The sequence below is a fragment of the Melopsittacus undulatus genome, chromosome 6 (genome assembly GCF_012275295.1).
Source record: "Melopsittacus undulatus isolate bMelUnd1 chromosome 6, bMelUnd1.mat.Z, whole genome shotgun sequence".
Lineage (NCBI taxonomy): Eukaryota > Metazoa > Chordata > Aves > Psittaciformes > Psittaculidae > Melopsittacus > Melopsittacus undulatus.
The window spans coordinates 18,202,375-18,273,456 of NC_047532.1; the positions used below are offsets into that span (position 1 = coordinate 18,202,375).

General features: G+C 43.9%; 2 protein-coding genes across 5 annotated transcripts in view; both read left to right on the forward strand.

Annotated features, from left to right (window-relative positions):
• Nucleotides 1-7,860: 7,860 nt before the first annotated feature.
• On the forward strand, nucleotides 7,861-35,488 carry MKNK1 (MAPK interacting serine/threonine kinase 1). 4 transcript variants are annotated; one of them, XM_031050894.2, is made up of 14 exons: nucleotides 7,873-7,912; nucleotides 8,800-8,886; nucleotides 12,419-12,515; nucleotides 15,908-16,006; nucleotides 16,685-16,782; nucleotides 21,345-21,424; nucleotides 22,855-22,928; nucleotides 26,125-26,229; nucleotides 29,480-29,535; nucleotides 30,110-30,205; nucleotides 31,126-31,320; nucleotides 31,894-32,058; nucleotides 32,691-32,734; nucleotides 33,662-35,488. In XM_031050894.2, exons 4-14 carry the CDS (start codon nucleotides 15,910-15,912, stop codon nucleotides 33,888-33,890), a joined length of 1,239 nt encoding a protein of 412 aa, XP_030906754.1. In that variant the 5' UTR covers nucleotides 7,873-7,912; nucleotides 8,800-8,886; nucleotides 12,419-12,515; nucleotides 15,908-15,909; the 3' UTR covers nucleotides 33,891-35,488. The 4 variants fall into 4 exon arrangements, with proteins under 4 accessions (XP_030906753.1, XP_030906754.1, XP_012984997.1 ...); XM_031050895.2 differs by having other exon boundaries at nucleotides 7,897-7,912; nucleotides 8,822-8,886; XM_031050893.2 differs by lacking the exon at nucleotides 12,419-12,515 and having other exon boundaries at nucleotides 7,861-7,912; nucleotides 8,822-8,886.
• Nucleotides 35,489-70,733: 35,245 nt separating this feature from the next.
• TMEM275 (transmembrane protein 275) overlaps nucleotides 70,734-71,082 on the forward strand; it is a 7,640-nt gene continuing 7,291 nt past the window's right edge. The window contains exon 1 of the mRNA XM_031050960.2: nucleotides 70,734-71,059. The gene's annotated coding sequence lies outside the window, so the exon portion shown is untranslated. The remainder of the gene's footprint in view (nucleotides 71,060-71,082) is intronic.

Sequence of the window (71,082 nt, forward strand, 5' to 3'; positions counted from 1 at the left end):
CTTCAGGGTGAGGTACAAGGATGACAGAATCAACCTCTTCTCAGCTGTGGAAGACAGTGACTAAGAGTCACAATCTGTGGCTTGGAAGGTTCAGATGAGGCAATAGAAAAAAAAAATCCAGAAGTGTGGTGCAGCCAGGGGACAGATACCCGGAGAGGAAGTGTTAACCATCCTCAGATAAACAAGACTTGGTATATATACCTTTCCATAGCAGCCTGCTTTTATTTTGTCCACCACATTGTCCTGCAGCAATGAGTTCCACCAGGTAATTGCATTACAATAGGGGAGTGTACTTTGGTTATTTTTTAAACCCATGCCTGAGGATTTCAGCCCTCCTACTTCGGGAATGTTTCCTGTTTACCTCCTCCACACCACAAAGCTTCTATACATATGATTCTATGATGATTCTATAGATTCCTGCAGAACAGAAAAGCTGTATTTCTGAAAGATCATCCCACAGGCTCATCTCAAGCAGAAATTAAAAACACAATTTCAAAGGTCTTTTTCCTTTTTTTCCTTTTTAATCTGGTTTACCCATGGAAACAAAGCTCATGATTGTGCTGTGACAACTGTATCTTTTAATAACTCTGGAAGCAGTACTGGAAGGGGAGACATGGAGATCATTCACTGCCAGAAAGGTCTTTCTGTCTTTCTCCAAGACATGGAGCTATTCCCCTGGTCCTCATCCATCTGAGCGCCTCCCAGCCTGGAGAGTTTAATGCTTGAGAACAGCAGAGGAGTTTATGAAGCAAAAAGTGCTGAGATAAGCATCCAAGTCAAACATCTCCTCCCTTCAGGATGCTGAAGTGTGCCTATTAGGCTCCAGCATACCCAGAGCTTCCGCAAACATCCCTGGGCAATTTGAAAGCAGGCAGGAACCTGGGATTCATTAAATATGCAAGTAGTTCTTGTTAGCTCCCTAAATGACTCATCTGCTTGGCTGGCTGTGAGGTGCCTGGGGCTCATTTTTCTCTTTGCAAAATCCCTGTTTTCTCCTGATGTAGGGCAGATGTGCTACTGCAGGATTTTACTTACCTTCTCTGGAGCCACCATGTCCTTTGGGACCAAACAAAAGGTTGTGGCACCCATCACAGGTCAGAGAGAGGCTGGCACAGGAACGATGCTGTGCTATGCACTGTCTGCAGATGTTGGAGAATTTAGGAATAGCCTTGGATGAGTTAAACAAAGGCTTTGTGGAGCATAATGGCTCCTATCCCAGTGCCACAGGGATGGGGGAGGGCTTGGGTTCAGCCAAGAACTTCAGAGACCTCGTAATAGACAAAGAAAACCATGAAGCAAGAGTGTGGCATTCAACCCCCCGCTGAAAAAGACCCTTAGTCAGAGCTGAAATGCCAGCAGTGTGTGTGGGACTACTGCATGTCTGCACTAATGTAGAACACAGCAACAGCAAATGAGGTCTCACATGAGAGTCTCTTTCTGGAGAGGTGGCTGTGGGAGAAACAACAGCATGATCTGCCTGCAAATTTACTTACAGCCTCAGTGAAACACCATCCATTCAGCTCCAATGATGAGGTACCTTACTTTGATGTTTCGGGATACTGGTGATAGCATCTGCTCCTGAAATCCTTTGGGCAGGACTCACTACCTGTTGTAGTCACTCAGTGCTGGACACACTTTGACTGCTCCAGGGTCTCTGGTCTCTTCCAGTGTCTGAGCTCACCCAACCTTCTCTCCTTCCAAGCTGGCTCACTGCTGGGGCCAGGATCCTCAGCAGCAAGGAAGATAACTGGGAAAGCAGGGTTCAGATGACACTCACTGCATCATGAGTTCAAAAGCTCCACGACTGCTGCTTCTTAAAAATATCTGGCATTTGTTCTCCCAGATCATGTGTTTTGGAGGAAATCTTGAAGGAAATCTCAGACTTTGAAGGAACCCTGAACTGTAGGGCTCCTCTTGCAGAACAGTTGGGTCCAAGTGCTGTCTGCTGGGGCACAGTGTTGCTCCATACTCAGCAAGTGGTGGTATGCATTTAACATCCTCTTGCTGGGAACAATAATCATGAGGAGTATAAAGAGGATCCATATTTTCAGGATTCTTGTATGACTTCAGCCTCTGTTAGAAGGATAAACTTCACCACCATTTGAATAAATCCTCCAGCAGCTATTTTATTAACTTTAATGAAGCTGTACTACCTAGGAGTTCCCATACTGGAACAGACATCTCTTTGGTCATTTAGTATTTCATATCCACTGGGTGAGTTTCCAGTTGCTCTGGGCTATGCCCTAATGATGGAATAAGGTAAGCATTTTGCCATCTGTTCATGTGGCTGTCAGGTGAGCATAGGTAAGAGCTGACAGTCTCAGGGCAACTTGCTATAGGCATCCTCGGCTGGAGGCCATGACCAGGCCTGCACTCATGATCTACCTCCTTTGGGTCTTACTCATCTGGCAGTTTTCCAGTAGTGCAAAGATTCTCCACACTTAGGTACACTGTGGGGGAATAAGACCTGAGATGTACACAGGATAGATATGCTGGTTTTGGTGGCTGAATATCGGTGAAGGTACTGCTATGGAAGGCTTTGATTTCTGATGTTATGGCTTTGATTTCTGATGTGGTGGCAAAATGTTCTGCTGTCTTGGTGACTGTGCTCATTTCTGAGGACTTGGATTCTTCAGTTCTTGGATTGCTTCTGTAACCCATAACTGGCCTTGTTAGGAACTTGGCTAATGTCTTCTCTGTGCTGGAAACACTGGACAGTCTAAGTCCTTCCTGCTTGACTTTGCAATCTGCTTGATATTACTGCTCTCTGGTGCAAAAATAAGTACCTAAGCATAACAGGGCTGCAGCGAAATGAAAATGTCACCACTCTGGAGGAAAATCATCTTCCCACTTCTGTTCCTAGCTGTTACAGCAATTTCTTCCGCAAGACACCCTTTTGTGCTATGACTTCTAAATCCATTGAAACTCAAAGACATTCTTATATTACACTGTCTTGTAAGCAGCCCATAGAAATAGGAGGATTAAAAAAAGCCCCTTCTGCACAAGCATGGAAAACTCCAAGAGCCTTCCTTTTTGGTGCTACACCCTTGTACAGCAGCATCTCTCATATCTGAGGAAGTCAATTGGGTGGGATAAGGTATCAACCCTTGCTTTCCAAATGAATTTTCTGAGAGTTCTCCATATCCCTGGCCCCAAGGCTTTTGTTTAATACATATGCAAATACTTTCTAGATCTCTAGATTGTACATACAGATGTAGCATGGACAGTGTCATAGGGTAAAACATCCAGAACTTTGACCAGGGAGGCTTTTACTCATCTGGGTGATATCCCCAGGAACAAAAGGGCGTAAGACAGCTTAATCCTGTTCATTTTAGTAAGAATATATCATCAAAACAGCAAGTGTAACATCACGTAACATCACCAGATCTCCTCCCTCTTGTTCATTTTGTATTGACAGTGCTGGTATAGGCTCCACCTAAACAATCAGTACCAAACTGTAACACTTAAGCTAGACTACTTGGACACAGCTCCAGTGCCTAATTGCAGTGCCCAGGGCCTAGCATTTGGGATAGCACAGAGTCTGCATTTCCACTTGCTCTCCCAAGCAGGACACCATAGGAAATGGACTAAAGGGATTTTTAAATTTGTAAACTGAGGGTGTTGAGGCACTGGCACAGGTTGCCCAGAGAAGCTGTGGCTGCCCCATCCCTGGCAGTGTTTAAGGCCAGGTTGGACAGCGTTTGGAGCAACCTTGTCTAGTGGAAGGTGTCCCTGCCCATGGCAGGGGGATTGGAAGTGTATGAGCTTTAGAGTCCCTTCCAACCCAAATATGACAATTCTGTGACGTAATGGGTTCTGCTGAGTCCAGCCAAAAAGCATTCTGGACTGTCTGAAATCACTGCTGCTGCTGAACGTCTGTTAGAGATAAATGAGATAGATAGTTCAGGGGGATGCAGTAACAGCCTCTAATGATCAGCTTGTACAGTGGGCAGAAGTATTTTTCTGCTTGGTTCCAGCAGGTTTGTTTGTTGATCTCCAGCACACTGCACAACTTCCAGGTACCATGTTATCTGGGCTTTCTATTTTATAGTAATTTCAGGATCTCTGTCCCAGTGGGGTGGAACTCTGTGAAGGTGTGAGTACTCCTCATGGGTCTGGCTACAGAAAAAGCAGGTTTCAGCCTGACATTCACATCCATACAGGCACTTTCAATGTCCATTTTGAGAAGTGTTCCTTGTCCCCTACTGTGAACAGCTTTGCTAGGTGGGAACACTGAAGGGGTAGAGAGAGACACACTATCCACATGAATCATAAGGCTTCCTGTAAGAATCAGTATTTTCTCTTTCCTTTTTTTTTCTTGTTTTTTCTTGGGAAGAGGTGGGGGTAGAGAAGGGACATTCACAACAAAAGAATGACCCAGAAGTGTGGTCTTGGCAAATGTGATCACATAAACCTGCCTCTGGGTTTAATGACCTAAATAAGAAGTATAATTTTCGGAGAAACTGAGCCTGAAACAAATTCCTTGAACAGCAGAGGGAACAGTACACGCTTTATGTCCTGAAAATCAGCCTAGACTAGATTGCAGGTGCTTAAATATAGATTTAGGTGCCTGGCTGTGGGCAGATGAGAAATAATTCTAGTCAAGTCTTACAATCATTTTAGTAGCAAAAGATGGGCAAAAAAACTGTGATCCAATTGTAACATTGCTAAATCAAAACTAGCTTTGATAATTACTTCTTATTTGCCCAACAGCCAGCATAGATGGCTCCTTATCTCCTCTGCTCTGTGCTGCATGGATGAAATGCAGACATGTACCTAAAAAGCCATTAAAAACTGAAAGGAAAAGTCATGTGGAAGAACTGTGCATTTTACTGTGTTTAATAACCCAATTATAGTGTTTGAGGAGGTGCTTTCTACTTCATTTTTCATGGGACTTAGACCTGAAATATTAGCATAACCGTTTTCCAGAAATACCATGCATATTATATGGAAAAACAAAATGAAAATCGAAATGGTATTTTATTTTTCACTCCTGCTTTATAACAGGCTAGACTGAAACTTAAGATTTGCCCAATTTAAGATTGTCCAGCTGGATTATCTTGCAAGAAACAAAGGGACAGAAAACCAAGGATCCAGATATATAGAATTTGCTTTAAGAATGGATGCCTGCTTTCACAGGCAGAGGATGCTGAGTGGCTGGGTGGCTAAGAGCCCTTTAACCCATTGGAGAAAGGTGTAATAAGAAGCAAGGGATGGGAATGAAAAACCACAATGAATTCAATTTGAAAACACACTACAGAAGTTTGAGATAATCTTCCCTGAACTGATCCAGTCCTAGACGTTGAGAGTCCAAATGCGCTTGCATGGATTTGAGCTACTCTTGCAAACTACCCTTTACTTCTGTTCAAGTGGAGGTCTACATGAGAAGATGTTCAGACATAAGTCCTGAAGCCTTCAAGGATAAAAGGTTTTTGTGTACTGTGGAAATAGGCAGGCAGCTAATGGAAAGCAAAGACTACCAATGCTCTCCTTGAGGGGAGAGGGAAACGGGAGCATCCTCAACTTGGATGGGCCACCAGAGATTCATGTGGCAAAGAGCTACTGGGAGTGGAGAAATCTTCAGAGCACTGCACCACCATGCACATGAGTGCATCCCCAGGAAACCAGTTTTCAGTGCTTCTGCTGTTTATAGGACATGCTCTCCCATGCCAGCTTGGTGGAAAGAACAAAATGTGCTTTCATCCTGGGAGAGAATACCACAAAGATATCATTGATGTTCAGTAGCCCCATCCTATCCTGTGACTGCAGACTACAACTATATAAGGCACTGCTCTGCTTTCTGAGCTGTTTCCTTTGATCCCTGGTGAGGAATCGGCAGCTCTCTCAAACCGTGGTTCATCTTCCTGGCCCCTTGGCAGAGAAGGCAGCAAGAGCAGGTGGCATTGTGTCTTAACTTGCTTTAGGTTTGCTAAGCTTGCTGCCTTGAGAGTTGTGGGTACCAAGCTGCATGTCCAGACTGAAACCATACAGTGCTGGGATGCCTATGGGTTAAAGCTGAATTTGGTGTTTCTCTTGAGCTATTTTAACAATAGCCAGTGCTAGCGGAATTGAACACCTCTGGGTGAAAAATAAAACAACTTATTGACATATATGTGGTAGCAGCAGAGTTGAAAGGTTTGGGCCAGTATAACTAAAATAGGTTGCTCTTCCTTCATGGCAACCTGGAAATGGTTTCTGGTGCTTCACAGTGGGAAGGGCTGTATCTCTTTGCCATTCACAGTCCTACAGTCTCTTTGCCATGTGGTAGATACCATCTCCCAACTGAAATGTGGTAACACTGTGTGTCAATTCCCAGATCTTCACAAATGCAAAATAAAATGAGTTAGAACATCTATATGGTGACTGTTAAAAGTCCTGCTAACTTGACAACTTGCAATTTGCTTTGATTTTCCCAGGCATATTCAGGTTCTCCTTCAAAGTTTCCCATTGTCTGCCTGGTATCTGTGGGCACACAGTGCACCAAAGCTTGTGGTCTCTAGACATGAACATCTCTCACTCCCCAACAAAGTATCTCCATTGACATTTGAAATCCTTATGGAGAAGATACTATCTCACAAATGAGGTAGGGAGTGTATCTCACAGGAGTTCTTGATGGACTTAGTTTCAATCTATTGTTTTTAATTTTTCAATATGAATTCTAAATTTACCAAGTTTACATCTTTTCATTTAGTCTATTACAGTGCGTGGAGAACTGAAATGTCATCCAAACTGAGAATAACTTTATAAAATGTCAATCTGAGTTGATACGGATAAACCCCTATTTCTTGCTGGGGATACTTCTCAGCAGATGAATACACCTCCTTGCTCAGCCTTACAGTGAGAAATAGCACCGGTAACTGTCTATCCCTGAGCCTTTTTTAACACCTGAGAAGTAGATCAGAAATTCTCTTTGTAAAACTGAAAGAAGAGATTCACCTGCAAACTCCAAAGCATGATTTCTGCTATTAGTCAGCCTTTTTTTCTCTTGGAGCTCTCATGCATACCAGGTGTCTTGTGTCTCTGCTGAGAAGAAAACCTGATTTTTTTTTTAATCAAATATATTTGCAGGCAATATAACCAATCTAAAAAGCCTAAAAAGGGACAAAGCTGGCAAAATTAAAATCCTCATTCAACAGTAATTAATTAAAAAAAATAATTAAGAAGATTAGACTTAGTCTGTCCTGCTTGAAGGTGCACAGGGCCTTGGGTGACATGGTCTAGTGCAAAGTGTCCCTGCCCATCACAGGGGGCTGGAACTAAATGATCTTAAGGTTCTTTTCAACTCAAACCCATTTATTTATGATTCTATGAAGCCCTGTGCTGTAGCCACACTGCTCAGAAGCCAAAAGGGAAGGCCAGTCTCCCCATGACACTTGAGCAGCTGCTAAGGTCCATCAGCACCGAGCTGATATTGAGGACAAATTGGAAATCACTGTGAAAAGCCATGGGTGCATGCAAAATGCTTGCAGGAAGCACAGGTAGCAGAAATAGCAATTAAGGATATCAGCTTCCAAAGTATCTATTATGCTGGTGGCATTACATAGACAGTACAGTAACTTGTAAAGCGAGACACAACCTCCTGAGTAAAGAGGCTTCTTGAAAGTTATCACCCCTCCTATGCTCTAGGTTTTTAGTTTTAAGGGGTTTTAGGTTTCAGCTGTTAAAGTCTTAGTGGCTTTTTTAACTCATTAAGGTCTTTTCTGTGAAGGTATTACCTGAGCACCATGTACTGAACGTTATTAGTTATCCTGGCTCTTCCTCGGGCGCTTTCCCACAGCCCTAAAGAAGGCTGACGGGCAGCAATACAAGATGGCGGCTCACAGGGCGGGCTCACTCAGGGCGGTGCTGCGCGCATGCGCGCTGCCCTCGACTCGCACCCCGAAGTCGGGGGACGCTGGCGGCCGTCATGGAGGTGAGGGGGGGGGCGAGGGGTTGTGTTGGGGCTGCGTGGCAGCGATGAGGGGAGAGACGGCTCCGTGTTCGCTCGCCTCGGTCAGCTGAGGGGAGGTGTGCGACGGGGAGTCTCGGGGATCCTTGTCCGAGCCACGGGGCATGTGGAGACATAGACGCTGACCCGGAGCGGTGGCAGCCCGGGTTGCTGGTATCGGGGACCAGGGGCATCGGGAAGGGGATAAAGTGGCCTCAGCCCGCCGTCTGGCAGCTCGGGCTGCTCTGTGAGGGATGTGGGAGTTATTGCTTGGAACTAGTTGTTCCCCGAGGGGTTAAACTGCCGTATTACATGTTTTATACTTCTAATAAAGAGTGGTAAGGCTGCGAACTCCTACGGCGGCTGCTTTCTATGAACAGTGTTGCCAGAGTGGGCAAAGGCCAATGAACCTGTTCCTAGATCTGATGACAAGCAGGCATTTAGTTCTTGTGTATTTCATCTGTCATAAAGCAGTGAGACCTGTGAGCCCCTGGGAACACTGAAAATCAATCTAGATTTAGCCTGTTACCTCTGCAGTGTCTGTCAGCCTGACCGGGGTGACCTTCTGAGAGCATTTGGAGGGAAGAGGAGCACAGGGCAGCAGTACAGCCCTGGTGACAGCTCGCCTGCTGGCTTCAGTAGTATGTGCGATAGCCAAAAATCAGCCCATTCCACTGACACCACTTGTTTGTGAAGTGTCAGCTTTGTTTAGAAGTAAACAAATTGTTAGACTTTTTTCCCCTTCTATGAGCTTACTGCTTATAAAAGCCTCCTCATCATACAAATTAATGCCCAACAATTAGCTTGGAAAGGTTGGTATATGTTCTGATAACCTTGAAGAACTACAGTTTGGCTTATTTTTATCAAAACAGAGCTCATCTTCGTGCTTTCCAGGTGCTAGATGGAAGCAAGGCAAAATACACTTGTGGAGCTGAACTTCTTCCACTGCAGTTCTAAAGGTAATTGGTTTTGGTATTGGCAGCTCTGCAGGTAAGGTGGGTTTGGGTACCTTGGACACATGAAGGTTTCTTGATGATGGTATTGATGGTCTTTTCCAGCCTAACCCATTCTGTCCCATTATTTCATGGTATGGTTGCTGTATCAGTACACTAATGCTTTCAAAAAAGATATTTCCTGCCATGAGGAATTTCCTCTCACCTTTCCATACCTACCTGTTATAACACTAATACAAGTTTTAAGTGACATCAAATGTGAAATTGCAGTGGGTTTTAATGACTGTTCCTTAAAACTAGAGTTGAAATTTCAGTTTCAGCTAGAGCTGAAAGTACAGAGGAGGGAAAAGGAAGAAAAAGATCTTTCTTCAGACTTAAAAACACATTTAGGTAGATGAACCTCTCCAAACGAGGCTGCTTGCTAATATGGGAGTATGCTGTGTAGCTTTTTATTTTCCAGTGACAAGTGTCATTATCTGATCATTTGTGGGTGTGGAGTAACAACAGGAAATGCTTATATTGTATCTGTATAAAATTAAAGTTGTCTTCTAAGAAGTGTTTGGTTTAGCCTTGAAAACTAGCAAGGGAGCTGAGTGGGGTTAAGGGAACTAACTGGTGACTCAGAGGCAGTCTTCTCAGAGTTGTTGATGCCATGAAACATAGGAGAGAGTAAGCCACTTACTGTTTAGTAAGTGGCCTTCAGAACTTACTTGCCTTCTATATCTCCTTAATTTCAAAGAGCTGCAAGGGTTAGAGAGGCTTTGAGTGGTTGAGTCAAAATACTACTGTAAGGACTTTTTTCATTTAGAATATGTGTGATCTGGAGTTTGAAGTAATTTTACAGCTGATTTCCTACTGCACTTTGGAAATTCTTAAATATGAATTGTCTGTCAGTGGTCAGGAGCACTAAGCATCTTGTTTGGCTGTATTGTTGTATGTGGAAGGAGGGAAGATGGTCTTCACTATTCTGTCTGGTGTGTATGCCATGCTGTTCCTGACAAGGCTTACCATTGGCATTTATTTGTCAGCTCCATGAAATACACAATATTATGAGCTCTCATCCGTGTAGCTCAGAGGCACGTTGTCCTAGAACAAGAAATTAAACAGATTACACTGTTTTTAAGCCACCTTCAGTCTCATTTGTTATCCTTACTTGTTAACTCATAGCAGGCTCAGCACACTTGCCTTATTTTCCTTTGACTTTCCAGTGGCGATGGTAACAGTTCTTTTGCTGTCATGATAGCTGATGCTTTTTGAGAATTTCATGTGTGTCTATGCAGACACGGGCAGACCTCAGCAGAAGATCTCATGTCTACAGCATGTGTGCTAAAATATGCTATTTTCTCCCAGCAGGAGAGGGAAAGGAATGCTGTGTACTCTCCATTAAGCTTCTCCTTGCTTCCCCAGTAGTAATCATGGTGAAGAAATAAACTGGGGTGGGAGGAATCTGTTTGAAATAACTTTATGTGCTGTCCTGCAAGGTGAGATCCACCCATTGCTGGAGGGTTTGACTCAGAACCTCAGAAGCCCCATGCTTAGTTTGCAAAGGAAGTGGATAAGCTGAGAGCAGGAAAAGTTAGACTGCAAGTTGTGTACACCGAATATAAGGTGACTCTGGTCTTCTAGAAGTGTGACAGGAGAGAGTCAGAAAGACAAGTGTAGAGGTAAAGAAAAAGGTTGCTGTAACCTTTTCTGCAGACTGAAGGATTTGAGAAGGATGGTGTCAGCTGTTAAACTCTGTGGGTGTTACAGTGATAAGGCAGAATTGGTAATTTTTCTCAGACTTGCTCTTTCATGAAATCAGATTGCTTGGGCTTCCTGTGGACTCTCGAGGTGTTCACTTTAAAATATTAATGCTTCTGTATCTTATTGGGAAAATGTTGGAATGCTTTTAAGTTACTCTTCATGGATAATTCAGATTAATCAATTAAATTATACTAGAAGTTTTCATGTAGGTGAGATAAGAAAGTAGCTCTGGCAGCTAACAGTGAATTATGGCAAACTACTGTAAAGATTAATGACCTGTAAGAATACTCACTTCTTACAGTTTGAAATTCAGGTTTTTAGTTAATGCAATACAAAGTAAGTATTAAAATAATCTGCCTCTGGATTTGACATAGGGCTGTTCTAGAGGACTCGGTATCTGTGCTCTTCAAGTTGTGTTTCTCTTCATGTGTAGTGCTACCAGCACAATCAATCATTACATAGTTTCTTCATAAAGATAACTTTGCTTTTTCTGAGCTCCCTGCAACTAGTAGATTTTGGCAGAATCGGCACCTACTGAGTGAGTCCTTTGTCATGAGCCACATGTAAAGGTATCAGAAGTGTTGCTGGAGAAGGGAGCGTCTGAGAACCATGTGAGCAACTGAGCTGGAAGGATCCTCAGGCTGAAATCTGTTTCCATTTTGTTTCTGTGTCTAAAACTCTGGATATCTGAAACTTTAAAGTGGCTTATTTTTATTTGAGCGTTGAGCACACACTTCAATGTTTGAAGTCTGAGAGTCACAGGTATGTCATGCTTGTGGAATCAAGGGGCTTACTCATGCCTAACTATTCTATTGAATCTGTAGCTGAAGAAGTAAACAATGGCTTTGAAAAGAAGCATAAATCAACGGGGAAGTTGGATGCTATTCAGAAGGTGCTGACTGGTGTGCCTGTTGTTCACATAGTCAAAATAGTGGTTTTAAGTCTTAATTACAGAAGCCTCATCAGGGATCTCTGATCTTTTATTCAGAATGAAAAGCCTTTGCTTTTGCAGCATCTGTGGAACAGTAATAGTTTTGTTATTGCAGCTGTTTAGGTACCACCTCAGTGATCTTAAAACATCCTGTGATAGCACATCAACTTTGATTTCCTTAGTCTATTGAATTCTGGGTTGTGGCTATCCTCTGTGAATCCACAAAAGGCTTTATTTGAGGCTCCTGATTTCTCTTTTCTTCACATGGTATTACCTGAGTGTTGCTGCCTCATTCGCTGATTGCTGGGAATGAATTCAGTACTTGTGGTACCTGTTCTCAGGAGAAGCTTTTCAGCTGTGAAAAATGCTTTCTTACGCTCCTGGTGTTGGAGCCTGTTTGGCTGCCTTGAGACCAGTTTCAAGATATGCTTTAACTTGATGCTGTTACAGCTGTAGTTGTGGTGCTCTGTCTTGGCAGAGGGTTGATCTAGGTTAGGAGTCTGATAAGTCTTGTTTGTTAACAGTAATTCTGTATTTTATATCTAAACTAGTTATGGTTCTCCAGTGGCATAACAACAAGAGCTAATGAACACCATAAATCCCTCCACTGTTTTTGCAAGAGTGTAAGGAGGGGGTTTTCTCTTCAGTTGAAATGATGTGAGGACTGGAAATAACACTGGTTTTGATGTTGTACTCTAGAGTTACTAAGTCTTTAATGCAGGGGTGCACTCTTGCTGTGTGCTCACATGAAGCCTGGCATAACTGGCTCTTACAATCTCTTGAGACTCTGAGCACTACACAAATGTCTGTGATAATATTTATGTGGTTTCTGAATATAAATGTGATTGTGTTTCTTTTCAGCTGTGGCTTAAGCAAGACCCAGTTTTGAAGGAGGTGGGAGTACCCACACTTTCTTCTTAAACTGCCTTCTTCCACTGAATTCAAACACACAAACAAGGTATCTTCTTAATAGAAAAAGCATCTGTTTTCTCCAAGTGCTTCCTGTACTTGTGCTTATTTTCTAAATATATGTGTGCTTGTATATATATGTGCTTGTTTTCTAAATATACCCTTCCTTCCTTTGGGGAGCGGATTAGAATGAGAGGTGAGTTTGGATTTTGGCATGTTTGTTTATGAAGTGTTAGGAAGCAAGATGAAAGGTCATTTAAGATCTGGATGAAGTGAAACTTGTGGTAATTGTTCCTTTTCTTCTTTACTTGGCATTGTTTGCAAGTCTTCTTTATGATGTTTTTGTCATCCTTTTGAAGGTAGCTGTAGCGACCACAATAACAAAAGGGAAGGGCTGTAACTATACCTTCCCAGATAGGCTCTGAATAATACCTATGTTAAATACTGCCTTAACACTGAATTAGGATGATAATAAAATACAGGACTTCAACAGAACTGCAGCAAAGACAGAAACTTGCTCTCTTTTTTGTTGCAGTATGGATTTGGCTGGGTTACATTATCCTGTGAGCAATAATCCTAATCTGACTGAAGGAGGAGGACAGATCAGAATTTTAACTGTGCCCTGTTTCTTCAGCTTTTATCAGACTGCTGGTCAGACAGGAGTTCCTGGAGAACAGTCTGAGTGTTATGGGCAAGTGGGATGTAAGAAGTGCTTTTTGTCAAAGTTTTGGCTAGTCTGCTCTGAACACCAGTGCTCTACTCCCACTTCCCTGCACCCAGCCAGAATAAATTATAAAGTGGGTGGAAAAGTTGGTTTGGTTGAAGCAGGGGTTCGTGCTTTGGATCATGTTGTAAAATGACCTTAACAGGACAACAGTTAGACATTCATCTTGGACCTGATGTGTCTGTGGGCCATTTCCCTCCAAAGCAGCTCATCCAGTCTCTGAGCTTTCTGTCTGGCAGGGTGAACTTCCTCAGGGCCCACAGTGTCCTTGTCACCAAAGGTAGTCCTGCAGTATGTGAAAACAGCTCAGCGTTGCTGGGGGGTTGAAGCATACTGTCTTTCAGTGTCTTCAGAAACTTTTTGGTGTATGCTCACAGAAACAAGCATTTATTTGAAACCTTGAAAAACCTCTAAAGCATTTGGCTAGGTTAAAGGCATTTTCTTGTCATACCAGCTGTTACTTAAGTTCAGTAAAACAAAATGAATAACTAGAATGAAGCTGTAATACCTTTAAAGGAAAAGCTATGTTGACAAAAGTGAACTACACCATGATGTGAAACAGCAGACCAAAAGAGTAATAAGAATCTAACATAGCAAATATTTCATGCCTATCTGATAACAAATTTGGTCAAGACTATAGTTTGAAGACATCAGCTTTTCAGCAACTTGGTTTTTGTATACATGACCAGTGAACTTCCTGGTTTCAGGGAAGCAGTTACCTGTAATTTAGGAATTGAGTCAGACTAAAGGGAATTGAAGTAATGCAGTGAGTTACTAAACAGCAGATGGTAAATATCATAGCCAAGTGGCAGAGTGCAGGGGAGGGTTGTGAAGAAACGTGTCAGCTGTACTAAGATACAGGATTCATCTCCTGTCTTTTTGCTCAGTTTTAGTCTGTTACAAGCTCTGAAACCGTGTAATGGTTGAAATGGAATAGAACTTGTCTACATATGACTTGTTGACTTGCAGAAGGTCAGGTCATTAAAATGACTTGTTTGACACCTTCTGAAAATCAAGCACCACTTTCAAGTGGACCAGCTCTACCTCTGAGCAACTTCATATGCGTCATTTCGATCCCAATTCTGCATAACTTCTAATGTAGGCTGAATTGAAATCAGGGAGAGCTGGAACTTTTTGTCAAAGGCAAGCCTTTTCTTCATGTTAAAATTCAAAACTGTATGTATGTCAGTTTGAGTTAAAAGGAATCTGTTCAGAAGTTGGTAAAATGTATGCTTTAGTATTTCTTACTGTATTTAAGAACTTGCATATGTCATCCATCCTGATGATTTCTTAACACATTCTGCTTAAGACTTGGAAATGAGGATTTACTATTGCCTTAAGGCTTAAAATGAACATGTTTAAGTGTTTCAGTTAAAGAAAGAGGGCTTCAAAATAGCACTTGTCTTAAATATGTAGGCAAGGTACAAGTTCTAAGTGACAATCATAATAGCCTTTACTGACAAACATTGGCAAGGAAAATAGAATGAAGCAAAGAAAAAGATATTGTATATTGGTAGGCTGTTGGGTAATATTTTCTGCCTCTAAACTTTTCCTGTGTGTTAAGAGTACTCTGAGCAGAAGGCAGAAAACCCACTGTTTAGAAAGGCTCTCTGTTAGAGGCAAATTGCTAGAATACTTTTTGACATTGTTTTTAGGACTTGCTCTTCTTTCATTACCAGTGTTCATAATGATACTATTTCTAGGGTTTTTTTTTTGTAGTACAGGATCTTTAATTTCAATTTTTCTTAGAAATTCTGGCTGTAAAATGTCTTAGCTGTGCTTTGTTACTGCTTTAAAAGACTGAGCCATGATTTTTAACTGTTAAGGACAATTTGATAGGCTGTGACTGATGGTGTGAAGGGCTCATGTGACTATAGCATGGAATTATTTAGCCTTTTTGGAGATAGGTTAGCTGTATGAAGCAATCTCTAGCAGAGAAAGTGTATGGCAATGTTATTTAGGCTTTCCATAAGAGTATGTGGGTGTTCTTTCTTTTCCTGCCCTATTATCTTGCATCAGTGAATTGTTATCTCTGCATAGCTTTTGTAATATCTGCAGGTAGTGGTGCAGGAAAAAATATCTAAATGCTGTAACCACTGCTTGTTTTGGAGCGTAAGTTATCCACTGATCTGTGGTTTAGAAAGGCACATCATGTTCATGTGAGAAACCTTTTTCTGGCCTTTCGGCAGCATAAACTGACCTAGATTGCTCCTTTGACCTGTTCACTCCTGTGGTTGCTTTGTTTCTTCAGGTTATTTGAAACTTCCCCACACCTTCCTCCTGTCTTGGAAGTTCATTTTCTTAAGCTATCTTGGAAAAAACCCCATCTACTTGTAAACCATTAGAATAACTTGAAGAATAACACCCTTGTGAGGGCTGTAAATCCTGTCTTACAGCAGAGCACGTGTTATGTTGTGGGTAGTTGACGGTGCTTGTTGACAGAGTTATTCCCATGCTTTTCCTTACTGCACTATGAGAGGAGGATTTAGTGTAGTTATTCCTTCTATTTTTACATTTGTTTATCAAACCTTCCCAGAGCTGCTAATTGGAGCCCAAATTGTCTTTTTAGGTTTCCTCTGATATGGCAGCCTGTGATGAAGATAAACAAAGAATCTTTTGGATAGCTTAAAAACATAGGTGCAGAAGAGCATGTTCATTTTCTCCTTAAGTAAATAATTGATTGTGTGTTAAAGGCACCTTTATGTTCTGCCACACAGAAATGGTCAGCAGTCAGCCTCTCCCCATAGCAGACAATGGGAAAAGAAAAAAGAAAAAAAGAACCAGAGCCACAGATCACGTCCCTGGGAAGTTTGAAGGTTGGTGGCAACTTCTAAGCTTTTAATTTTAATGGTCTGTTTTCTCTCTGTTGTTCTCAGTTTTCTTAACTAAACATTGCTTTTTGGCAAATATTATAAGTTGATGTTTGTGTTTTTCTTATCCCCTATATTTTGATCTTCTTTCTGTGAATCATTGTAGATAAAAGAGTTCAGTGTGATAAAGCTGATGAGCATAAAACTTCTTAGTGGGCAAGAAACATTATAAGGTAAATTGCAAATCAAGGTGGTAGCAGTCTTTTAGATTTAAGCCCTCAAATTTAAATACTTAGTAGGCATTTTCTGATCAAGGAGTGATATGTTTTCAACCTGAAAAAATTGGTTCTGAGTTTTACATGAAGGCAGGGAAAGTGGATGAGGTCCTAGCAATTGCTGAGATATAAAATGTTTCTCGTATGAACAGATTTGTAATTTTGATGCTGGTGTGAAGTCTCCTTTAAATCTTTCAGGAATCTAAAGGGGGGGAACTGAAAAATGAGGCATAATTAAGGCTGGCACATCTACTTTAATAGTTCATAAATCTATTTTCTGTCTTCATTACCAAGGCAATTTTTTCAGTTGCTGTCATATGAGGGATGCTCATCAGATAAATAGCTTGTCTTGTGTTACTCACTGAAATGCTTTGGCTAATGCGTCTTTTCTGTTGGATTTCTTTGCCAGACTTATACAAGCTGACTGCAGAGCTGCTTGGTGAGGGAGCATATGCCAAAGTTCAGGGTGCTGTCAGCCTCCAAACTGGGAAAGAATATGCAGTAAAAGTAAGTCTAGAATAAAAGCAGCATCACTTCTGTGGGCAATATATCTTCTTCCTCCTTCTATCTCAGTGAAAATGTGTAATAGAGTGGGTAATAGCAAAACATTTTAGAACATTTTGATGATTTAAATGAGCCTGCTTTATAATGATTAAGATTTTGTCATCTTAAGTATGGTGCTTCCAGAGTGTACTGGTAATATCAAAGATGGATTGAATTCACAAACAGCAGATGACTATGTGATGGTTGGATCTCAGGGCAAGTTTTCCTCTCATGTCTTGATTTGACTGTAGTCCACTAGTTTTTATCTCTCCTTATGAAAGAAGGGGGAGAGCCATTGTCTGGCATGGCCTACCAAATAATGCAAGCTTTTGAGAATGCTTCTCTGAATTCAGAGAGCATCAGTTACTGCTCTTAGTTAATGTAAAGCTGTCTTTTTTTTTGATAAAGGTGAATCTTCATTAATGCCACTATATTAAGTGTTAGGGCCTATCAGCAGATTGGTAGTTATTTTGTGTCCCCCATTTAATTATAAACACAAATAGGAAAGCTTTATGCTTGATTCTTTTCCAGAACCATGCTGCACATTTTAAACCCCATTAAGAATCTAGTCCTTAAGATGCTGTAATTTTGTGTGCACTTTGTAGGATTTTTGAAGTTGGAATAAATAAACAAACCACTATATTATGAATTAGGCAGGATCAGATACCAAGTCACGTGTAGTATTGGTGAATGGTTGCCTCTTCTGTACTCTGGCTGTAAAGATGAGAAACCAATACCTGGGTACAGATGGTGGTAGCATTTGTGGTAATATCATGAGCTTTCATGTCACATAGCAATTGTTCAGTCTCAGCCTCTGTGGAAAGCCCTTATATTTCAGCCTGAGGAGTATGTGAATGAAGGTGACTTCTGATGTCAGTACAGAGATTGAATGTATGTTTTCTTTAACATGTTAAATCCTACTACTGGGTCTCCATGAAGTTTGCACTATGAAACAAACTCATTTTGTGGTGATTTTGGTACTTCTTACTTAAACGCCTATAATGACAAATCTCTTATTTTTGGCTATTCAATGTCTGATGTGACTTAAATCTGCTTTTGTTAGGACTCAAAAGGATATTCTTTTCTGCACACTGCAGATTTAAAGTGATGCAAGAGAAAACTTGTGGTAACTGCTCAGTGACTGTGTAACATGTGGATTTAGTTCCTTACTTCTCTTCCTGTCCTCATTTCTCTTGTCCTTCAAATGCCCTCCAGAGCTATGCTGACACTGTAAATCATAGAATCATAGAATCATATAGTTAGGATTGGAAAGGACCTCAAGATCATCCAGTTCCAACCCCCATGCCATGGGCAGGGACACCTCACACTAAACCATATCACCACAGGCTTCATCCAACCTGGTCTTGAACACTGCCAGGGATGGAGCATTCACAACCTCCCTGGGCAACCCATTCCAGTACCTCACCACCCTTACAGTAAAGAATTTCTTCCTTATATCCAGTCTAAACCTCTGCTGTTTATGTTTCAACCCGTTACCCCTTGTCCTTTCACTACAGTCCCTAATGAATAGTCCCTCCCCAGCATCCCTGTAGGCCCCCTTCAGATACTGGAAGGCTGCTATGAGGTCTCCATGCAGCCTTCTCTTCTCCAGGCTGAACAGCCCCAGCTTTCTCAGCCTGTCTTCATACGGGAGGTGCTCCAGTCCCCTGATCATCCTCGTGGCCCTCCTCTGGACTTGTTCTAACATTTCCATGTCCTTTTTATGTTGAGAACACCAGAACTGCACACAGTGCTCCAAGTGAGGTCTCACGAGAGCAGAGTAGAGGGGCAGGATCACCTCCTTTGACCTGTTGGTCACGCTCCTTTTGATACAGCCCAGGATACGGTTGGCTTTCTGGGCTGTGAGTGCACACTAAAGCTGGCTCATGTCCATTTTCTCATTGACCAACACCCCCAAGTCCTTCTCTGCAGGATTACCATGAATTTCCTTTTTACCCAACCTGTAGCTGTGCCTGGGATTGCTCCAACCCAGGTGTAGGACCTTGCACTTGTCATGGTGAATATGAAGACAGGCTGAGAAAGTTGGGGCTGTTCAGCCTGGAGAAGAGAAGGCTGCATGGAGACCTCATAGCAGCCTTCCAGTATCTGAAGGGGGCCTACAGGGGTGCTGGGGAGGGACTATTCTTTAGGGACTGTAGTGATAGGACAAGGGGTAACGAGTTAAAACTTAAACAGCAGAGGTTTAGATTGGATATAAGGAAGAAATTCTTTACTGTTAGGGCAGTGAGGCACTGGAATGGGTTGCCCAGGGAGGCTGTGAATGCTCCATCCCTGGCAGTGTTCAAGATCAGGTTGGATGAAATCTTTGGTGATATGGTTTAGTGTGAGGTGTCCCTGCCCATGGCATGGGGGTTGGAACTAGATGATCTTGAGGTCCTTTCCAATCCTAACTATTCTATGATTCTATGGTTCATGAGGTTGGCATCAGCCTCACAGGTGAGTCAAGGTCCCTCTGAATGGCATTCCTTCCCTCCAGCGTATCAACAGAACCACACAGCTTGGTGTCATCGGCAAACTTGCTGAGGGCACACTCAATTCCATTGCCCATGTCAGTGACAAAAATATTAAACAAGACCGGTCCCAACACCGATCCCTGAGGGACACCACTCGTTACTGGTCTCCAGCTGGACATTGAACTGTTGACCACAACTCTTTGAGTGCTACCATCCAGCCAGTTCTTTATCCACTGAGTGGTCCACCTATCAAATTGATGACACTCCAATTTAGAGACAAGGATGTCATGTGGGACAGTGTCGAACGCTTTGCACAAGTCCAGGTAGATGACGTCAACTGCTCCATCCCTGTCCATCACTTTTGTAGCCCCATCATAGAAGGCCACCAGATTGGTCAGGCAGGATTTTCCCCTAGTAAAGCCGTGCTGGCTGTCACCAAGCACCTTGTTGTTTTTCATGTGCTCTAGCATGCCTTCCAAGAGAATCTGCTCCCAGATTTTGCCAGGCACAGAGGTGAGACTGACTGGTCTGTAATTCCCTGGGTCATCCATTTTCCCCTTCTTGAAAATGGGGGTTATATTTCCCTTTTTCCAGTCATCAGGAACTTCACCTGTCTGCCATGATTTTTCAAATATGATGGCCAGTGACTTTGCAACTTCATTCGCCAGCTCCTTCAGGACCTGCAGATGGATTTCATCAGGTCCCATGGACTTGTGTACATTCAGGTTCTTAAGATGGTCTCGAACCAGATCCTCTCCTACAGTGGGCCCAAGGTCTAGGTTTTCACAGTCCCTGCGTCCGCCTTCCAAGACTCGGGTGCTGCGGTCAGAGCCTTTGCCAGTGAAGACCATGGCAAAGAAGCCATTCAGAACCTCAGCCTTCTCCAAGTCCTGTGTAGCCAGTTCTCCCGAAAGCTTCCGGAGGGGGCCTACATTGTCCTTAGTCTGTTTTTTAGCTGCTACATACCTATAAAATCCCTTCCTATTATCTTTAACATCCCTTGCCAAGTTTAGCTCCAATTGGGCCTTAGCTTTCCTAACTTGGTCCCTAATTACCCTGACAACATCCCTGTATTCATCCCAGGCCACCTGTCCTTGCTTCCACCTTTTATAAGCCTCTTTTTTCCTGTGAATTTTTCTCAGCAGCTCCTTATCAATCCAAGGAGGTCTCCTGGCCCTCCTGCTGCACTTCCTTCTAGTTGGGATGCAACACTCCTGAGCTTGTAGCAGGTGATCCTTGAATGTTAACCAAGAGTCTTGGGCCCCCTTGCCCTCTAGGGCTATATCCCATGGAACCTTGCTAAGCAGGTTCCTGAAGAGGCCAAAGTCTGCTCTCTTGAAGTCCAGGGCAGTGAGCTTACTGCACGCTCTTCTCACTGTCTTGAAGACCTCAAATTTGACCATCTCGTGATCACTGCATCCAAGACTTCCCTGGAGAGTCACATTTCCTGTTGGTGAGCATGAGGTCAAGCAGGGCACCTCTCCTCGTTGGCTCCTTTATTGCTTGCAGAAGGAAGTTGCCTTCCACACAATCGAGAAACCTCCTGGATTGCTTGTGCTGGGCCGTACCGTCACCCCAACAGATGTCAGGGTGGTTGAAGTCTCCCATGAGAACAAGGGCCTGCGAGTGTGAGGCTTTTCCTATTTGTCTGTAGATTCTTCATCCACAGGTTCCTCTTGATCAGGCGGTCTGTAACATATCCCCACAGTAATGTGTCCCGTCACCAATTTCCCCTTAACCCTGACCCACAAACTTTCTGTTAACTGATCACCTGTCCCCAGACAGAGTTCCATACTCTCCAGTCTATCCCTAACATAAAGGGCAACTCCCCCTCCCCTCCTACCGGGCCTGTTTTTTCTAAAAAGCCTATAACCTTCCATTCCCACACTCCAGTCAAAGGAGTAAATGACAGATAAGAAATTAAACAAAGGTGGCGTGTTTTTCTGTGGTGGGCATACCTGAGATTCAGGCCTTATATCAGTTACCATATTCCACAGCCATGCACAGTGTCTGCAGTGAATTTTCAAACCTGACTTGTAACTCTTTCCACAGATCATTGAAAAAGATGCGGGGCATAGTCGGAGTCGGGTTTTCCGTGAAATAGAAACGCTGTACCAGTGTCAGGGGAACAAGTAAGTATAGAGTCTTGTGTAGGTTTTTATGTTTGAAGTTTCTTGAATATTTTTGCAAGCTTTCTTATATGTGACTAGGTTAGTTGCTTTGCAGGAGTCTCCTCAAAACCAATTGAAATGTAGGCTTGACCTATTCAAAATAAGAATTTCCCCTTCTCATACCTGTGAAATTTAGGGAGATATTTATAAGTTAAGAATCATATAACTCAGGTAGCAACCAGGTCACTGTAGCCTGAATGTACTTCAGAAATGCATGGCTCTTGGCCAAATGAGGAATTAACATTTTGACACCCTCCCCAGTGATTTCACCATCAGTAAAAGCTGACCTGATACTAGCTGCTGTTGAAAGGAACAATCTTGCCATTCATTTCCCTAATGTGTGGTTTGTCCTCTTTGTGTCAGCCTTCCTGCTTTTGCACTGGAACTCTTAGATCAGCCAAAAGCTAATTTAGCTTTCATTTGGATGTGTGCAGGCTTCACATAGCTACAGGATGAAGCAACTTTAAGTCTGCTACTTGTGCCTGAAGAGGAGGGAAAGGCTGCACAGCCAGTGGCAGTGATGCCTCTGTGATGAGTTTCAGCCAATTCTGAAACTACTCCTTTAGATGTCTCTGTTAATCTGGAATGTATACAGCAGCTGTTATCTGTGCTCAGTTGTGCAGTTTATATTGAGCCTTCCTTAAACAAATTTTAGTACAATACCTAAAGATAATTTAAAGCCAAACTTGTTTACCATACTCATGTGCTTAAGTTGTGCTATAGGGAAGCTTATTATATCTTTGTTCTGTTTGTGGTTAAGAGCATATGGTCATCCAGTTCCGTAACTGATGGAAAAGCTCAAGCTCTTGTGACTGCACACAGAATTTACGTTTTGTGTGTGCCATAAGTATAGAAGAATCTGTTGTACACTTTTGTCATTCTCAAAGCAACATGGGGTGTTTGTGTTGTGGTGCAAAGGCTGTACACTAGCTAAACAGGAGTTAGCCTGCAAATCGTAACTACAGTGCTGGATTTAATATCATGCTGACAGATGCCTGTCTCCTTTTGAGCCCTGTGTGTTTTGCCTTGTGATTTCCAGAGAGAAAAAGAGTGCCAGTTTAATTATTTTTATGTTCTTGCCTTCAGCACAAATGCAATGTTCTAAATTATTAAATACAACCTATTACCAGTTATTTTCCTGTCAATTGAGAAATAGCAGAAGTCTCTCACAACCCTGATTTTGGTGTTTGGCCTGCTTCCCGTGCTTCAGTTTCAATGTGAGTTGGAAATGTGGTTTTAATGCCATAGGCAACCAAAGCAACTTGTTTAATTTGAACTTTCAGTTTGGTTACTTCTGGCACTTCCTAATTACCCATGCTGAAACTACTGCTCTGTTTACAGTCTGTGCCTGTTTCTTCCATTTCCCCTTTGGTTTCTTTTGTCTTTTATAGGAACATTTTGGAGTTAATAGAGTTTTTTGAAGATGATACAAGATACTACCTTGTCTTCGAGAAGCTGCGAGGAGGTACTGTGCAGTAGCTGTGCTTTCATTCATGGAATCATGTTGTCATCATCTTGATCAGTCATCTTGGTCCTGTTTGTCTCAGTGTTTTAAAGCAGAAAATGAAGAACTTGTTATAAATACCTGACAAGACAAAAAGGAAGTAGAGGAATTAATATACAAAGCTTGAAGTGGCGTTATTCTTAAGTATTGATGAGTCTGGTAATGCATTTGCAATCCATTTCTGCAGCTAAGCAATGGAAATGTCAGCTCTACTAAAGCTGAAGCTTTGGAATATAGTTAATAGGTTACTGTATCTTCAGACAAGGGGAGACATGCAGTATGTCAGTTATTATGCGTGATCTTAGTCCAGCATCTATATACTTTGTAGTATTTTCCCTTAATGTAGGATTGGCTTTGTTTCCTGAAATTCAAGAAGAGCTGTTTTGAGCAACATCTTGCTTCTGCCTTGTGTTGTTGTAATTGTAAAGCAGTCTGCTTGTTGCTGTTTGAGGGCTAGTCAAGTTAGCATGTGTGGTCACTAGTCTTCAGCATTTAACAGTCACCTGAGCAATAAGAAGGCTACTTCTCATTCCAGAAGCACTTTGGACTTTCTTACATTTGTCTGCATTGAGTATGATTACAGTATCAGTTGCATGGCTATGCAAAACTGTGAGTTAGAAGTGTGGACACCTTTCAAAAAAACCCTGAGTTTCTGAAGGAATATATTCTGTCCATGGAACATTATCTATTGTCACTGCTCAAGAAGGTTTTCAGTGGCAGACAGTATGAACAGGAAATGTAAATTCTTTCGGTACAGATGCAGAACTCTTTAAAAAGAGAAGGATATGGTTTTCTTGAGTAAAAGCTTTTGTTTATCTTCCCTTAAATTTACTGCATCATTTTGTTGTGGTTTCCTCTAACACTGTTCCTCTTAATGTGCAGACTTCTCTGACAAATTAGGTAGCAGGGCTTGATTGGGATGAATCTGCATTTGTCTGTTTTCCCATCTCCACATTCTTCTATTAGTTAACTTTCCTCTTTGACTGTGAGACTGGAGTTGTCAGGGTACCTGTGCTGCTGCTGAAAGGGTAATAATGCTACAGCTTCTTCTCTCTCATAGCTACTGTTTCTACAGTGGTCAACTAGGTCTGAGGCTAGTTTCCTCTGTGAAACATTTCAGTATTTGAAGTGTGAGGTATGTGGGTGAAGAAAATGATAATGGGAATTAGCGGTCAGAACAGCTTCTTATGCACTACAGATTCAGATGTAAGCAGCCTGGCAGGCAAGAATGAGAACATTAACCTTCAGTGGAAGCCTTACTTTACTAACTCCAGTCTCAGAGACCAATGTTACCTACAATTTTGGGACATAACTTGGGCTTTCCATTTTCAGCTTTGCTTTCCTGTAGCTGGGTAACTAAAGGAGCAGTGCTCCTGTTTCAGCTGTGTTCAGTTCACCATGATATGCAGAAGCCCTTTAATATTCTTGCCTGACAGCATTTTATAATTGAAAGCATTAAAATCCAGTTTATTGTACTGAACTTGCATGATAAAAGAATCCTTTTCTCCCTTTCTTCCCTCTGAAATGCATTTTGGGAGGTGCTACATGGTGCTTTCTGTTCGATGAATACTGAAGTGATGGTAACAACTGTGGCAGGAGTGCCCTGCTCTTTCTCTCTGTGGGATTCCTCTGTGGGTTGAATATAAAGTCTGTAGAGTATGTTTTCATTGTTACTGATACAGTTTTTATCTGAGTTTGGAACTTTAGCTCTATTCAGAATGGCGATCTGAAATAAACCTGCTGAGTGAAATAAGCACTTCAGGTGGCTCAGTATTGTTTCCTGCAAAGCTTGGGGCCTTTTCCAAAGCAATATAGAAACATTCAAGAACTGTTATTATTTTCTAAAGGTGTAAAGAACACCTATACCAGGAAAACCCTTTGAACTCTGTGCCCTTAAGAAATTTATAGCAAACCAGACAGTGTTATTTGTCAAGGGAAACCTGTATTTGAATCTGATAACCTGCTCCAAAGTGGCCATCGTCCATCTGCCTGACACAGCATATCTCTGTGTATCCAAGGAAGCTTTTGTCGTATCAAAGCATATCTGAAGAGTCTTTTGTCCATCTCTCTTCTTTTTGACTCTTAACTTTCCTTTCTGAATCCCTGCTGTGGAGGAGTGGCAGCAGCATTGATGGTTTAAGAAAAGGAATTACCGCAATAGAGAATGAGAGGTTTCCTTCCACATGGAGAGCTGAGGAATAAAAATTAAATCACCTAAGATATAAATGTGTTGGGGGCTAATAACAGATGGCAGCTACTTTTATAAATATACCTGTCTGAGTAAGAAAATGGAAGGCTGTAGTAAAGCTGTTTAGTTGGCCTGGATCTCTGTGGACTACATTAAAAATGTCTTTAAAAACCCAATTAAAGATTTTAAGAAGACCCATCAGTCTTCTGACTGATTCAACTGATATTAAGGAACTGAACCTCCCTTTATCCTTTGTTAAAGGGGATGCCAGTGGAGCTCTGCCTGCAACCTACTAGTCTTCATATTTGAGAGGTCTTTTGTCAGATTTTGTGTCCCAGGCAAATTTTGCATTGTCAGTGCCCAAACCTGACCTTGATGCCAGTGGGAATTTTAATGTGTATTTAAAAGTAGAATGTCTTTTAATTTTGATGGTGTTGAGAGAAGATCCATGTACACAAGGCTTAAATTGCCACATTATGCAAAAAGAGGAGAGCAGGTTTGAGCATGGTCACCTGTGGCATGGGGTTTGGCTGAAGTGCTATGTACATCCTTAGCTGATGTTCGTTACTAGTACTATTAGCAAGTCTCTAGTGCCTACAGTGTGTGAAAAGCAGACCAGTCTTGCTGGGGCAGTTAAAAAGTGATTGCCTCTCATGCTGTGCTTAAACTAGAGGGCTGTAGTGTTTGAAAATTATGGCCTAGCATGCTGAAGTACTGAAGCTGTACCTTTCTCTTAGTCATTTTCCTGTTTGGTTTCAGTTTCTGCCACATAAACATACTAGGACAGAGTGATTGTTAACAAATAACTTCTCTAAATTACTTGTGGCCCAGCTCATGCTGAGATCCCTTCTCCCTTTATGTCAGACTCGTAGTGGTTGTTGTGTTTTTATCCCTGTGCTTGACAAAGCCTTTTCTCAGCCCAGTCAGTATTCATGCTATGGTTTTCTCTTTCACCTCTTACTCTGGCAGGTTCAATTCTGGCCCATATTCAAAAGCGGAAGCACTTCAATGAACGAGAAGCTAGCAAAGTGGTGAGAGATATTGCCTCTGCTCTGGATTTTCTTCATACAAAAGGTAAGAGAAAGCTGTATCCATCTTTACTAGTTGATGCTGTACATCATTTAGGTGATGGAGCACATTTTGTTTGTAAGTAGTCAGCCTTGGCTAGCGTTTCTATTTACAGCAATACCAGATGATTTATGCTGTTTTCCTCTATAGTACTGTTTTCATGATGTGTTAGTTTAAGTCATCAGCTGTGTTAAGATGGTATAACCTTTTGAAGAAGAAAAGTTAAACTGGCAACCAGGGAAAATTGGTATTAAGGTTGAATCTTTTTGCTTGTTCTTGTTACCTAAGCTACCATATAAAGGTTATTCGAAAGGGAGTAACTCTTTTTAATGTCCCCCTCTTTCACATCTACAGAGATGTTTTTCTGTATTTACCCAGAATTTCTGCTGGTTACAAGATGTCTTTGTCTATAGTAGCTTTTGGTTTCCACATTTAGACCACCCACTGTTGGGTTGGGAGACCTACAAGGGAACCATAGTCCTTGTTTGAAGGTGCCCTCATTTCATTTGGACTTGCTCAGATTTAAAAGCAGTTCTGTTTGGAGAGTTCATTTATGTTAAAATGTTTTCCTGCTGCTTTATCTACTTAGGAGTACTTTTGTTTCATTTAAAAATTCTTTGAGGACTGATCAAATACATTGCATTTATTATAGACAACATCTTACCTAAGCAGGGGTGTATGGGAAAGGCTCAGTTCATTTCATTGCAATCCTGGATGAAATCTTTATTGTCTCTGATAATGAATTGAGGAAATTTATTTCAGATGGATTATTCTGTGCTGTTAACATACATAGGTATTATCCAACTAGCCTTTTAGAACCGAGTTCCTGTTTGTGTTATGGTCACCCTAGAGTATATATTCATGTTGAATGTGATAGATGCCTTCAGAATCTTTCCTGGGTCATAATTATCTGGTCTTGCATAGATTAAGCAGCTCCAGTCAATGTTGCAGTGACTACCTCTGAATAGAAGGGCATTTAATTGGGGGCTATTTTTATTGATTATTTATTATGATTAATGTTTTGCTCCATTTATTTTGGCATTCTGGTTAGCCAGATAGATCGCAGCAGATCTGCATTTGATGTCTGAGTTGCTTAATACTGGGCCCAGTTCAATAAATGTTTAATTGTAGGCTTTACTTGTATGTCACAGGATAACTTATATGCTTGAGTTAGAATCACGGCATGTGTACCTCAATAGGTTGAATCCATTAAGAAGTATAGCTGTGCATAGGGAATAAAGTGGTAAACCTGTGGTGTATGGATCTTGTCACATGTTGTGACCATGTTAGGAGAAGTTGATTTGAATGTGAAAACAAACTTAATTTGGATTAAGTTTTTGTTGTCGTCTTCGTAGCCTGTCTATGTGATAACTCAAAGCTGCAGAGAATGTACTCTGTGAATACCTGAGTTTAGAAGATTTTGAGATAGAAGGCAAATAAGGAGCAGAAAGCTTAGGCTGAACATGTAGAGGAATTCTTTTTATGTGTTAATGCTATAGTAGGTTTCTTAACAGCCAGAAGTCTAGGAACACTGTTCAAGGGAGTTTAACATCGACTCAGTTAATATCTTCCTGTAGTTCTCTCTCAGCTTTTAGGTTTAATTCCCCTTTTCCCAAACAAGAGCAGAGTGAGTCATTAAAATGGCTTTAGAGCAGCAATCCACTTTCTTGTTGTTTGCTGTGAATTGATATGGTGGGGCCGTGGCTTGCAGAATCGGCTACAACATCCCCTTCCATTTTATTGTTCTCTTTATGGTTCTTCTGTGTGACATTAAAATAATTAGTAAGTAGCATACAGAACACTAAAGTAAATAGGAAATTAAAGCATTTTTATTGCACAGCTTAATAGTGAAGTGCTATAGCTAGATGCTTAAAAGAAAAAATTGAATAAGGACAACTAATTCTTTTGCCAGGAGTAATTTAAAACTCAGCTGGATGATAATACTGTCTTACACCCACTTGGGATATCTGTGCTTTATTGCTGATAATCCACTGGAGGAGTGTTTAAAGGCAGTTGTCTTCTTAATGCTGTGTTCAACTGCCAAATAAAACTGTTACACAATCAGACATTCGAATTTAAACAATAATACAAAAAAAGTGCTGTTGGGCTTCACACTGAAAGCCAAGCCAACTGTTGGGAGTTTTGTCAGCCTTCCTGTAAATGTCAGTGCAGGCCGTTTTGATGCATTCATTGTGCCATCTTCCACGCATAAGCAGTGTGAACTGCATCTTTATGAAAGCTCTGATTCCTTCAGATTGGTGCTATGCTGTGCTGTTAATGATGTATTTTAAAGCATGTCTTGTGGAGAATGCTGAAGAAAAGGCATTGGGAACTTCCATTACTAGGATTTGGTGGGGTATTTTCTTTCTCGTACTCTGAAGTAGTATCAAGTGTGCTTGGAGTGTAATTTTGTAAAGCAGGGCTAGAGTGCAGTTAAATTACAGCCAAGATGCTCATTTGATTTGATTTCTTTGCTTCCAATTTTCTGCCTTCCCATTAAGTTTGATGAGAAGTGGAGAACTTCTGGAAATTGTGTGTTTAGGCATTTGAAGAACTGCTTTGACAATGCAGAACCACCTTTGCATGTGAATTGCACAGATTTGTGCTTCCCCGATGGATTTGCCTGTTTTGATAGCAGCTGAATGAATGAAAAAGTCCTTGGGTTGTTCTCCTTTAGCTTTTTTTTTCTGCATCTCTGACTAAACTGTTTCAATTTTCCTTTGCTTCAGCAGTGGGTATGTACCTCCCTGTTAAAGAGAGATATTTTCACTTGGGAATTCAGGGGCTTTACTGGGGAGAGTGTCTCAAATATTGTCTGTGCTGGTAGGACTTCAGCAAACCACCAGTTGATCCATCTGGAAAGAAGGATCTTATTGTAGAAGGCACAAAAGTCTAGTACACAAGTAAACTTTCCTACAGGTCAATCATTTTAATAAGCTGCTTTTAATTAACGTAATTGAGTTAGGCTAAACCAAAATGTTCCAGTGTTAGCAATTTCAGTTACTTGCTTGGCTGTCATGTACATTTAGGGATGATAAAAGTACATCAGGATGCATGGTGACTTTTAACAAATACACTTTGCAATTAAATATTTGCAGTATCATTAATGGGGTGTGTGTGTGTATGTAGCAAACTCAGGCCTAGAATGTTTCTCTGTTAGAGAGTTCTCTCTTAACATATTCTTCTAATAAAGAGAAATTATGAGAAATAAAACGGGAGAGTATCTTCTTTAATGAACATTTGTATTCCTGTCTAGGTATTGCTCACAGGGACCTGAAGCCTGAAAACATCCTGTGTGAATCTCCAGAAAAGGTGCTGCTCTGCTCTCTTAACCTTCTGAAGTGTATCTTTTAGCTTGGTTTCCAGAAACAGTCTCTGTTTCTTCTTGTCTTCTTGAAACCTTTGAACCTATTAGTGAACTTCAAGTAAATGTAACAGAACCGAAGCCTGAAATAGACTATATTTGATCTGCAAAAATGTGAGCATCTGGCTAGGAGATAAGAAGCCAACTGTTCTTAGAGGGGGCATGGGATTTACAACTTAGCACCTCATTTGTTCTAGGGCAGTAATACCCAGATGGACAAGCAACTTTTACAAGTCAGCTGGTCATGTTATGCGCCCAAACTATCCTGATGGGTACTGGCACTTGCATGGCCAAGTAAAAGAATCATGGAATAGGGTCAGATGCTGGTGGTATGTGAGCAGCTGGGGCAGAGGGGGCAAATGCAAGGGGTGGAACACAGCTGTAAGAGACTGGGTTTCACTAATCCTGCTGCCAGAACAACTTGTGCTCTGTCCTGGGGTTTTCCACATGGTGCTGTGTTCATATATATATTGCATTAATCTCAGGCTTCTGGACCTCTTACTGTTTTGTCCTTATTTTTAGGTATCACCAGTAAAAATATGTGACTTTGATCTTGGTAGTGGGGTGAAGCTGAACAGTGCATGTACTCCAATAACTACTCCTGAATTGACAACGCCGGTAAGAGTCCTAGTGTGGCTTCATGCTTTTACTCTTCTACCACAGAACAAATTTTCTTGTCTCCAGAGAAGAGCTTCCAAAGGGCTTACTGCCACCTACATCCAGTGGTGGATAGTTCATTTAAAGTGAAAAATACTGTTGGTTTCCCAGTCATAGAACAAATATACAAAAGCACAGGAGCATACCATGTTAAGTTTCCTTTTGATCCTGTTCATCTTAGTCCATCAAAGCTTTAATGGGGGGTTTTTGTGTGCTTATGAACTGAGTTTGAACCTTAGTTTTGTGTTCGTTTCTCCATTTTTGGGTTCTTTAGCTAACACCTATAAGCTAAGGGGAATGCAAGCTCTGTAATCAGGCTTTATAATACACATTAGTTTGAAAAACTACAGTGCTGTGCTTTTCTTATTACTGTGAAAGAAAAATCTGTCAGTTTTGCAAGAATATGTTACAGAAATCACCTTCCTTGTTTGCTTTCTGAAAAGCCTGGTAACTAATGGGTAAGAATTAAAAACCTGAAATGCATAAATTAGTATTTGGACACTGTATAAATGACCATAGATTCATATTAAATGATCAGCTTATGATTCTGCTAAAGAACAGTAGGAACTATTACGTCTCTATAAGGTCTCTGTAGTCCTTACTCCTGAAATGTGTTAATTTTTTTCTGTGCTGTATGCTCACAAAATGTTTCAAAGCTCTTGACAATTCCATTTAACCTTTGAGGGATGCGGGGAGCAGTTGTAATTTGGTTTAACAAAATGGGACTTGCAGTGAAAGCCAGCAGTAAACTTCAGTAGTCCCTGATGCCTTATTCTGCTTTTAGACCAAGCTGCCTGCTATAAAGAGAGGAGAATGACAAACACGAGTTTTGTTTTGATTTGACCCACCCTTTGAAAACATGCTTGAATTTGGTTTCCTAGTGTGGGTCTGCAGAATACATGGCACCTGAAGTGGTTGAAGTCTTCATGGAGGAGGCCACGTTCTACGATAAGCGATGTGATCTTTGGAGCCTGGGAGTGATTCTGTACATCATGCTCAGTGGTTACCCCCCTTTTGTGGGCAACTGTGGCACAGACTGTGGCTGGGACAGAGGAGAAGTCTGCAGAGTTTGCCAGGTGAATGCACATGCCCTAGGTATATGTGAGAGAGTGCCCCATAAGCTTAGGGTGTAAGACTTGCCATAATGCCAGCAAGGAAGAATTGTGACTGTAACCCAGCCTGTTATTTGGGAGGATAAACTACAACTAAGAAGTGAGGGTGGTAATACAGAAGTTGAGTGATGATATTCCTTTCTAAAGTAAGGTTTGGCAACTGCCTCTTTCTTCTGATGCAAGATATCAGAACTTCATGTCCTCTCCCCCACCCCACTATCCTTCTGTGTTCTGTAATTCTCAAACTGGTTTATGGCAGTCACCATAATTCCTCATATAAAGATTGAGCCCCAGGAGAGTCTCCGTGCAGGACCTAAATTGATTATTTCTAAAACCTGTTACAAGGGGGTTGGGAGGTGTTTTCAGCAGACTGTGTATCATGTCCATCAAAGGAGGCACTGCCACTCTCTGGAGCTGCCTTTCAATTGACTCCATAAGAGACTGGCTGGTTGAGTTCACCCCATTAGGTGGATAAAACTTAATGAGAAAATTCCCACCTGAGAAGTCTTCTGGTTGCACTCTATTTTCTTTTACTAGAACAAACTTTTTGAGAGCATTCAGGAGGGCAAGTATGAATTTCCTGACAAGGACTGGTCACACATATCCTCTGAGGCCAAAGATCTCATCTCAAAGTTGCTAGTTCGTGATGCCAAAGAACGACTTAGTGCTGCTCAAGTTCTGCAACATTCCTGGGTTCAAGGAGTATGTATCCCACTTACATATAGTAATTTTGTATTTTAAGGCTTATTTGTCTTCCAGAATGACAAACAAGTTGTGCACCATCTCTGAACTTTTAATAGAGTCATTATGTGTTTTAGTGCTCTTGATTAATTAAACAATACACAGTGGCTTTGTTCTTGCTGGAGCTCTGTGTGATAAATATTTAGATGAATCTGTCACCCTTTAAATGTGTTTCTGTTTTGTTTTGTTTTTAATTATTGCCTTATGCATTTTAAATGGCTTTTCTGTGAATACCAAGCACTGCAGTACACGAATTATGATGCTACTCTTCAATACAGTAAAGCAGGCTGCTGGTAGACATGGTTTTAAAAAGAACAGCAGTGTTCTCTTTTGCTTTAGTTCCCAGTTCAGGAAAGAAGGGATAGAACCTCTAGAGAGCTTCAAAAGCTTGTGTCTGATACCTGCAAACTGTGGTATCTTCTTGTGAGGGGAGATTCTGAAATGTGAATTGTAAACCCACAGTGAATTAGTTTATATGCAGTATCCATTAGTTGTAAAGATTTGGGGGAGTCCCCTGGTTTTTATCACTCTCTTGGAAAAGCTGTTTTCCAGCTGCTCACACATAACTAATTCTTCTTAACTGCTTCTTCTAGCAGGCTCCTGAAAGGGGATTACCTACCCCTCAAGTTCTTCAAAGGTAATATTTTTTTATATGTCTGTAAACTTGGCCAAGAATCATTACTGAAAGAATAGGGAGAGATAGGAGGTGACAAATCAGGGGGTAAGATCCCTGTTGGAGAAAGGAACTTCATAAATGTGCAGCACTCATTTTAAGAATATCAGAAATATTAAAGCTCTGATTTGTCTTTATGATCTAATCTTGCTTGTTTGTGGGAGAGGCAATGCAGAGGATTCCTGTGGTGCTGTGCTAATCTTAGACAGGAAATAATGATGGTTTTGGCAGTTTTCTGCCCAGGAGGGGGGGGGGGGGAAAGGCATGAAGGCACACATTATCCAAAGAGACTACTTTCTGATGGGTGAACACAGACTTGGATCTGACTTTTGTGTAGTTGCTGGTAATCACTGTATCAGTGTAACTGTGAGCAGGGCAAGCCTCGTTTAAAGTGATTTGATGTTTTCATCAAATCACAAATTCTGTGTGCCAGAGAGCCTGAGTCACACATCTCTGTTTCTGTTTCCATATCTGCCACTGGTGATTACAGGTGGTTCTTCCCATCAGAAATGCATTTCCTTAAGCCAGATGTGCAATTACAGTGGGATTGCAAGCTCTCTGAAGATGGGCAACAGTATTGCCCTGTATGCCCAGCCTTTTATAGCATGCAGAAATTGAGCGTGGTATCTCAGCTGGCTTCTTGGGTTGACATGGGAGGCCCTTGGCAGAATGAGGACTAGAACTGTGTCTGTTTCCAAATTCCCAGAGTGTTTTTGTTACGTATTGCTGGTTCTCACAGTGCAGAGATGCAAATATTTACTGGTCATTTTGGCTGCTGTGTTGATGTTTTCATAGCAGAGATAAAACTGGAAGTAAATGCTCTGCTCTGAGGATAACCAGCTGAAGTGACCCTGTGTGTGCTTTAACCACTTTCTCCTTTTCCCTTGAAAGGAACAGCAGCACAAAAGACCTGACACTTTTTGCTGCTGAGGCCATAGCCCTCAACCGGCAGTTGTCTCAGCATGAGAATGAACTCAGCGCAGAGCAGGAGAGCGTTGCCCATGCTGTGTGCTCCATGAAGCTTTCACCTCCGTCCAAGTCCCGCCTGGCCAAGCGCAGAGCAATGACGCATGCCACCAAAAACACTGACTTCCAGCCAGTTCCCCATAAAGCCTTTTAAACATCTTCCTTGCTATGGATCGACAAGATCAGCCTCTGTTCTTATTTGGATTTTCAGTGCTGATAAAAGCTTCTCTGCCTCTGACACTTTGATTAGAAGCTTGCTCTTGTGATGTTACTTGTAACTTTAAGGGGACAGCTTTTTATGGGAATGTTTTTTGCCTGTCAGATTTTGGTGCATTAAGCTAATTTAACTGATGTTTTTAAACTGGGGAAGATGGGTGTGCTGCTGAATTATCTGAGGTGATAAATCACTAAGCTTTCCTTATTTTCCTCTTAGAAGAGCATGCTTTAAAATGTGAGCTTGAAAACAAGGCAACCTACTTTCTTGCTTTGCCTGGCAGAGCATCAAGGCTCTTCCTGCCTATGGCTGCTCTCCTTGGTGGCACGTATTGCAAGGTGCTGCTGCTTGTGTCAGCAGCAGGGACTGTTCTTAACCAACAGTGCCCTTCTCCCTTTCTGTAGACTCAGGAAGTGAAGATGATGACTGGGTGGATCTCTGTCCCCATTACCTTAATTGTGCTTAAACTGTATGAGGTAAAGGCACAGGGATCGCTCAGGCTTGTAGAGTTGAGAAAGACTGGATTGCTTTTTTATCCCATTGATAGTTTGTGTGTCAGCATGTGGGATGAAAGCTGGAAATGTTATTTTTTTATCTGACATCTTTTTGTTCTTAACTAAAATGCATCATCTATTTTTGTCTTTGGATTTGGTTTTGGTGTCTAGTATGTCCCCTTCTCTGGCAGTTACACTGTTAAGTCAGATAACCACAGCATAACAGATTGTTTATATAACAGGTTATATTTAGTATCTGTTTTTTTTTTCTATATCAGTGCTACCCTCAGCTACATCTTCTTTTCTGTAAACTCATGATTCTCCAGCTCCTTTTGTGTTACCTGGAGTTCTTAATGTGAATGGACAGGTTTCAGTGAGTTTTGATGTGTGAATGATTTAGGGTTATCAAATGCAGAGGTACATCTGTACAAAAATGGTGCTGCAGCTGTTACATTCTGCTCCTGCAGTGATCTTGGGCTGGGTATATAGAGTCTTCCTTCCAGTTTTACTGCTGTGGTGCACAAGGGATCAGGAGTGATTTGGAAGGGTACTGGCTGAAAAGCTGAGAGTTTGAGTGACCAAGGTGAGGTGTCCATGGGGAAGGACACGGATGTTGAGCACTTTCTGAAACGTAAGCTGTGAAAATTGGGCCACTAAGATGCCCAACATGATGCACCTTAACTTGCCAGCCATTTCTGAAACCCTTTGCCAAGGGCATTGTGTACAGGGGTGAGCGGGAGAGGAGGCCCCTGAATGCGAGCACAAAACCCTCCCAAGCAGAAGGAGAAGGAATAAAGTAGCAGATCCAATGAGTGCTTGGAAATTGAAAGGTCAAGGCTGAATGTCTTTGCATGGCCTATTCAGAGCAGTTTTACATTATCTTTTAGCAGTGTGCATACAGCTATTTTTATACAACATGCTGTTTTTTGTCACTAATATTAAAGTTGTTATTTCAGAGATTTTATACATTGTGCCAGTGGATGGATTATGAAATGCATTTTGCTTTGTTTTTATTAAAATGCTTTAAATTATGGATTTAACACACTCAGCAGTTCTGTGTGGTTTTTTGGTCTTAGTTTTTGGTGACATAGTAAAATAGAGAATTACTTCCTTCTCTGTGTGACATTGGATTTAGTACAATTGAAGTCTCTGAAGGCTAAGCATACCTCCCTCTTCTATTGCTTTTATCTCTGGAAGTTCCTGTGATCTCGGCTTTCTTGATGTAAAATAAAGATATGGCTGCATGGAGAGGGCTGGGAGGAATCCTGTGATCCTTTTGACAGTCATAAGAGATAACTGAGCACTGGAGAGTTCAGGAACTTACCTGCACTGTTACATTTCATCTTCTCCCCTTTCATTTGTGCATGAAACAAAACTCCTGAAGCTTGGCCAGGGGTGGTGGTGCAGTGCAAAACAGACCTCTTGGATGGAGCCTGGGAGCCTTTCAGACTCCACAAGTCTAAGCAGCAGCATTAGCATGGAAGTGTGAGAAGGGGATGTTAATGGTGCTGCTTGCCCAGGAATGGCTGGATCTGGTGTGTTTATTCCAGCACTGGTAAGGAGTCCTTTGCTTTTTGTTTTGCCCCTGCTGCCTTTCACTGGTGGTAGATATAGCCCCAGAGAGTGAGTTGGTGGAGCAAAGACCAAAGCTGCTGCTGTTCCTGGGTGAACTGTTGGTCTGCACAATTAGTCCTTCCATTTCTCCAAAACACAGCATGGAAGGTGAATCCAGTGCATGTGTCTTGCACAATGAGGAAGAAGCTGGCTTGCTAGCCAGATTTGCTTTCCATTTATAAAAGGGAGCTTGGAGGGAGAGTGAAATATCCAAAGAAAACCTTAGTTTGGGGGTACTCATGCTGTTACATTTGGCTAGGTGAACTGCAGGCTAGCTATGCAAGTACCCCTTGATTTGCAGCCTCCTTCTGCATGATGAGAAAGCTTCAGCTGATGGATGTGCAGCGCAAAGGATGTTAAGCACTGGTGTGTGAAACACTGAAAGTGCCCCGCTGGGTTTGGCTATGATGAACTTTTCCCCTGTGGCTCAGGGCCCAGTCTGGCTCTGGCAATGGCCGCGGCTGCCTGGTGGGTGCTGCCAGCAGCTTCCTGCACATCTGACCTGTGTTAGAATATCCTTGCTCCCCACTGATGCATACTTGCAAACTCATCTCTTCAGGACTTGAAGCCATGAGCTCGGGCTTTTCAATGAAGAGCTAAAATGTGGGCATGTTTTTCCTTCTGCAAGGCAGTAAACTCTGGCAGAGAGGAAGGCAAGCATCAGGTAGTGGTAGATGCTGGAGCTGTGTAATGGTGGGAACAGGAAAAACCTCCCCAAACAGGGACAAGGTGTTGATTTAAGCCAGTTGTCCTGCTCTCAGGTCTAATGTAATTGTGTCTGCTTCTTGATAGTTATAATTTAGTTTCTTTGGAGGTTTGTGGCTAAGAGTTTATAGTGGGGTTTGGATGTGGAAGGTTGTTTTGCTCACAGGTTGGGTTTTTTTGTGGCAGGATGCAGCAATTCTCCACTGCCCTGTGAGACTTATACCTGACATAATCTGTTCAGCCCACCCATGGCAAATAAGGTGGGGTTTTACTTCCGCTAAAGCCTGAATGGAGCAGGGAGGATGGCAGACCCTTTATTTGTACTCACCATTCAGAGGAAATCTGCCATATTCACATCAAATGCTTTTGTTCAAACTGCTTTAAAGCCATCTGCTTTTCTCTTTCTCCTGGACAAGAGAGGTAGCAGAGAGCACAGGAGATCTTGGAATGGTAGCACAAGAGCTATGTGTAGGTGATACACATCTTAGATCTTTTTCTGCCTTAAAAAGTGAAGTCAGATACAGCTGACAGTCTAGCAGTCTCATCACAGATGCCTCTTTCCCTCTGATCTTTATCTTTGAATGAGAGTACAGCTTTCTTCAGGTGTTTTATCCCCAGAAGGGGATATCTAATTTGGGGGATACCTAATTCAGCAGCCTTCCTGATGCTTTTTCATGTCGGTGCGGAAGAGGCACTTGTTTCTAGGTGAAAAGTCACTGAATCCAGAGACTCTGAACTGTCCTTTTAAAGTAGTGCTATGTTTGCTCTTGTTGCTTCAACGCCTGTAGTTCAGGCAGTTTGCAGAACATCATTGAATCCCACCATCTCCCCCATGGAAATGTCTGAGTATATGCCACGCTTTGCCAGTTACTGGTGATAAAATACACCAGACAGCTTATGTGGGCTCCCTGGCTTCTGAAAAATGAAAGGGGATGCAGAAAAACTCTTTCTGGTGGGGAAATGAGGTGGATAAGGCAAAAAGTGGCTTCCAAGAACTCAAAAATATGCTCTGAGCATCAAAACAGCTAAAGCTGATCTTTAATATTGATAAGAATTCTGTTTCCCCTCCCCAAGCTTTCCTTGGGAGATGGGTAAGGAAACCAAAGAAGAGGCATCAGTACGATTAAAGGGGGGTAGTTTAAAACAAATGGCAACCAAACAGCACTAGTCTCAAAGTATTCCCCTTCTGTCCCCTTGGGAGGCAATGGCACAGGATGCTCTGAGGATTTTGCTGACCTTTATGTACAGTATTTCACAAAGTGCCTTCAGCCTTGTGCTTACCAGTGCAGTTTCTGCATTGTTGCTTGCATAAAAGGAAGCTCCTCGTTTTCACTGTGTGGTATTTTCTGTCTCTGCCTTCCCCACGTGTTTATTGAATCCTTTGTCAGGGATGGAAAGATGCTGCTGGGTAGTGTGTTTCTGAGGGCTGTGGGTGGGCTGGCTTTCAAGGCAGAGAGCAGCTTGGTTCATTTTCAAAACTAATCATTTTCTTTGGGCCACTCCAGTGGCAGCAACAGGCTTCAAATTTGGCTTCCATGGAAACATACTGCCATGGTAACTGAACGGCCTGACAATCCTGAGGAAATATTTGCTTGTACCCTTCCTTCTCTCCTTCGTTCTGTTTCCCATGCGATGCGCGTGTTTGGTTACCCCTGCCAGATTCAATCAGTGCGTTTGCAATGCTCCGAGCACAGAGATGCTCTTCTCCGGGAACAAACCAAACAAACAGAAGTTGTAAAAGGGATGGTGGCATTTCACTGGCATTGTTTGCAAAAAATCCCGGTTTGAGTCTGGAGGGAGACAGCAGAGCCACAAATCCCCTTCCAAAGGGAAAAAACCCTTCAAGTGCTTCATCCTGAAATGATTTTGTGAGGACTGGCTGCCATGGGCTGGTTCAGGGAATCAGACCCTGCACCCAGTCCAACACCTGTAACGCTGAGGGTGGTGAGAATTGACTCATCAGTGGTTATGAGGCAGAGTGCCAGTGTTCTGCTGGGTCCCTTCCAGGTGATTAATTTGATGCTAGATTGTCTGTTGCTGCCTGTCACAGCTGCTTTCACACTGAGATTGGTTAGCAAAGTTTGGCAAGGTGACAAGCAGCCCCTATTCAGCAACTTTGCTCTGATTCAGTTTGGAGTGGGAGTGAAGTGAATGGGACCTCCTGGAGTGTTTTACTAAGTGAGAAGCAGGGCAAGAGCCAGAACTCTGCGTGGCAAAGGGGTCAGAGGAGCTTGGAGTCTGATGCTTTCTGTCTGATCTAGAGCAAAGCTCATGACCTAAGCTGGCACCACATCCGATCAAAATCCTATGACCGGTTATTAGGCAATACTATGTATGTGTATGGGTGTGAATTGTACCTCTTCCACTCTTCCATCACCTTAAATCACCACTCTGCAGACTTTTCTGGTCAATTGCCCTGAGCAGTGTAATGCCTGCACCCAGTTCCAGGCTACCTATAGGTAAAGCAGAGTTGCCTCATGTATTTCCTGCTCCTCTTTTAATTTCCCAGTTTCACCCTACTCTTCATCCAGATGTTTCCCTTGCAGCACCTCTAGATCCACTTGCTTAGCTTAGTCTGCTCCTGCAGACTGCTATGGCCTCTACATGGAGGAACAGCTCATGGAGCTATATGTGGGAGGAAAACAGACACAGACTGAACCACAGGTTGGTGAGTTGGAAATGGGGTAAGGATGAAGTTCTGTCCTGTTCAGTTAGAGAGCTGAGTTATAGGAGTAATCCCAATATAAACTGTTCCAGCTTTAGAAGTTATTGGGGGCAATGAAAATTATACCTGTCTCTGTACTTAAGTTTCATTGGGCTTAATTGCACCTGGTGTGACCAGAACATTATGTTGCTTTGTGGTTGCTGTTTTGTATTAGAAATTAGAATCGCTTTTGGGGTGATACCTGATAGCTTTGGGGATGCGAGAGTTGTAACGTCCTTTTGTTATGAAAAGGAATAGCTGTTTGCTGGAGATCTGTGCGTGTGGTCCTGCTTGTCACTGAGCTTTGCTAGGGATTTTGTTGGTGACACCAACAGCCTGGTTGCTTTGGGGATGGAGGATGAAGCAGGTTGGCCTTCTCTAGCAGAGATGGAGCTGATCAAAGTGAAAAGTTGCATTGGGCTGAGACAACAAGTGATGCTGGAGAGGGATGTGCAGAAATGGCTGCACTCGGTGCTGTTGGGATGATCTAGGAGTGATTCTTTTTGCTAAGCTGCAAATGAGTATTCTTCTGTGTCTGTGTGATCCATGGGGACCTGCTGTTTTCAGGGAGAAATATAGATCCCTGCCATGAAAAAACTGTGTACAGTAAATGCCTTCCGTGCTCTTGTATGAAGCTTCCAGCTGACTTCAGCAAGTACTGGTCCCACACTGACTGGTTTCCTCTCATATGAAGCTGTGTTGTATCCTTGCTGCTCTGCAGAGTAATCTTAACCTGATTTGGGTACTTCCAGTCTGTGTCAACAGCAGACTGCCAATGGTCTCCAAGCTAAGAGGGGGATGCCGTCCAGAACATGCTGTTTGCTATGTTTTGTGAAAGGATCATGTCACTCCTGGCTAGGGGAAATCCCCTTTATCCCCCATGTGTCCTTCCAGCAGCAGCTGGATGCAGCTTCCCTTGTGTCCTGCCTCAAACTGTCTCATAGTGCTATGATGCTCCGCAAAGCCATTTTCTTGGCATTTCATCAAAGCAGAGCACTTTCTCATCCCTACACTTGCTCTCAGCTTCATTACCATGCAGGAAGGGACATCTCTAAAACTGCCCCATGTTCTCAGCAATTCAAGTTTTACTTGAAACTGGAGCAGGCTGCACCTCTTGCAGGAAACACCATGGGGGCCCTCTGAGATTTGGCCATCCCACTTCTTTTCCTTGTAGGTCTGAATCACTTGGGCAGCTCTGCAAACCTTCATCCTGCTATTGACATCAAATGTGCTACCAGAGCATCTGATTTCCCCTTGGAGTTATATTGCAGAAAGCCAGCAGTGGTATCTGTACTAAAGGCTTGAATGCAGCCCTAGGTCTTAGGGCTGAAACATGGAAGAGCCTATCTGATCCTAACTGGAAACCTCTCAGGCATATAAAGAAGGTCTGCTGCAGTCAGAGGCTGTGATTATGAATTTATAGGGGAACTGGTCCAATTAATTAAGCAGGAGCAGGAATGTTCAATTACACTGGCTTCTGATCAATTACCCTTTGTCAGATCATGTCAGCACACTTCTAATGCCAAAATGTTGCCTGCGGAGCAGCAAGGCCTTTGCTTTAATGGATGGCAAAGCCAAACGTGCCTCAAAACTTGGATTTTCTCCTCTGCCTTCTTGATTTCATGGAGAAATTTGGCAGAGTTTTGTATTTTGGCTGATTTTCTTTTGATTCTAAAAATCTGGAGTAATGGGGGGGAGATTTTTAGGGAATCAGATGTCCACTTGGATGTGCCCTCTCGATATGGGTATGCCAGCTATCACCAGTGTAGCACTGCAAACATACACCAAATGCTGTCATCTGAAAGTGATCCTGTTAGTGTTTTGATTCTGTGCTTTCCCTCCACACGTTATCCAAAAGAATGATGAATCTAAGGGGTCTCTGGGGAAGACACTAAGCTGGCACTGGAGCTACTCCAAATAGTGTTGCTCCATCTGTTCAGCCTGTGTCTCATGGCTTCCCTGGAGCTCTCTGCAGGGCTGGAATTGATGTAAACCCTCTAGCTCAGTTGCTGTGCTGGAAGTCAGGGCAACTTGCCTTTCCCACTTCCAAAGCCACATAGAGATGTCATGAAAGGTTTGGGTCATTGTGGAGGCTGAAGAAGGACCTGAAGGAAACATCTGAACACATCTGTAGCTACAAGCATCTCTCTACCAATGACCTCATCTTCCAATGTAAATATCTCTACTTTTCTAAACATTATTCCTTCTAATCCCATTCCTTCTCAGCCTTTGTGTGGCTGGGTAAATACACTGAGCCCTTTGGGTGGGAAAAGCCACCCATTCTTGTTCCAGCTGTGTGCACTAAGGCATTGTTTTACGCATTAGCACTGATGCTTCCCTGCTCCTCAGAAATCCCTCACCAGCTATGTTAAGATTTCTTTGGTGTCTTGGTATTTTCAGCCACTAACTTGCTTCTGTACACCCAGTCCTTTCCTCTCCTCTGAGAACAATAGACCAGGGGTTGAGTCTTCGCTTTTACAGCAAAAATTCTAATTGCTCCGTAATGGAATTGCTGCCAGCTATTGAATTTCAGCCCAGTTACATTACTGAGGTCCTCAGCATCATAAATTCAGAGCAGCCCTGCAGGGAAGGATTTGGGGGTGTTGGTCGATGAGAAAATGAACATGAGCCGGTTCCGGGGTGTGCTTGCATCCCAGAAAGCCAACCGTATCCTGGGCTGTATCAAAAGGCGTGTGACCAGCAGGTTGAAGGAGGTGATCCTGCCCCTCTACTCTGCTCTCATGAGACCTCACTTGCAGTATTGTGTGCAGTTCTGGTGTTCTCAACATAAAAAGGACATAGAACTGTTGGAACAAGTCCAGAGGAGGCCACGAGGATGATCAGGGGACTGGAGCACCTCCCAGATGAAGACAGGCTGAGAAAGTTGGGGCTGTTCAGCCTGGAGAAGAGAAGGCTGCATGGAGACCTCATAGCAGTCTTCCAGTATCTGAAGGGGGCCTACAGGGATGCTGGTGAGGGACTATTCATTAGGGACTGTAGTGACAGAACAAGGGGTAATGGGTTAAAACTTAAACAACAGAGGTTTAGATTGGATCTAAGGAAGAAATTCTTTACTGTGAGGGTGGTGAGGCACTGGAATGGGTTGCCCAGGGAGGTAGTGAATGCTCCATCCCTGGCAGTGTTCAAGGCCAGGTTGGACGAAGCCTGTGGTGATATGGTTTAGTGTGAGGTGTCCCTGCCCATGGCAGGGGGGTTGGAACTGGATGATCTTGAGGTCCTTTCCAACCCTAACTATTCTATGATTCTATGAATCTGATGTTCTGGTCCTCCTACAAGTGATGGCTCAGTGTCATCATCAGATCTCACTGCCTGACATCTCTTTCTGTCTGGGTCATCAACTAAAATGGTTTAATTGCTTGATGAATTTGTAAAATCATAGAATGGTTTGGGTTCGAAGTGGCCTTAAAGATAATTTAGTAGAATTCTATTGTTGCTGCTTTCTCCTCACTCGTTAGATATTGTCCTGTCAGCATAACCATGATGTAAAAATTGTCTTCTGTGCAGATTCCTGTCAAGAGCTAACATCACTGAAATTACTTTTACATGAGGTGTATGTCTAACCAGTCTCTTCACAAAAATCTATGTGTCCAGTGTTTCTTGGTGAAAGAAAGAACAAGTAGTTGCCAGCTGCATATGCAGCACTGATCTTGCAGGCCCCGCGGTAGCTAAAGGACATGCTTCCCAGATCTCCAGATTTTATCTTCTTAACATCACATGCCAATTAAAATAAGCAGATCCTTATAGCTTATGAAGTTTCATAAAACTCATTGTCCTTTGCTTTAGCACAGGAAGTATACAGCTGTAAGGAAAATTGGAGGTTCTTCTGTTTTCTTCCCTATTTCTGAGTATTTTTGGCACAGCTAAAATGCTTTCTTCTGCTTTTGATTTGCAGTTGATACCTAAATCACACAGTCCCTGTTTCTGAGCCCTTCAAAGAACACCCTTCTCCTCCCCTGTCCACGATGCTTCTGGAGTATGGACAGTTGTCCATGCTCTCCTCTGCAGTCCAGCCTACATACTGATATCTCCAGTGGAGGACTTTGTTCCATAACCTTGCATTGTCTCCAAGATACCAAGTCTGTTTTATCTCTTAGGTAAATAAAATCTCTTGTAAGAGTCTGTGTCCTCACTCACCTTCCTCAGGACTTAAGACTGAGGTCCTGGTTTTGTCCCCTTGCATGCACTTCTCCAGCAATATGAGCATCCTCAAGGTCTTGACCACCCTGCTTAATCTTATGCCTGAACCAAGCACTTTCTCTTTCCAGGTTACATGAAGATAGAAGGGAAACAATGCTGGCTTTCTCATCAGGGTTTTTGGGCCAGTTCTCAGCTTTGTTAAGGACACAAGCTGCCGCGTGTCAACTCCTCTTGCCATTGGCACATGTGAGGCAACACACTCCTCTCTTGTGGGTGGTTAGGCTCTTCTGAATTACATGGTATTTATTACACAATAAGAACACACACAAACTATTACTTCGATCCTCATGGTGAGCTGTTTCAGTGCTTAAAGCCTGAGGCTGGATATGGAAGATTTCCAACACCACCAGTTACTCACAAACTGCACATAAGCATATCCCTTGCATTATGGTTTTGGAAATATTCCTCCCTTGGGCTTCTTCATTACCAGTTCAAGACAGCAACAATACAGTCCAGTATTTGAATTATGAATGCCAGCTTCTGTCTGCTTCTCTGCAGCCATTCAGCTTTGCCTGAGTTCCATAGACGGGTTTAATCCCAAACTGAGTTTCGAGGAATGCTGCAAACTTTTCCAGTGGCACCAAAATCAATAAGCTTCCCTTCCCTCCCCACAGTTGCTGTAGCTGCTTTTTATTGTATTTGTCATGGGTTTTTTTTCCTTCTGTTGAATAATTCAGCTAATAGGCTTGCACTTGAACGCTCGAGAGCTGTGTTCCCTAATGAGAGAAGCAGCTTGCCAACTTTTTATGTTTCCAGCCGTTTGACTGCAAACCCAGCACCATTAACAAATCACCATGGAATAGCCATGGAAATACAGAACAAAATGTTGTTGTCTTAACTTAAGTGGGTAACGAAGGAAAAATAAAGAGAATGAAAGAAACCCAAGCCCTGCATGAGAAAACAAAGTATGAAAGTGAAGTGTGCATGGAAGGAAATTGTGTTAGAGATCTCTTTGCAACCTCATTTTGTCTCAGTAGCTGCAAGTAGGAACACTGTATGGGAGAAAGGACATTAATTTGCAGAAGAGACAGAGTTGCACTAGTTCAGAGGATGGGTGTAGGTGTATCTGTTGGCAGCTCTGCTTCTTCCCATGTTTATGTGAATAAAGGTTTATATAGACAGCATTTTTTTCTTTGCCAATTTGTTGTGTTTTTTTTTCCCCAAAACTGAATATTTTATGGTCCATGGGACACAGATGGGGTTAAAAAACATAAATATATGCAATATCTTCTTGTGTATTGCTTAATCCCTTTTAAAATAGCATTAAGATCCTATTGGCTTGAGTTTGTTCTGAGCAAGATTCACACTGGCATGTTTCAGACAAACTTTAGCCCTCCCTGCATGTTCTTTCCTCTGCTTACCAGAGCAGGGTTCAGCAGCGCTGGGTGCCTGATGAGTTCCGCTTGGGAGGAAATTGCAAGGTCCTTCATCTCCTTTGCAGGATAATAACTACCCTAGCTTGGGCATCAGGCAGAAACATAAGCTGATGTGGCTCAGATGATGCCTCCCACAAGCCAGCAGCTTGCCCGACACCAGAACTCTCCTCTTGAATCCTTGCCCAGTGAAATTATGCAGCTGAACTAAAATTACACCAAGTGCTGCACCCGAGTTCAATGTTGTTATCTTATCTGTGTGGTGCTTTCTGCAACACAGGGAAGATCCCATCTTGGGTCTTGGGGCCAAATTCTCAGCAGTGCATATAGGATGGAGTGCTTAATGTGGCAGAGACTCTTACCTCAAATATTGACTTTAAAAAGGTGTATCTAAAAACATGGCAATGGTCCCTATTGTGCGGGGTACTGTATGAACCAGAGATTGCCCTGGTCTCAGGGTATGTTTTTTCTCATTTCTTTCCTGTTGTGTTGCCAGCACATACACAAAATGCAGAGCACTGAGCTGAATGGCAAAATGTGGTGCTTCTGAATTGAGGTAAGCTACCTTAATTGGAAATCAAAATCCCATTCATCTGGCCTGTAATTGCTATGAAAGGGTCCTTTGAAGACACAAGGCTGGATTAAATCAATCTTGCTGTATGAACATCCAGGGAACTGCTTCAAATGAGAGCAGTTAAAGATGTGAAGTGTTAATGTTTGTTTGCACTCAAAGCTTGAAGAAGTGAAATTGAGATGAACAAAAGTGACAGTGGAAAAACAATGGAAAACAGACAAAATGAATGACTGATCACACCTGGGGCACTGCTCAAGATGGTCCTCGGGGAATGCAAAATGGCAATTGTTGCATCTGGAAGATGGTTCCCCTTTTGTTTGCATGGATGTATCACTGAGCACCCTTCTCTCTGCTTCTTGCTTGTTTATAATCTATCTTCTGTTTCGCATCAGCCTTGCTCGTTTCTTAGCCCATCCTTCAGCTATTGGTGGCAGGAGATAAAATACCCTTTTGCTTTGCAGAGCAGGGTTATGTGTGGTATGAAGCCAGATGGCTGCCAGGATGAGCAATTGAGAGTGTCTGTGTGTTATTAATTGCAGCTGCTGTTTTTGCAGTTAGAGGTGATGGGGGTCCCAGCAGCAGCCAGGAGCAGATGGAGGAAAAGGGATATGTCGTGGGATAAAAGGATTAAAATCCATTGGGATGGGGTGTGCTCAGCCCCAGTCTGGGTTTGGGTCAGACAGGGGGATTGTAGAAATGGATTTTTTCTTGCCTGCCCATAAAGGTGATGGCAAGGATCTCACTTAGATGCATCAGTGTGATCCCATTGTGTTTCACTGAAGCTGAACTGATTTTCATTGTTGCTTGCTCTTCCTTGTTTTCCTCTTAGTGCTGCATTACATTACTAAAAATACCTAAACCCATATCATTTACTGAGCTGCTTCCCCTGCTTGTTCTTGTTCCAGGCACAAACATCCATCTCGCACTAAACAGCCACCTCATCTGCCCAAATTTAGTCACTGCTTCAAAACAGAACTTCACCTTTAGGGACCTTGTTATTCTGTAACCCTGGTTTGGCTCCTGCTGCACTAATGAGAGATCCAGCACTCAGGGTAGGTGTTAGTTTGATAACATCTGAAGGGAAGGGTTGATAACCCCAGCATCCTCTAAATTTGAGACTGGAGTATCTTGCCTTCTTGCTGAGAATTAGAAGGGTCGCTATGGGTCAGGCTAAATCCTGTCTTAACTCTACATCCTGTTTCTATCAGTGCCCAGGAGGAGGTGCTGAAGGAAGACATGGGATTAGTGTGTTTTCCCTGCCTGTAATCCCCAGCCTTTGGCAATCAGCAGTTTAAGGACTTCATGAACTAGAGGTGTGCTGTGCAGCCTGCAAAAGGCAGAGGCATTTATCGTCTTTATAAGGCTTAAAGAAGTGCTATTCCATGTTTCCTTTCTGTCTGATTCACCCATGACACCACATTCCTACAGCCTCATGGCTCAGAAGACAGGCTGAACCTTAGCTGGAATTGTTCTTGGTTCAGTATGCTTCAGGATGGGTCCTGTTGGTGATGAGTTTTGCTGTGTGTTGTCTCCTTAAGCCTTAAGTCTGCAAACTCTTCTCTGGATTTCATTGATAGCAGCAGTGTCAGAGTTTGGTGTTCTGGCTGTGACCCCTTCATGGAAAATCTTGCTCTCCAGGTAAAAGGAAACAACAACAAAACAACCCAAAAAGAGTCCTTGTGAAAGGACCCTTTGACCAAGCAAAGCTGACATGGAACAGTTTAGCTCTGTAGATCGTGTCATGAGAACTATCCCATCTCAGAGCAGGGGAGGATCTCAAACTTAAACAGCAGAGGTTTAGATTGGATCTAAGGAAGAAATTCTTTACTGTGAGCATGGTGAGGTACTGGAATGGGTTGCCCAGGGAGGTTGTGAATGCTCCATCCCTGGCAGTGTTCAAGGCCAGGTTGGATGAAGCCTGTGGTGATATGGTTTAGTGTGAGGTGTCCCTGCCCATGGCAGGGGGTTGAAACTGGATGATCTTAAGGTCCTTTCCAACCCTAACTGTTCTGTGATTCTATGATTCTATTTGGAAGCCTGTGGTGATGGCAGTCTCCTGAGGTGGTATCTGCCTGGTGACCACTGTCATGGTTTAACCCCAGCCAGCAACCTAACCCCAGGCAGCTGCACGCTCACTCCCTACAATGGGATGGGGAGAGAATCAGAAGAGTAAGAATGATAAACTCATGGACTGAGATAAAGACAGTCTGCTTGTTGGTGGGGTGAAGAGCAGAGAAGTACTTGACTTAGTGTAAGCACTGCTTAGCAACAACTAAAACACCAGTATGTTACCAACATTGTTCTCTTAGTAAATGCAAAACCCAGTACGGTACCAACTACTAGGAAGGGAATTAACTCTCTCCCTGCCAAAATCAGGACATCACTCAGGTACCTGAATGCCTGGGAATGTGTTTAATGTTTTAATTCTGTCCATGTCTGCTATCTGGCTTTAAGGAATATCTGGCACACTAGCTCTCTGTGTGAGGGATTTTGTACTCCAGGCCCTACACACTTCCCTGCTCAGAGCTTCATGCTCATTTTGATACCTAGAATTTGAAGGGTTTCAGACTTGAGGTTCCTGATTTTGGCCTGTTTATACTTTCTGTTTGGCAACTATTCAGTGCTTGCCAGCCATGTGGTGAGTCAAGACAGGAAAGTTTCAAGCATCTTTCTTCCTGATATGTATGACTTTGGAATGGTGATGTTATGGAGTTGAGGGTATATTGTTGCCTGGGCTATGTTTTTTTGGATGATATCAGGGCTTTTGTGTTAGGACATGTCTGAGAAGTCCCTGTGTTTCTTCTCCCAAAGAAGTCTTCATGGCAGAGAATGAGCTGACAGGAGTTTAGGATGGGATAAGGTACTTTTCCAAAGTATTTGATCAGACATTAGAACAGACTGCCCAGGGCAGTGGTGGAATCATCCCTGGAAGTGTTCAAAAGCTATGTAGATGAGGCCCTCAGTGATATGGTTTAGTGGTGGCCTTGGCAGTCCTGGGGTAAAGGCTGGAACTGATGATCTTAAAGATCTTTTCCAACCTAGTTGATTCTATGGTTCAAAGGTGAGGTACAGAAGTTGTGCACTGTCCTTTCCTCTAGGATGGCAATAGGCTCAGTTACACTCAACAAGGTGGCTGTGCATAGAAGCATGTCATAGAATACCAGGTTAGAAGAGACCTCAAGGATCGTCTGGTCCAACCTTTCTAGGCAAGCATAGAATCACAGACTCATAGAATAGTTGCGGTTGAAAAGGACTTTTAGATCATCCAGTTCCAACCCCCCTGCCATGGGTAGGGACACCTCACACTAAACCATATCACCCAAGGCTTCGTCCAACCTGGTCTTGAACACTGCCAGGGATGGAGCATTCACTACCTCCCTGGGCAACCCATTCCAGTGCCTCACCACCCTTAAAGTAAAGAATTTCCTCCTTAGATCCAATCTAAACCTCTGCTGTTTAAGTTTTAGCCCATTACCCCTTGTTCTGTCACTACAATCCCTAATGAATAGTCCCTCACCAGCATCCCTGTAGGCCCCCTTCAGATACTGCAAGGCTGCTATGAAGTCTCCACACAGCCTTCTCTTCTCCAGGCTGAACAGCCCCAACTTTCTCAGCCTGTCTTCATACAGGAGGTGCTCCAGGCCCCTGATCATCCTCGTGGCCTACTCTGGACTTGTTGCAAGATTTCCATGTCCTTTTTATGTTGAGGGCACCAGAACTGCACACAATACTCCAAGTGAGGTCTCACAGGAGCAGAGTAGAGGGGCAGGATCACCTCCCTTTGGCCTGCTGGTCACGCTCCTTTTGATGCAGCCCAGGATACGGTTGGCTTTCTGGGCTGTGAGCGCACACTGCAGCCAGCTCATGTTCAGTTTCTCATCAACCAACACCTTCTCTGCAGGTCTGCTCCGAATCTCTTCTCTGCCCAACCTGTAGCTGTGCCTGGGATGACCTACACTAGGTGTCACAACCTGCTGTCCAAGAATCCACCACTTCCCTGGGGAGATTATTCCAATGTGCGATTGTTCTCATTGTGAAACATTTCTCTCCTGTATCTGGTCAGATCCTCTGCTCTGCATGGCTCTGAGATCAAGTCCAGTTTGGTTCTATTTCCTTAAAGAGTATATTCCCCACAGGAAAACATTACCTGTGTTTTTACATTGAGTTACAGCCACGTATGCAATTACATACGTTTCCTGCGCATGTGTTCGCACATACAATTGCTCTAATTCTGAGCATCGCTATTTCCTATCAGCTGTGATCTGACTACAGCAAGAATTAAAATAAAGATTAGATTAGTTGCCGTGGTAACAGCTACCCCTGCCTCATATGACGCACAGGTTCTGCGGAGAGAAGGAGCACACATCAATTTGCACTCTTAATTTTTGGGACACTCAGGGTTTCAGCTCTTCCCAGGAGGTCCTCTGATGACAGCAAGTGATACCTCCCTGCTTCCACTCAGCAGGCTTATCCTCTTTGACTTTCTGTAATTCATAACATCTTCAGAGCTGCTGTCACCATCTCTTGGTAGAAACAATTTCGTCTTCCTTTCAGTTTTAATTAAGAGAGTGGGAGGATGATGGAAAAAAGTCTTGCCTTGGAGATAGTGAGGTTGAGAGGGGTTTATTTGTCCCCTTGGAAAAGGGAACAGCCAGGGCCTCACAGTGCATCAGAACAGAGGCTTGGGCTGGAGTTATATAGAATAATAGAACAGTTAGGGTTGGAAAGGACCTTAAGATCATCTAGTTCCAACCTCCTGCCATGGGCAGGGACGCCTCACACTAAACCATATCACCCAAGGCTCTGTCCACCGTGGCCTTGAACAATGCCAGGGATGGAACATTCACAGCTTCTTTGGACAACCTGAGCCAGTGCCTCAGCATCCTCACAGGGAAGAACTTCTTCCTTATATCTAACCTGAACTTCCCCTGTTTAGGTTTCAACCCATTACCCCTTGTCCTATCACTGCAGTCCCTAATGAAGAGTACCTATACAGCATCCTTGTAGGCCCCCTTCAGATACTGGAAGGCTGCTATGAGGTCTCCATGCAGCCTTCTCTTCTCCAGGCTGAACAGCCCCAATTTTTCCAGCCTGTGGCTAATAAGGAATTGCTAATGAGGGGGGAGAATTACCATGTAACATAAGCCATCATGAATTAACGAAGAAACATGCAAAAGAGGTGAGCTGTCAGATTCCCCGGGCTCTGGACTCATTTGTTCCCATGATTGTACATCAAGGTTTTAAATGTTTCCACTTCTACTGGAGAAAAATAAACAGCCTTCAGTAGATGCGGTCAGGTTAATGATGTCTTGTGGTGTGAGAGCTCACTTGTTGCATTTCCCAGCTATTGAATCTTTTAAGGTGTAGGATGAGACGAATTACAGGGGCTGCAGGAGAAGAGCGCATGAAGAGATAACACACTTGGCTGCAGTTAATGATTGCTGCTGCATGTCTGTGAGCTTTACGGGGATAATAGGTCTTAGTGATTCTTGCCCATCAGGTACATGCCCATGCTGTCTTTCAGTCTGCATCCTTGGACCCTTCTCAGAGTTTATTCCAGAGGTTTCACCAACACCAAAATGAAACCTTACAGCACAAAGAGCACAGTTGTGAGCCCACTGATAATGAAGGGGTGAGAAGGGAAGGTCCAGGGGATGCCTTTCCTTCCACTCTTCTCACTGAATTTCTTATGCATTGCTCCCTGCCATTTTTTGTCTCCATCTCTCAAACAAAATGTACCTAAAGCCTTCACCTCCAGAAGAGAAATGCTTACCTTAGGTGCTTTAGGTATCAAGTTCAGCCACAGACTGAACAAACCACAGATCTTGGCAAGGGGAAGTGGAAAGTAGGTTTAGTACCACCTTGTCCCTTTGTATCTAGCTTGCTCATAGAAGTTAATCTCTCTCCTGCACGTGTAATAGATATCCTAGCAATTTGTGAATGTGCCTGAGAGCACACCTCAGTCTTCCCAGATGGAAGCCCAGCTTAGGGTTTCCTGTTGCCTTCTCCAGGGACACAGACTATGGTACCTGCTTTGGCTTGTTTCTTCTCAGCAGCACAATCAGGACTGGATCTAACTAAACTGTTTCTGAAGTTGGGATGAGGAACCATAGGCTCTTGTGTAACATCAAATAATTCTGAATTTCCCATGAAAAACCCATTAGGAAGAACTTTCTTTGTGGCAGTGGCTGAACATATGGGAAGAGGACAAAATGTTCCAGCTCACACTGGAGACACAGCAGTTTAGTTCGAGGTATCTGTATTGCCACAGCTGTAAGAACAGAAATACATTAGGAGCACTAATTACATTAATTAAAGTTGTGCTGCTGTTTGTGTGAATGTTTCCAGAGAGGAATACAGATTTCCCCCATTGTTTCATTTTTGGACAGAAGCTGGAGGCCTTGCAGGGGCCAACTCTCTGCAATAGAAGAACATACGTGCTGTGAGTCCTGAAATGTAATAGAACACTGATGTATTTTAAACGTGCTGCCACTGAAACCAATATTTCTCTTCTTCAGATTGATTCCCTAGAGACTTTGATGGATGAAACACAATTCTTCTTTCTCTAGCATCCCTGATTTGAACCATACACACAGACACCTATTCTGGAAGCTGCTCTGTGCCCCAGGTCACCTCAAGTTTCAAGAAAGGAAACGGAATAATTTGTTTTCCTGTCTCTTTGTTTTATGTGGGACATCCAGACTTCAGGACCTTAGCCTGTATCTTCACATAGCCTAACACTGTAGACTGTTTTTTTTTCTCTGTACCAAAGCAATGTCACACTGAAGACGTGTGCCTCTATGTGGTCCAGGAGATATCTTGGACTGTGGAGAAAACCCCCGTGTCTCCAGGGAGGAGCTGGACTGTTTACTGAGCTTGCTGCTTCACCATGCTCCAGCCCCTGCTGCTCTGCTCAAGCCACAGGTGTGTTTCCTGGGGTGCATTACCATAGGTTTGCTGGTGCTTTTTTCCCCTGGTGCCTTCATAAAACTCTCACTGCTGTTTTGTTCTCTTTTCCTCCTTTCCTGTCACCAGGACCTTGCTGCTAAGAGTTAAACAAGGCATCAGCTCCAAAGGGGCAAGTTCCTTTATTCTGCATGGCTCTTGCCATGGGTAGGAGAGGGCAGCTCTTGACTGTGTAAGCAGGAGGAATGGGCTGTCTCTTTATACAAGTGCTCTATTTATGGACTGTTAAGGACTCCTGCAATAATGCAAAGCTCTGGATGTCTCCTTATGGGGCTGCAGAAAGCATTGTCTCTTCCACTTATAGCTTATTACCAAATCAAGCTTCTGTGGAGGGGAGACTGCAGGATATGCCGGGGTACCTGTGCCAGCTTGTGTCGTGTATTAATAGAATTACCTTGGCTGTCTTAGCACTGAGTGTTTACACAGCGATTAAATCTGCCCTGGCCTAGACCCTTCCATTTTCTATCTAGATTCACTTGACAGTAACCAACTCTTTTCCTTCTTCAGCAAGAGCATTTCTCCCTCTCTGCTCATCAGCTTACTTAAAAACTTATATGAACACACCCTCCCTTCCATACTGGCTGGGAGGCTTATAAGATATTACAGAATCACATCCTCTTCTGCTCTGAGCATCGTGGTACTTACTGCAAAAGGTGGAACAAGTGGAAGGGGCTAGTTCTAGTAAAACCTGAAATAAAATCTCCCTTTAGGAAAATGTAATTTGTAAGATTAGCAAAAGCTGATGTGGGAAGATGTGTGTGCTGTGTGCAGGTCAGCAATGCTCCTGTTTGCCTGCTCTATTTAGTGCCTCGTGTTGGTATTGGTGTTGCATCTTTGTCTCACTAGGTTAAGAAAACCTGTCCAGCTGCATCCCAGTTTGTGCCTTAAAGAGTGGCTGTCATAGATTTTGGGACTGGAGAAGACTTGGAGAAGACTTTCCTGCTGCCCCAAGGTGAGCTTGGTATGTTAATAGGATCCATATGTGTATTTTTATACATTATTAGATGCAATAACTGTTACTGTGTCTTTACCAGCTGCAGATTCAGATAGAGCCAAGCTCTGTTGGTATAGGGTTTACTACAGGGAGAGAAAATGAGGACAGAGACTTTATGAGCATGATACAGGTGAGAGAGAACAGCTGGAAAAAGAGCAGTTTTAGTCCTCAGCCCTGCTACAGCCTTCTGGTGTGGTCCAGTCCAAGCCACTTAATCTTAACATGTAAAACGGCCAGAAGGATTTCCCTTGTGGCTCATCTGTGTTACCTGTCAGTGTCTTTTGTGCAGGATCAGTCCTGTCCCAGAGAGCAGATGCAATTGCAGATGCAGTGCTCGTGCCCGTCCCAGTGGGCTTGCAAGCCCTGAATGCAAGACACAGATGCAGCCTAGCTCATCAGAGCTGTGAGGGTGCTGAGGCACTGGCACAGGTTGCCCAGAGGAGCTGTGGCTGCCCCATCCCTGGCAGTGTTCAAGGCCAGGTTGGATGGGGCTTTGAGCAACCTGCTGTAGTGAAAGGTGTCCCTGCTCATGGCAGGGGTTGGAACTGGATGAGCTTTAAGATCCCTTCCAACCTAAACCATTCTATGATTCTATAAGATATTTTTGTTACCCTTTGTGTTATCCCCTGCTGCTGCAGCCCTTTGCTTCCCCTCCTACAGCAGCACTGTTTTAGCAGTGTCTAAAAGACTATCTTACTGCAGCCACACTCTCTCTCTGCCTAATCTTCCCTGTTTCGAGTGACCTTCAGCTTTCTCTTTGTTTTGCTGCTGTTCAGTGGCCCAGAGATTTGAGCCTTTCCATCTTTCAGCCTGACACTTTTCAGAGCGAATGTAATCTAATGCTTACAGTGGGCTTTCTCAGGCACAATGTGTTGTGCTTCCCAGTACAAGCTGTCTCTGTTGGCTCTAAACTGCAATAACAACCATCTTTAATCATCTTTCTTGTTCAGCTTGTAATAGGCAGCTTAACCACAGAAGATGAACTTTTTTCCTAGCCCATGTCTGCTATGATCCCAGGCTGGTTTCTATTTCCTGTCCTCCCTTTGTAATAATTAGTTGGGTGAAACCTGAGTGGAAATTGCCTGGCATCAGAGAGCTGATGTTTGCTTCCTCTGATGGATGAAAACAAGAGGAGAGGGGGTGAAAAACACTGGGTCACACTGCTCTCACAAGACTTACAGAGAGAAACAGCAGCTCATTTTCATCCTGAAATAATTGCTTGCAAAGTCAAGAGTCTTTCCTGGTGGGATGTGTCAGCTGGAATCTTGGGAAGAGCCCTGCCTCCTGAACCAGTCACCAAACAGTGCAGCCCAGCAGGTGATGAATATCCATTTCCACCTTCTTTGGCTTTTAATGTCAGGTCTTCACCAGAAACTTAGCATAGAACCATAGAATAGTTAGGGTTGGAAAGGACCTTAAGATCATCCAGTTACAACCTCCCTGCCATGAGCAGGGACACCTCACACTAAACCATGTCACCCAGGGCTCTGGCCTGAAGAGTTCTTCACCCTAATGGCACATTTACCCAGGGAGTCTTGCTCTGCTCTTGCAGCCCCAGAGGGCTAGGATCATAGTGACTATACCTGAAACAGGAGACCTGTTAGGGGAGGTTGTAGGTGGGGAAGAAAGGAGGAAATCATGTTAGGACAAAAAGGTGATGAATCTTTGAGAGAGCCTGGGATGGTCAGAATGTCGTGGGATGCTGTTCCAGGCTGAAGGGTCTTGTTTATTGCCAGAACTATCTTCCCATATCCCTGCACCTACCACCAAAGGGATTGCTTTGGCTGGAGCTGTTAGAAACTGCTGGCCATAGAATTGTCTTGTGTTGCTGAAAACCAGGGAGAAGGTGTAGAGAACCAGCATTTCTCACACAGGGTGCCAGGCTCTAGGGAATTGCATGTGGCAGCACCCAAAATAAGGGAACATTGCAAGAGCCTGGTTTGGGTAAAGGGCTTGCAGGCAGACCAGGAGTAAAAGCAATAGTAAATGTTGCCTTTATTCCTTTGTTTTCTGTGAGCTCACCTGTGGGTCAGCTGAAGTGTGTTGCTTGACACAAATTGCTTCTGACATACTGGAATCAGTGTTTATCCTGGACTTAAAAGACCTGTATGAGTGCCTTATGCAGGGGGACAGGAGGTATTAACCCAGTAGGAGGTAAGAGCCTGCAGTACTGAGCTGTGGGGCTCTGCTCCAGAAAGCATCAAAAATAGCTAGAAAGCACGTTTTGAGAAGAGTCTAAAGTACAGCTGGTCTGGCAGAGGTGCTGCCTTCCCAAGGGAGCTTTATGGAAAGCAAAAGATGGGAAATTGGAAGCTTGATGTCATTTTGCAAACCGGCCTGAAGTCAGTCTGTATCCTTTGCACACAAGTGAATTGCCCTCAGGCACTGGGTGCCTAACCTGGGATGTTTGCTGGGTGTCCACTGGCATTGGCAGGGCCCATGAGGCTTTAGCAGGTATCAGAAGCCAATGCCTTATTGTGGATTCCTTTCCTAAATGGACTGAAGGTTGTTCTGATCTAAGTTGTGCCACTCTCCTCCCATTACAAAACACTGAAGCCGGCAAATAGCTTTTGCTATTTATGGCTGGGGATTGTAGCTGTCCTCCGGTGTCTAAAGCAGGTTTAAAAGCCCAATTTTTCTGTGAGACGGAAGACTTCAGAGTAACGTTTCTGTGAGAGCTAGATACTCTCAGGCATGGTAGCTGCTGGGGACCTCAGTGGGTTTTGCACTGATTCTGGTTACTTTTAGTAGCTGCAGGAGGTTTTGAGGACCAGGGGGTCTGACCCAGCACACTGCCATGGACCTCAGGCTCTGGTGCCCTCAACATAAAAAGGACATGGTACTGTTAGAACAAGTCCAGGGGAGGCCACGAGGATGATCAGGGGACTGGAGCACCTCCCATATGAAGACAGGCTGAGAAAGTTGGGGCTGTTCAGCCTGGAGAAGAGAAGGCTGCGTGGAGATCTCAAAGCAGCCTTCCAGTATCTGAACGGGGGCCCATAAGGATGCTGGGGAGGGACTATTCATTAGGGACTGTAGTGATAGAACAAGGGGTAATGGGTTAAACAGATTAGTTTGGATCTAAGGAGGAAATTCTTTACTGTGAGGGTGGTGAGGTACTGGAATGGGTTGCCCAGGGAGGTAGTGAATGCTCCATCCCTGGCAGTGTTCAAGGCCAGGTTGGATGAAGCCTTGGGTGATATGGTTTAGTGTGAGGTGTCCCTGCCCATGGCAGGGGGGTTGAAACTGGATGATCTTAAGGTCCTTTCCAACCCTAACTATTATTCTATGATCTCTGTAGACATCTCAAAGTCCCAAGATCTCTGCTGAAAACCTGCGAGCTCAGCCCTGCTTAATCCATATGTCAAGATGCTGTGGGACCTGGCACTGGTCCTGGGTCAGTCTAGGAGGAAAGCAGGTGTCCAATCTTATCAGGAAAATCAGCTTAGATTCATGAAACCTGAGATGTTTTGGGTGAAACCTTGTATGGTTTTCTTGGTGAAACAAGGGTTTGAAAGGCTTCTGCATAGGTCTGCTGCTCACATCTGCACTTGAGAATCTATGCTATCTGGTGCTGCACTACAAATACAAATCAGAGAGACAGTTCCCTGCCTAGAAAAACTGGGACTCTGGTATGAGTTGGTCCTTTTGGGCCTGCCTGGTTGCTAGGTGGGTCCATTGTCTGACCTATGTCCCTGCATTGTTCCTGTAGATGATCTTAAGGTCCTTTCCAACCCTAACTATTCTATGATTCTATGATCTTTGGTCTGTGTAGTGTCCTGACTGCACTGTGATTTTTAGTGCTGCTGTTGCAAGGAGCAAGAAGTGTTTCAGGACGGAAGCAGGACACGATTTATGTTGGGTGTTTTCCGAGGGAAAGCAGCAGCTTTCCTGGCTGTACCCCAGTCTGGATGCTGGTATGTTTCTCTACTCCAGGCTAAAAGGAGAACCTGCATAATAGCTCTGAGATGATACCCACTGGGCAGCCTGTTTAACAAATTATAGGTTGAACAAATTAAAAGTAAACAAAAAGGAATGTTAACAAGTAGATGAGGTTTGTTGCTGGCACATTCTCTGGGAGATCAGGGTATTTCATTCTTGGCTGACTCTATAAGAGGCTGCTGGTTTGCTCCATCCTTTCCATTGACTCCTTCTCTTCCCTTCACCCTACTGCAGAGCCATCTCAGCTGGATGCTGCATGGGACTGGATGCAGCCACACTCTGGGCAGGCACCACTGTGACCACTGCTCACTGCACAGCGAGGGGGAGGCTTGGAGCATCCCCTCTCCCATGTCCCATCCCCAGCACAGTAAATCTGACCCTGGCTGTTCATTGCCACAGTTCTGCAGCTGCGGTGCTGCAGAAGCAGAGCTCTGAAATGCCTGGGCAGATGCACATGCCCATTGCTGGGTGTAACTGGGTAGGATCTGTATAGTTCTATTATTCTTTGGCCAGTTTTCCTTCAGAAGTGAGGCTTACGTGATGCAGATCTTGTATGTGTGTCTTTGTGTGTCTCCCTGCTTTGCTCTTGTTTCTCTCTACCCATTCATCTCCACTCTATGCTGTCCCCTGCTCTTGCCCTTTCTCTGTCCCACCTCCTGTTCTCTCAGAGACTGGGGTACAGTTGGGAGGGCTAAAATCGAATGTCCATGTGGCTTCTGCTCTGGCAAAAGAAAAGCCCAAGTTGAAACCTGAATCAATGGCCATGGAGTCTCCGCAGCAATGTGTGGGGAAACTCCTGCCTTGGAGGCACCAGCAGCCAGCTTGGATGCTGTGGTATCCTACTGGCATAATCCTAAGTCACACAGAGGGGGACACACATTTAGGTGCTACCCCAAAGATGCTTCTCTTACCCCCTAGTTTTCTCCTCCTGCCTGTTTTGGAGAGCAGGGATAGCTTCCAGCCCACTCCAGAGTCTGTCTTCTGGAACTAAGCCTCAGTACTGAAAGCATAAAACTTTGTAGCAAACCCATAAATTCCTGTGTAATGTTTCCTATGAATCCTTCGGGATTATACTGCAGGTTTTATGAATGCTTTCTAACAAACATGCCACTTGTGATATAACTGGCCAGTCAAGTGTTACCTGGGGAAGTTTTATTGCACTCATTTTTAATGTTTTTCATGCAGTCAAGTCTTGTGCTGCTCCATCCCCACACAGACACTGCTCAGGAGTATTAGAGCCAACTTTATACTGTCTATAAAACTGGGTCATGGTCAGCTCAGTCCCTCTGCTGCTGTTTCTATTTCTCTGGTTGTTCATATGGCTGGAGACTTGGAGCAAGGTGCAGAGCAGGGGAGTTTATGGCAGGACAGATGAACCTGGGTGACTGAGGTGCTAAGAGTGTAATTGGGCATGTTTTGCAGAAGGGGTGAGCAAGGTGCAGGGAGGCTGTGCCATACTGAAGGTGCCACATGGGATCTGGGGCAGAGGCAGGGAGAAAAGGGCACATCTCTTCATTTCCTAAGTCACAGCCTTTCCTCAGTGTCTGTGTAGTGCTGGCATCCCTGTGCTGTGCATGCATGGTGCGGAAACCACCAGGAGCTGAGCAAAACCTCCTGGTCAGGAATAAACAACCAAACCCCTGCTGTGTGATAAACAGAAGGAGGGTTTGGGTTTGAAAGCTGCTTTTGTTTTCTGGGCTGCTTCAGGAGCCTCTCTTTTTGTCTGTGGGATGCTGTGGATCTCGGGAGCGCTGGTCCTTGGCTCCCTGTTGAGGATGGGCTAAGGCTGTTGTACATGAGCAGCTATGGAGGAACCACAGGGGTGTGTTAGGTGGGAAAAGCATCTGTATGCTGCACCTGTGCATTCCCAGGCCTGCTGGATGATCCACAGAAGGACCAAATGAGTAAACTGGACCCAAAATGAGAGAAACCAGCACTCTGGCTGAGCCAAGGGGTGAACTGTTTCCTTAGTGGTGAGGAAGTTCCTGTGCTATGGGTCACAGTTACACCTGAAATGATACTCATATATTTCCAGACACTGATCCACCTTTCAGGTCTCAGGCCTGGGAAATATGCTTGAATGGCTGAAAGGTGTAAATTACTTTGAATTAATCATTGGTTTAATCCATCTCTCGAGAAGCTGGGATCCCCATGTTATTGAATCAGGAATAAACTGCAGTTATTCAGTAATTCCAGCTTCTTGCTCTTTCTGTGAGGCATATACCATTTCCCACTGCGATGAGTGGGTGTTGTACAGCCTCAGCAACAAGCAGAAAATCTCACAGGGAAGCACAAGTGCACTTTCAATCCACCCAGCACCAAATCACACCCATTCAGACACACGGAGGAGCCAACACAAGATTTCTCCCAAGTTGTATAGGGATGGGGTTTACCTCCAACTTTATGAAGTGGGGTTAAACATGACCAGATACCCTGTGCGTGAGCTGGTGGTAAAAGATGTGGTGCCCTTGGTAAGGTGGATGTTGTAAGGAAGACAGCTGGTCCTGGAGAAGATGCTTTTCTACCAAAGCAGTGCTGGCTTCTCTTGTAGGCAGCCTGACAACAGGGGTAGCAGAGAGGAGAAAGCTGGGGGCACTTACAAGTACTCCCAATAAGCTCCTCAGAGGAGAGATGATTGCAAGGTGATGCTAGAAAACTGCTAAGAGAGCAGCAAGGAGCGATAAGGACAGGCTTAATTACTTAGAGATCGTCAGATATAGCAAGTCATTGAGTTACTGCACTTAATGAGTTGTGAGTGGGCTCCTTTCAGCAGTTGGTGTGAATGCTCCAGGCCCGTCTTGAGTGCAAAGGAAAACACATTAGCTGAAAGCTCTCCCCGAGGTACTTAATGAGGTGTTCCTTGTTAGCTGAATCTCTAGAGCTGTCTCTGTGTATGCTCCCAGCCTGCTCTGATCCCGCAGCAAAATGACTGTGTGGTGCTGCTAACACAGTTCAGTTCCTAATTGGAAGGGGATGGGAGTGCGTACAGTCAGCAGCCGCAGCGGAGCTGCTAGATAGTGAGAGGTTACACCATGGGCTCATCACTTGTGAACGTCTTTCCCTGATCCTGAGAAGAGCTGAGAAAACCAAATCCACATGGACTGCAGAGACAGTCATTAAGAAATGGGTTTGTTCAGTGGAGTTAAACTCTATGCTGGCTGGGCAGGGACTGCATGGCCAGGGAGTGTAATTAGCAGCAGGTCAGGACTGCAATGAATGCTAAGAAGAAGCTCTGATTCCCATCCCTTTCTCTAAGGAGGTAGGGAAAGTTCAGTCCTCATCCAGCCAGAAAGCTGGGAGAATGCCTCTGTACCTACTGCTACCAGTCTGTCCTTTTATAGAGAAATCAATGATCAATAAAAGAGCACATGTGAAAGAGGAGGGGGAAATTTGTGTTCAGAAAAGACCATTTTACTTCTTTAAAACAGCCACAGAAAGGCTCATCCTGCATGAAAACTCTGCATGAAAAATCATCTCTTGGGTTTATTTTTCTTTCTCGTCCTTAATCATGTTTGCAGCATCCCAGGCTTTTCAGAAAACAGCTGGTGAATTCATCCTGTATCCAAACACAGGGCAGTAGTTTGGGCACAGTCTCTCACTTGCTGGGCATGAGAAAATGGTTACAAATCAGCCCTGGCTTCATTAGGTCCTGCAGATCTTTCCCCAGCAGTTTGCTGTAGTACTAACCACCACCCCTCAGTCAAATCAACTTCTCCTGGCCTCTATTTCTTACCCTCAGCCTGAGATGCTGCTGTGTTTATTGCGCAGTTTGACCTTCAGGATGCTGGGTACAGAGACTGTTTTTCCTATTTGCTTTAAATAGTGGCAAATAATTCCAGGCACTGCTTCTACTGCTTGAGGAAGGTGCAAGCAGTGACTCCTCACACAGGGTTGTGTCCTTACTCTCCTTGTACAAATGATTTAATGAGGAAAAAGAGTGAAACCCTGATCTTCTGCAGACCTTGGGGAGACTGAGTGCTCAGCTGGGGGCTGCCTGGCCTCTGGGCAGTGGGGTGGGATGTTCATAACATCTTTGCACTTCTGCTGTGTCTCTGGAACACACTGGAAAGCCTCTCCCCATTGCCAGCTGGAATTGGGGAGGCAGGTCTAGACCATGGTCTTGGGATATACCTCATCTTGGCATAGTCTCTGTGCCTCAGTTTCCCACTATGTGTATTACCATTCCCTTATCCTCTTTGAAACAGAAATCCTTTACATCCATGCTTTTATGTAGCTCCTTTGGTCCCTGATCTCTGTGGAAGGGGTGAAATGGGAATCTTGCAAAAAAGCATATTGAAAGATGATGAGGGAAGGGGTACCCAGCTCTGACCACATCTGTGGCACTAGAAAAGTGCTTCTGTAAACCAACATCTGCTTCTAATGACACTTCATGATTTCTCAGCTCTACAAGTTTTGCTAAAGAAGATGTGAGGTTTAATCAGAATTTCACATTATCCTGATAGTGACAATAGCTGAGAGAGAAGCTCATGCTTAGTTCTTACGAGTATTGATCAGGATGAAGGTGTTAGCAGGGTCTCACTGATGGTTGAGTCAGCTTTCCCGCTTTTCCTTGCACTGTCTGCACGTGGGATGGGAAAAGGGAAACTGTGGAATTTCAGTGACTTCTAAACTTAAATAACACTAAAATCTGTCTATAGAAAGGCACCTCCATGTATCTCCTGTTCTGCCCCATCACTGTCCACTCAGGTACAGCAGCTGAGTAATACCTTCTCATATCTGCCAGTAGAGTTACAGGCTGGTGGTGCTCATCTAGATCCTGCTGCTCTGAACACACCTACACCAGCACCTGCTGCCATATCTCTGCACCTCCCATATGAAGACAGGCTGAGAGAGTTGGGGCTGTTCAGCCTGGGGAGAAGAGAAGGCTGCATGGAGACCTCATAGCAGCCTTCCAGTACTTGAAGGGGGCCTACAGGGATGCTGGGGAGTGATTCGGAGAAAACTCCAGGAACAAACTTGCCAACAAAGTTTTCAAGCTGACAAGCAGGTATTCCTTATTGCGGCGCCGGGAGACACAGGGGATAACTCCTCCTAATGTGTGTCTCTCTATTGCTACACAAGCCATCCTTATATAGTCCCTGGGCATACATGCATATTCATGAGGCTACATATGGATTACATCACTTTCCAGAAAGCTCCCCACATGGTACAGAATTGTGGTGGTGGTCTCTGAGGGGTGTCCACTTCTTCCAACAATCTGCATCACTTCTGGCAGCCTTTGAAGCACGTGCAGTAGATGCTTATACCAGTTTAATTGGTTCGTTAGCACCAGAGACATAATAACCCTCCTATCCTCCTACTTATCAGTTAGTTTACCCGTAGCCTATCCCGGACACCTGCTATTCCCAGATACTCCTTATCCCTGCGTCCTGTTTTTCTAGACTGTTTTTCTTAAGGCTACATCAACTATAACGATTTATCTTGTGCCAGTATGTTCTCTATCTGTACTCTGTATATTATGTACCTCAGTAATTTTCCACTGCTACTGTTACAAAGTCATCGAACTTAGCATTGCTTAAAACTAATCCTAAAGGTTTATATATTCCATTTTATGATTTTGTGTTCCCTTTGTTTCATGAGGGACTCTTCATTAGGGGCTGCAGTGACAGGACAAGGGGTAACGGGTTGAAACTTAAACAGGGGAAGTTTAGATTGGATATAAGGAAGAAATTCTTTACTGTTAGGGTGGTGAGGTGCTGGAATGGGTTGCCCAGGGAGGTTGTGAATGCTCCATCCCTGGCAGTGTTCAAGGCCAGGTTGAACAGAGGCTTGGGTGATACGGTTTAGTGTGAGGTGTCCCTGCCCATGGCAGGGGGGTTGGAACTGGATGATCTTAAGGTCCTTTCCAACCCTAACTATTCGATGATTCTATGAAATGTGCGTGCTGCAGAAGAGAAGTACGTTTCTAATTTACTGATGTGTCCCATCACTCTGTGATGAAAGAGGAACCTCTGCCCTGTGCGTGTTGCTTGAAAGAAAAGACTCGGTTGTCCTGAGGGCAAACAGTGGTGATTGCTCTTTGCAGGAAACAAGACTTGTCTGATTTAGAGTTCTTCACCTCTTTCGTCAAGGGTTATGTGACCACACTACTGCTTTCTGCTGAGGAACCTATTCCAAAGCCTGCTGAATTAATCATGTATGAGCTGACATAGTTTTTACAGCACATAATTATCATGGGTTATATTTTTCCTCCTCTGGATTGTTCTCTTGAAGGCAAAAACATGTCCACACAGGCAATCTCAAACCTGTGAGAAGCGGTTGCTCCATACAGACCAGTGGGTAGTTATGGGGCCTGGTGTGGTGTGTGTGCATGTCTGTCTCTCCTATAAACAAATACAGCTCTGCTTGTCTAGTGTTTGAAAGCTAGATTCATCCTGACAGCAGGTACTTTGAGGTAGAAGAGAACCTGTTCACTGTGTTTGGTGATGAGGCTGGGAGGGTGATGCGGGAACTGAGAAGCAGATAAGTATATTAGGAGAGAGGCTTTGCAGCAGAGCTAATGAGTTGGAGTCAAGTGTTTTAAACAGATGCTTCCCAAGGCTGTGTGTAAAATAAAACTCGTGCAGGCACAATGATGCTAGGCAGTGTTTGACGTGATGACCTTATAATCACTTCATTTAAGAGTGTTATTAATGGTCTGTTCTTTGCCATGTTAGAACTTGATATCCCATATGGAGGCCACAGACATCTGCTCTCTCCCAGAGGGTAAATATTCACAGGGCAGCATCCTACAGACCTTGTTCACAGCTCACTGAAGTTGCTGCAACAAGTTCCATGAAGTTATGTGGGATCTGGCTAAACCACAGGAGGATCCAGTCTGGGGCTTTTGTGCACCCTGCATCTGAGGAGATAGGGTACGCATGGAAAAAGTTCCCAGACTTTCACATAAGGGCAAATAAGAACTCCCAATCCTGATATTTAATTTTCACTTGATTCTTGCTTATTTTGCTGCTCTGAAGAGTTAAGGAGTCACCTTGTGAAGTGTTTTAGTGATGCAGGTTGAGCTGTGAGGGGCCCAAGAGTTTTTTGCAAGCCACGAGAACTTTCAAGAGATCCCAACTGTGTCCAAAGTGCTATATATATTGAAGGGATATGAAATATACTCTATATGTGCATCACCCTGACACTGCTTTTCACAGTGTCTGTATTTCCAGGTATTAACCATCCTTGTAGAATGTGTGTTGCTATGTAAAGCATCAGCCCTTGGGTGAAAACTGATGGGTAAGAAACAAGCATCAGCGCCCTAAGCAGTGATGGACTGATCAAGGACGTGCCTCCTCTGGATTCAGAAAGAAACACCATCTGTTGATAAGGCTGAGTCTGATGTCCCTTAAAGCTAGGTTTCCAGGAACTCAAAATGGCTAGTGTAATGTGATTTATGCTGGTGATAATAAGTATTTCTTGTGGTCTGGCGTGCTACAAGTAGATGATCAGGTGGGTATAACAGGCGCAAATTATGTCTCTCCTTGCTGATTCACAAAGCAACATCAAGTCTGTTCCAAAGGGACAGGTTGAATGGGGACACTGTTGAAAGCAGTGAAATTATCAAGATGTGGAAAGCTATAATCCATCATTTTACTCACAGTAACTACCTTAGTCTGCTTCCACTATGAAATAGATTTTGATGGTCTAAATCACCATGTGGGTGCTTTTCCTCATGGGGATGAATGAAATGAACATAGTTGCACCTGAAGCACCTAAGACCATGCTTGCAGCCAGCCTCTGATATTGTCCATGGCTCATCTGGGCAGCACTGTCTTGCTCAAGGGGACAATTGAGTGGCTGGATGGACAAGAAGACACTTTGGTCAGGCAATAACCACTCTGTGGGTTTGGTTGCCAAGCCTGTACTGATGTAGGTTACCTGGTGTCAGAAGGTGGTGCAGATGGATGTCCTCTTTCATCTTTCTTGTGCTTTGGTCCCAGCCACCAGAGTAGGGTTCAGAGAGGACATGACATTTGGTTATTGTTTCCTTCCAGATTCTTTAATGTCTGGGTTTGCTCATGATCAAAAGCCAAGTTCACTACTGCTCATTTGTGACACCCCTCAATCCCATCCTCAGAGGTGTCCTTAAATTAACGTAAGACATACACCAAACAGAAGAGAGTAAATACTCTTGGAAGAAAAGTTCTTTGTTTGTGTGATGTTTCATGCAGGGGGCCTGACTGTTTCCATGCACATCATTGGTTCTTGTGGTGTTACCTCTGCTTTGTCTGGGGAAGGTACTGAGCATAGACAGTACATACTTACCTTAAGGACTGTGAATAGCCTCACTGAAGTTAATAGCCCAAAACCCAGAAAAAAACACGATTTAATTGTTCTACTGGATCAGGACCTCAGTATCATGACTACTACCTCATCAAGGCTGCTAAGTTCCTTGCCAGCTTAAAAGTAGGTCAGATGTATTTGTGTATTCTTCCTAATGAAGAAGGGGAACATAGGATAAATATTATAATATGTAATACATAACATAGAGTGTATAAATCATAACATACAATGCACACAGATTTCAGTTTATATCAACAGCCCTTTACCTGAAACCTCCACCAACACTTAAAGAAGAAGATGTAACACTGCTCTGATGAACTGTGTTTGAAGTCATGAGGTAGAGTTACCAATGGGCACACTGTGTGGTTTTGTCTCTTCCAGATCATCTATCCTTTGCTCTGATCTGGCTAGCAGAGAGGACCACAATGTGACAGAGGAGAATGAGCTGGGTGTTTGCCTCCTGGGTGAACAAAGCTGCATAACTTCAGGCCTGCTCTTCAGTGAAGCTGCTTGCTAATTAGCTTGACAGTGGGAACCTTTGGGAATTAAACACAGGAGACATAATCCTCCCTGCAAGGTAATTAAAACCGGTTGCCCCTTGCTGATAACTGACCTGCTGATTTTCTCCTGCTTGAGAAAGCTTCATAAAGAATGACTGTGCAGTTTGTGAAGCAGGACAGCCGCTGGCACAGTTGTTTCCTCTCTGCTAACTTGCTTCAGCTCAGTATTTTCAGAGGGTGCCATAGGAAGAGGAAACTTGTTTGAACGTCTGGAAGCCTTTTTTCTTCTTTGTGTGAAGGGGAAAATGATTTCTAGGTTCTTTAAAACAAGCCAACAAAACCCAAAAGAACCCCACAGAACCACAAAGGTGTTACGGAAGTAGATCACTCATCTAAAGGGTAAAGACAGTTTTAATGATGCTGGAAGATCCCCATTCTGCCTAGAGCCCAAATCCCAAGCAGTGTGGCATAAAGACAACTTTTGTACCTTTCCCAGTCCATCTCCCAGCAGTGTCCTGTTCTGATTTTAGCTTCCTCAAAGCTGTGTGTGGGATCTTAGCATGAGTGGATTGTTCAGGAGAGGTTGGGCCCATGTCAGGTCACACTATGAAGGGGTTCACTGGGTTCAGCTGGGCTGATTGCTCTACGAGCATTTGATGGGAAGCTGCCAGCACCCTGAGGAGGTGCATCCTGATGAGGAAATACAGGTATTCTGCCTACAGTCTTCAGATAAATTGGTTAACTGTAAGTGAATTGTCCCCTGTTCTGAAGGGGTTTAGTGTATGGGCATGAGCAGGTATGGGGATGAGGACATCTGCTAAGGAAACAGCTGGCCAAGATGCTTTAGATCATGAAGATAGTGCTATGCATGATGAGAATGCTCCCAGGAAGAACAGAGTAAAGTAGGAAATATCCCTGCTGAAATGCGGTATGTTGGGGATTGCTGTTGTCCAGAGGGAGACTAGGCATGAAGTGTGGCTGCCGAGTCTTTCTGGTCAGAAAAGCAAGTTTTGGTCTACATTCAGAAACAACAAAGGCTTCATCCTTGACATGAGAACAGTCATATGGGATCAGGTAAAAATATCTATTTTCCCTATTATTCTGCCTCAACAGCTGCCAATAGTAGAGGCTTGGATTATACCGGCCATGGCAAACCTGAAGGAAGCATTCCTCCTCAGGCTGTTCCCAGTGATCAGAAACATCTTAAAGCTGCAGCTGGTCTGTTGTGACTGACAGGTCCAGTCCCACCTGTATCCTGGGTGAATACTACTGCTGTCCACAGTGGAGTCCTGTGATTTTAATTGCACACTATACAAGGAGGTGTCTCCTTCATGGGTTTGAATCTCCTGCACAGTAATTTCACAGCTGCCTCTGGGAATGCCAAATACTTTTTTACCTCCTTCTTTCTGTACCTGATGTTACAGACAAGGTAAGCATTGCTGCAGAAATTGGCCTTGCCTTCTTTGAATTGCCATAGAGAGCACAGAGCCACAAGAAAGCAGACCCTGAAAGTACAAACGTTCAGGCAGACATGGTGGCATTTAGAGTTGGTTTGGAGCAACAGCAAGTTCAGTCTGGCTTTTCCTTCCCTTTAAGAGGCAATTAAATGTAAATGCAGAGAGAGATGCCAGTTCTGGAGACCTCGAAATCTGCAGGGGGATATTTTGGCAGTGACCTTTGTCTAATGATCTTATTGGACTATAAACTTCCAGGCATTCTCTGTCTCCCACACACTCCTTGTGTGATGGGTATGGCTCAGCAGGCAGCATCATGGGCTGCTGCTTTTTCGTCCTGTTGTGCTGAGGAGCTGAGCTGTTGGCATGCTGCAGCTCTCGTAGGCATGGATGCCACTCACACATTTTCACTCCAGTGTTAGTCCCAGCCAAAAAGGCTGTGAAAGCATGGATCATTCTCATCCATCCCACCTGTTTTCAGTTATTCTTGCAGAGAGAAACCCCAGAAAGCCAGCATGATATCTAAGGGCTTCATATGTGGTAATCACCACCCTGACCTGCTTCAGGAGGTGGTGACACTGAACTGAAGCCCAGCCTTTGTGGGTGCAAGACTGTCTGATTTAGGTTTCTTAGTAATGTAAACCGGAGCCAGTAAATCACAATGGAAAAAGGCAATTTTGCCTCTCATTCATAAATTTCTGACTTAAGCTGATTTCTGGATTCAGCAGGAGCTGGGAACAAACAGGTTCTCCCAGAGAAATATGATTCCTAGTCAGCTGAGGATCGGGATCTTGCTTCTAAAGAAGGCAAGTCTTCCCAGCTCCTGGCAAGTTTGAAATTAGGAGCCACCAGTCTGGCAAAACCCCCTTGCTAAATCATGAATGCTCATGAGCTATCAAAGCTCTGCAATGCAATGATTCTGCTTTGATTTATACCAGTGGGAAATCTAGCCTTTAATTTTAGTTCTTGAATTAGCAGTTGTTTTAATCACATGAAGGCAGTCTGCCAGGTTGTCAGGGCCACATATGCAAAACACAGAATGATTGCTTCAGTGGAGCCCTAAATATCTAATGTTTTACTAAGGCCTTTTTATTGGGTTTATGGACCATTAAGCAGAAAGTGTGATGGGGAGTCATGCAAGAGCCAACCTGAAGCGGGCGCAGCCTTCTTCATCGCTTCCTCGTGCGATTAGGGAACAGCTCACAGGTCATTCAGTATTAATTGGCTCCCTTTGGAGCCTGAGTGCTTTATGAATGCTATTATATAAACTGATAGCAGGGGACTCGAATCAATGACCCTAGAGGTCTCTTTCCCTATTACAGCCGCTGTTCCTAAATAACATGGCTTATAGGGCTGTTTCTGCTGAGCTCTATGGAGCCACATCAAGAGTAAGTTCAGCCACTCCAAATTCTACCCAGCAACAGCCAGCAAACACTAAACACTAGTTCTGCCACAAGTGGAACTGTCTCTTCCAGATGTGCCATGTGGAGGCTTTCTCCAGAAAATGCTCCATTGTGTGCTCTCTCTCACTTCTCTGGTAGGGATGAACACACTGAGCCAATTTGAACCTCATGTTACGGGTCCAGGGAATCTCTAGACGAGATGCTGCATCTCTGGAACAGCCTGAAATGAGATTTCCTAGTTATTTCTTTCTAGAAGCCCGGGCAGTCAATTTATCTGACCCGCAGTGCTTTTCTGATACCCCCCCCCCCCCCCCCCCCCAGTCATGCAGTGTGCAGCTAGCATCACCCAAGCTAAGGAGAAAACAGAGTTGTGTTCCTCAGAAGGGGCCCAAACCCTTTCTGCAGAGCTTGTTTTTGCCTGAATTTCTAGGATGGGCTGTAAGTAGAAATGCAATGTGATGCAGTAGAGAATGTGGCTGTAATATGAATACTTAGGATGAAGTAGTGCCTGGAGAATAGAGAGAAGTAAGTGTTCATTCCTCTTCAGCAATTTCTCTCTCTGACCTTTGTTTTTCACTGTCTCTGTGTTACTTTTCTCCTTCTCTCTCTCTCGAGATCCTGAAAGCAGTAATTTAAAAAAGAGGGGAGCATGATTCATGTTCAATCAGCTTCAGCCTGGTTCGTACAGGATTCTTCTGCAATAAGCTGGAGAAGAGCCTCTGGTTGTCACTGGCAGCATCCGGGCTGGTTACAGCAGTGTGGGCACGGAGAGCAGATGAGGGCATGTGAGTCTCAGCACCACTTAAGCTGCGGAAGGATTACCTACGCTCCATCCAGTGCATAACTTGCAGTTTGCCTTGTTTCCTGTGGTCCCCAACTCTGCAAACAGACAGCGATTGTCTTGTTAATATGGGTGCTGAGATCTTGGCTATGCTTGAAACAGGGTCTAGCATCAGGCATGTTTTACCTTTAAGCGAATCTGAGATCTGTTTGCCTCGTTAAAACAGTACTTTTGCATATGAAGACTTGTTTTGTTTGGATTTGTGAGCTCCCACACCCTGAACATTTACATGTCTGGGAGGTCCTGTCTCAGCATCCTCACTGCCGACCAGGAGTCACTCCTGCATCCCTCCAGCATCCAAAGGCACCCGGACACCAGCTGTAATTCGATTTTTATTGCTCAAAATGTGCTTTTCTACCCTCTTGCTTTCAAGAGATCCCTTCCTCTACAGCAAGCAAGGAGCTTGCATCTTATTCCTTGGCATTTAGCAGTGTTGTTCGCCTCCTCGCCCCGGGCGGAGACCGGCGCTTTGTTCCCCTGCCGGGGCTGCCCCTCTGCGGAGACCGGCTCCGGGGATTTTCCCCTCCCCGAGGGGAAAAAGGGGCTGTTCTGCTCCGGGCACCTCTGTCAGCTGAAGGGGGCGAGAGCTGCAGCCCTGAAGTAGAAAAGGAAGAGAAAAAGAAGGTGCGGAGAGGGTGAGAACCTGCCGGACGGCGGGGCTGAGCCCTGCTGGGGACCGCGGGCGGGAGGAGGAGGAAGAGGAGGAGGAGGAGGCGCGAGAGGATGCAGCGGGGCAGCGATGCTGCGTCTGCCTGAGAAGGACATCACCCTCCGAGGGGAAGGAGGGAAGTGGGGAGAAGGCGGCCAAGCTCGCACAGAGCCCTCTGAGCTCTCCCGGGGCTCGCCTGGCACCCGAGCAAAGTTTGCCGAGCTCGGTGAACAGAGGGGAGGAGGCAATGTGAGATCCTTCTCTCAGCGCTTCCAGCGCTGGCTATGCTGGGACTAGCCATGGCTTTGTCATCCCTGACTAAAGGGTGAAGGAAGACCCGGGGCACCCGTTCTCTCCATCACCTTTCCCAGCTCCAAGCTCCAATCCAGGTAAGTGTCCTCCCCTTCCAGAC

Excerpts from the sequence above, each read along its gene's own strand:
- MKNK1 (XM_031050893.2), top strand. The coding sequence starts at position 8,829 with ATGGAAGCAAGGCAAAATACACTTGTGGAGCTGAACTTCTTCCACTGC. Across the intron at positions 31,321-31,893 it reads AAGTCTGCAGAGTTTGCCAG|AACAAACTTTTTGAGAGCAT; the intron begins GTGAATGCACAT and ends TTCTTTTACTAG. Across the intron at positions 32,735-33,661 it reads ACCCCTCAAGTTCTTCAAAG|GAACAGCAGCACAAAAGACC; the intron begins GTAATATTTTTT and ends TTCCCTTGAAAG.